General features: G+C 44.7%; 1 protein-coding gene and 1 pseudogene across 13 annotated transcripts; one reads left to right on the top strand and one right to left on the bottom strand.

Annotated features, from left to right (window-relative positions):
* Positions 1–6,528: 6,528 nt before the first annotated feature.
* P4HA2 (prolyl 4-hydroxylase subunit alpha 2) lies at positions 6,529–41,910 on the top strand. Of its 12 annotated transcripts, none has more exons than XR_013998646.1 (18): positions 6,534–6,623; positions 7,146–7,285; positions 9,451–9,561; positions 15,240–15,357; positions 16,021–16,117; positions 16,747–16,898; positions 19,580–19,717; positions 23,603–23,842; positions 25,318–25,511; positions 26,280–26,456; positions 30,156–30,226; positions 30,469–30,568; positions 35,364–35,417; positions 35,868–35,927; positions 37,822–37,890; positions 38,275–38,371; positions 40,184–40,326; positions 40,586–40,640. XR_013998646.1 is itself a non-coding variant. In XM_081134622.1 (17 exons), exons 4-17 carry the CDS (start codon positions 15,276–15,278, stop codon positions 40,252–40,254), a joined length of 1,608 nt encoding a protein of 535 aa, XP_080990748.1. In that variant the 5' UTR covers positions 6,534–6,623; positions 7,146–7,285; positions 9,451–9,682; positions 15,240–15,275; the 3' UTR covers positions 40,255–41,910. The 12 variants fall into 12 exon arrangements, 8 of the variants coding, with proteins under 8 accessions (XP_080990755.1, XP_080990752.1, XP_080990748.1 ...); XR_013998647.1 differs by lacking the exon at positions 35,868–35,927 and adding an exon at positions 35,977–36,042; XR_013998645.1 differs by lacking the exon at positions 9,451–9,561 and having other exon boundaries at positions 6,529–6,623.
* A 20,726-nt stretch (positions 41,911–62,636) lies between these two features.
* Positions 62,637–63,596, bottom strand: LOC308555658 (sentrin-specific protease 5 pseudogene; annotated as a pseudogene). The gene has a single exon. The product of its transcript is annotated as a sentrin-specific protease 5 pseudogene (transcript).
* Positions 63,597–71,144: the final 7,548 nt, after the last annotated feature.

The raw sequence follows: 71,144 nt of genomic DNA on the forward strand, positions 1-71,144 counted from the left end.
ATGGATTTGGGGAAAGGGAATGTGAAGTGGCTATTGAAGATGGCTGTTTATTCATTAAGTGACATACAACTGCTGTGCTTAGTAAGGTCTGCTGGAGGCCACAGTAGTGAGGGGTGTACATCCATTCATTTATTCCTTCTTTCCTTCTATGTTTTTGTTTCCCAACCCCTGTTCAAGTCCTGGGTGCCAGGTCCTATGCTAGAGCTGGGGACACAGTGATGAACAGGTCAGAGGCAGCTCCCCTCCCAGGGAAGGGAAAGTGGTGAAGGAAGTAGACGTGGATGATGTCAGCTACCATGCATGAAATTCATCCGTGAGGAGTATGGGATCTATGTGGGAACCTGGCTCAGGCTGGGCCCACAGAAGGCTTTCAGAGGGAACAAGCTTTGGGGAGAGTAGTGTTGTAGGTAAGAAGAATGACCCAGTAAAAGGCCAAAGACACCTTTGACAGGTTCTGTGTATGGAAATGACATGATCAGAATCACACTGTTAAAATATCACTCTGCTGGAGATTAAAGATGGTGGACTGAGTGGAAGCTACACTGACTCTCTCCTGGGACCAAACTGGAATTACAACTAAAATATAGAAAACCCATCCTGAATAATCAAATGCAACTGAAGAGGAGCTGGAGAGCACCCTCCTAACCAAGGAGGAAAAGAGGAGACCGCACAGAGACTGGTAGGAAGTGCAGAGGTGCTCACACAGGCAGCAGCTGAAGGTCTGGAGGGATATCTCAGTCGTGGGGGGTTCCCACTGAGGACTCTTGGTCCTAAACCCCAGGCTGGGCTTCCCAGCCCAGAGCACCAGAACTGAGAAAGGTGCCCACATAACATCTGGCTGTGAAAAGCAGCAGGGTTTCTGTCTGCCAGGGAGAGACAGCTGGAAATGCAGGCACCTTCTTAAAGAGCTAAACACAAAGTTTTCTGTGCAGCCACTCATTTTGGGCTTCAGCGGAGGGAGGGCAGACTGGACTGGAGCTGTGTGAGGAGAACCTAGGGTTGTGGGCTCTGTAGACAGAGGGCACCCTTCTGGATTCCTGTGCGGAGTCATTCCCCCATACTGCAGATGCAGACTTTTACCTTTCAAGCAGCTTTTGCCTGACAGGGAAGCAATTGCCCCACCCTGCTGGAAAACTTCTTGCCCTACCCAGAGGAGTTTCTACAGCCTGAGGCTCATTCAGAGAATCAGATTAATCAGCATGCAGGCAGAGGCAGACTTCAGAGTGCTTTGAGTCTTTGCATGATCTGCTTCTGGACCCAGGCCTTGGAAAAGCAGACTTTGGTGTGCATCTTGGTCCTGTCCAAATGCACCCAGTCCCAAGAGAGGGGACCTCAAGCTATGGGTTGTTGATAGCTCCAAACAGCATACTCAGGGCCAGTCACAAACAGTGTCTGGCATTGGCCTGCACCAGAGACCCTCCAAAAAGACTGAGAGTCCAAGCAGGCCTACCTAATACATAGAAACAACCCAAATAGGCAGCCAAAATGGGGAGACAAAAAAGCCCCAAATGAAAGAACAGGAGAAGTCTCCAGAAAAAGAGCTAAATGAAATGGAGATAAGCAACCTATCAAATATAGAGTTCAGAATACTGACTGTAAGAATGCTTAACAGCATGAAAAAAAGACATGGAAACTATGAAGGAAATTAAGAATGACATAGCAGAAATAAAGAATACATTGGAAGGAATAAACAGCAGATTAAAGGAAGCTGAGGATCGGATCAATGAATTAGAAGACAGGGTAGAAAAAAATCACTCAATTAGAGATCCAAAAAGAAAAACAATTAAAAAACAGGAGGACAGTCAAAGGGAGCTGTGGGACAACATGAAACATAGCAATAGTCATATCACAGGAGTACCAGAGGAGGCAAAAAGTAAGCAAGGGTTAGAGAACCTGTTTGAAGAAATAATGGCAGAAAACTTCCCTAACTTGGTGAAGAAAAAAGTCACACAAGTTCAGGAGGCACAGAGAGTCCCAAGCAAGAAGAATCCAAAGAGGCTCATGCTCAGACACATCATAATTAAAATGCCAAGAATTCAATACAAAGAGAGAATCTTAAAGGCAGCTAGAGAAAAGCAATCTGTTACCTGAAAGGAGCTCGCATAGGCTGTCAGCTGACTTCTCATCAGAAACTCTACAGGCCAGAAGGGAATGGCATGCAGCAGTATTTAAGGTAATGCAAAACAAGGATCTGAAACCAAGACAACTATATCCAGCAAGACTATCATTCAAGATAGATGGTGAAATGAAGAGCTTCCCAGACAAGAAAGGCTAAAGGAGTTTATCACCACCAAACCAGCACTGCAGGAAATGTTAAAGGGCCTGCTGTAATAATAATAAGAAATAGAGAAACATAGGCATAAAGAATTAAAATGGCAATAAATAAGGACATATCAATAATAACCTTAAGGACTTTAAGGGAGAGATCAACAGCAATATAGTCATAGTCATAGACTTTAACACCCCATTGACTTCACTGAATAGCTCTTCCAGACAAAAAGTCAACATAGAAACAGTGACTAAATGGCACACTAGATCAGATGGATTTAATTGATATTTACAGAACATTTCACCTTAAAGCTGCAGAATATACATTTCTCTCAAGTGCACATGGTTCATGCTCAAAGACAGACCACGTGTTAGGACACAAAACCAGCCTCTACAAGTTCAAGAAGATTGAAATCATATCAAGCATCTCAGATCACAAGGGCATGAAATTAGAAATCAACTACAGTAAAAACACTCAAAAACATTCAAACACATGGAGGCTAAATAACATATTATTAAACAATGAATGGATTACCAGTAAGATCTAGAAAGAAATCAAAAACTTCCTGGAAAGAAATGAAAATGAACACACAACAACCCAAAATCTATGGGACACAGTGAAAGCAGTCCTACCTCAAAAAGCAAAAAAATTTTTTAATAAACTATCTAACCCTACAACTTAAAGGATTAGAAAGCTCCCCTGTGAAGCCATCTGGACCAGGGCTTTTGTTTGCTCGGAGTTTGTTGGTTGCTGCTTTGATTCCATCAGTTGTTATTAGCCTATTCAGGTTTTCTGATTCTTCCTGATTCAGTTTTTCATGATCTCACTCATATGTGGAATCTAATAAACAAAATAGACTGAGGAACAAAATAGATCCAGAGACATAGAAGCATGGCACAGATTGATGAATCTCTGGGAAGGTGGGGGTGGGGGAGTGGGTGGGGAAGAGATTAATCAAAGAATTTATATGTATATATGCATAACCCATGGACACAGACTATAGTGTGGAGAAGGCCAGGGGGTGGGGGGTAGGGACAGATGCAGGGGTGGAGGGGAATCAGTGGGAAAAAGGGGGGGATATCTGTAATACTTTCAACAATAAAGATCAATTAAATATATATATCACTCTGCTTGTGGAGCGTAGGAAGGATAGAGGGAGCTAAGTGGAAGCTGTGGGCCAGGATGAATTATCCAGGTGAGTTTGCCTATTGAGTGGCCACAAAGAAAAGGCTATGTGGGTCTGCAGTGGGCCTGGACTGGAGATTTAGAACTGAGAGTCATGGATTTACAGGGGCCCAGGAGCCCATGTAGGGCATGCGGGAATGTCAAGTGTAGTGTATTGAATGATGACGCCTAAAAAGATATGTCCATGTCTTAATACCTAGCCCCTGTGAATGTGACCTTATTTGGAAAAAGGGACTTAGCAGATATATATAAATGAAGGATCATGAGATGAGATGATTCTCATTACTCCTGTGGGCCCTAAGTCCAACAAAAAGTATCTTTTTAAGAGAAGAAAAGGTACAGGATTCTGAGGCCCTGTGGAGGTCTTAGTGAGGACTTTGGCAACTGTTGTGTGGAACAAGGCATTAAGGAGACACCCATCCCTTCATGCAGGCAACACATTTATTTGTGGTAGGGGCTGAGGACATGATGATGGACTAAACCACATATAACTTATGTACTCCAGAAGCTCCCAGGCCAGTGGCAGTGGTGGTGGGGTAGGCATTAATCAATCATTCAACTACATCAACTGTGGAAAGTCTTACAAAGCACACAAGGCACAAGAGGCTGTTCTAGGAGGTTCTGATCTGGTCAGGGAAGTGAGACAATCCCTCTGAGGGAATCAGAAGGATTTAACTGGGGAAGGGGAAAATAGAAAGAACAACATCGTCAAGGCCTGGGAGTGGGGTGGGAAAGGAGAAGGGCCAGTTACAGGGACTGGAGGAAGGTCAGTGTGGCTAGAGAAGTGAGCTAGGGCCAAACCACGGGGGGCCCTATAGACCACTTTGAGGGTTTTTCTGAAGGACAGTGCAGTTTACTAAGCTGAGAGAGATGGGTTAAGATCTGCATTTTGAGGACATCACTGTTGCTGCAGTGTGCAGGGGAGGTGGAAGGAAACAAGAATGGAGGGGGTGGCCAGCTAAGAAACTGTTACAATCCATTCAAGTGCAAGAGGATGGACAGAAATGAATGGATTAGAGAGATAATTTAGGTACAGGATTGAGCAAGTGTGGGATATAGAAGGATAGGGTCTGGGGCGGAGGCAGAAGGCATGACTCCCAGGCTTCTGGTTAGGTAACTGATTGGGGGAGGGCTCCTTCAGTGCAGCAGGGAACATGAGAGGTGTGGAGGGGGGCAGGGGAGAGAGCATGAACCCAGTGTTGGACATTTTGCAATTGAGGTGCCTGGGGACACTTAAGTGGAGATATAGACTCTACATTCAGTTATATGAGTCTGGATCTCAGGAATCAGGGCAAGGGTAGAGAGAAATTTGTGAGTCATCTGTATACAGGAAGAAATTATAGACAGAGAAGAGGCGAAGAGAGTCCTCTAGGCCTGAGCTTTGAGGAACCCCCACATTTCCTGACTAATGGGGAGAAATGGAGAGGAGATTTGCTTGGGGGGTAAGAAGCCTTGGGCAAAGGTGGCCAGAGAGGATGGTGGAAACCAAGGGACATGAGCGTTCTAGGGAGGCAGTGGTCAGACACTGCTGGCATGTCAGGCACCCCTGGGAGCTTTGACAGATGAGGACTGAAGAATGGCTGTTGAACTTAGGAACTTATAGGTTACAGAGAGTGTATGGAGACCTGGTTTGGTGTAGTGAGGGGGCTAAGGGATGGGAGGGAGGTGAGGACAAGCAGACAAGGGGCTCTTTCAGGGAAATTTGCTGTGACTGAGGAGAGAGACACTGCAGTAGTTGGTGGGTTTGAATGAGGGTTTTTCCCTATAGTACAGGTTTGAACATACTTACAAGTCAAGAGGACCCAGTTAAGAGGGGGAGGTTGACTGAACATTTAGGAGAGAGAAAGGGTGATCCTGAGAGCAAGCTCCTGAGAAGGGGAGAGGATGGGAGGATCTGGGTAGATGGAGGGCGGCGCAGCAGGATGTTAGTAGATGCAGGAAGGTTTCTGTTTGGCTTTCGCTGAGCTCCGGCTAGCGGCTCACACAGGCCAGAACAGTGTCTCATTCTGTATTTTATGTGTTGTGTGTATTTGTGTGTGCGCCCGTGCCTTCCCTGATCCGGGCTGCCAGCTTGGACAGTGTGTCACAGGGAACATCCCCACAGCGCCGGGGCAGAGGCTGGGCACCTCCCACTCTGGGCGAGCTCCCTGATGAGATTCTCAGATGAGTTTCCCCTCATTCATGAGCAGGAAGGTTCATACAGCAGGCGTGGGAAACTGCTTGGCCACCAGGGCCTCCTCCCGCTCAGGCGGAGGCTTGCTGCGCCCTGCCTGCATTCCCTCCCAGGCTGGACTGGCTGAAGGAGGCACCCACTGTTTTTGGCCTGTGCAGTAGGCTAGGGTTTGGGCAAACCGAGGGCTGGCCCCAGAATGGCAACACCCTCCCTCTTCCCCATCCACCCATCACCTACACATAACCAGGAGGCGCGCCTAACCCAGGAGCCGGGGGACAGTCTAAATCCCTTTGGGAGCATGGCCCTGGGGGTGGGCACGGGGTCCCTAGTCCTCTTCAGGGCCTTCTCCACTGGCCTGTCCCCTCCCCTGATACCCGGCTCCGACCAAAGGTGACATTCCCCACCCCACCCCCTACACACACCCAACCTGCGGCCGTGATGACGAGTAGGCGGCAGTGGGAGAGTCGTGTCCCCAGCAGGACCTCCCAGGAAACCGGCCCAAGCTGAGGACAGGGGGAGTCAGCCAGCACCCAGGGACGCCCCCCCCCCAGGCAGGGGGACCCCAGGATAGGGTCGTGGGCACTTCTGCAGCCGCCCGCGGGCTGGGGAGGCCGGCGGGCGGCATCCCACAGGTGGGAGCGGTACCTGGGTGGCGGGCAGGGCAGACGTGCGGCCGGCGGCGGGCGGCATGAAGGGCGCGCCCCCGGGTCCCCCTGGCCCGAGGCCCGCTCCCGGCTCCCGCGCGCTCGGGCGGCCCAGCCCGCGGGTGGTGGTGACGAGGGTCGCAGGCGGTGGCGACCCTCGGCCGGCCTAGGACCTCCGGGCGCCGAGCCAGGGCCCCAGCGGGCTCCCGCGAGGGAGGTGGGGACGTGGCGGCGGCTCAAGCGGGCGGAGCCGGGCCGCGGCGGGAGGCGGAGCCGCCGGGGGAGGAGGCGCCGAGCGGGCCGGGAGCCGCCGCGGGAGGTTCTGGAAACGCCGGGAGCGGCGCGTGTCCAGGTGAGCGCCCTGCCTGCCCGGCCGCCCGCCCCGCCGCGGGCCTGGGGCGCAGGCTGGGGGCGCGGGGCCGTGCGCTCCGCCGCGCGCGGGGCCGGGGGGCCGGTCGCCGCCGCGCAGCCCCGCGCCCTCCGCCCTGTTTCTACACCCCTGCGGGTTCCTGTCCGCCCGCGTCTCCTCCCGGGCCCAGGGCGGTGAGGTCAGCGGCGCCCTTCCTGCTCGTCCCCTCGGCGGCCGGGCGGCGAGCTTGCCGCCCTGCCCGCCCTGTCAGGCGCCCGGGGAGGGGCGGCCTGGCCCCCAGGCTGCCTGAAGTTGGAGGCGGGGGCGGGGGCGGCGGTCGGTCCCCGAGGGGCCGCTTCACGTTTGTGGGGTCCACCTTCCTCCCTCCAAAGGGCAAAGGACTGGGAGTCTGCGTCCTGGCCGCCGAGGTCCAGCTTGGTGCTCATTAAACGACGGGCTGTTGCATGAGAAAGTTGTTGTTTTTCGCCCCTCCAGACATCCCTTTCCAATGCTTTTCCTTAACAGCTGCGGAAACCTGTGATAACTGCTTAACCAATTCAACAAACGGGCACGCCTGTGTGTCAGACGCTGTAAGGAGTTGCTAGCCCAGTGGTGCCGACCAACTGGACTGGAAGACAGGGGAAGCCCAGCCCCAGAGCAGTGCGGTGAGTGCTGTGCTGGGAGGGAGCACCAGGCTGCGGGTAGTTGGTACAGGACAGGACGCTTCAGGACAGAGGGCTTCCTGGAGGAGGTGACATTAAATGGTGTGATCAGATGACGGCTGAATATAGGATAACCTGGACAGAGGAACAGCCTGTGTGAGGGAGCAAACCCCAGCAAGGTGATGGGGGAAGGGACACTTTGGGGGTGGCCGCCCACAGACTCTGTCCACAAGAGCTTCAAGTGAGAGGGCAGCGCCTAGTACTGTGCATTGCATGTGGAGGGTGCTCAGTGAACCCGGGCGACAGGAGAGTGGATCAGACAGCAGAGGTGGGCCCCTGGCCTCTGCATTCTACCCTGACACCTTTAAGATGGTGTTGAACAGTAGAGTCCCTTCCAAGACTGAGATTCGTGTCTTCTGCTATAGAGTGACACCTAAGGCTTGTGTTTCTTGATGGAAACCATCTGAAGCCGGACAGCCTCTGCCCTCCTGCAGGAGATGCTGGCCCTGAGAAGGAGGGGTGGGGACTGTCACTTTGTAGTTTAGGGCATTCTCAAATGTCTCAGACTTTGCAGAGATCCACTGTCCACGTAAGAATTTATAGAATGTTTTTGCAAGCTGTTGTTTCTTCTCAGTCCATGTCATATCTGGGGCAATAGATTCCATGGTTTAGTTCTCTACTAAATGAACCAAGATTTCCTTTGGCTTGTGCTTCAACTACTCCTGAAGTGTCCAGGGTGCAGTTCTCTCACTGTGGTTCTGGGCTTCAGGGCTCAGTCTCTTTTTTCGCTTCTACTCACTAGGTCTTTGGGCTATGAATCCTTTTCTTGTAATGCCTTCTTAGTCTCAGATGACCAGTCATGTCCACTGTGTGGTCCTGCCAAGGAAGCCACGTAGCAAGGATGGAGTTGGCTGGGGGCCTCATCCCAGAGATGCTGTCATACTGAGCCACCATAGTTCTCTGAGAGCTCAGCAGGCAGTCTGTGGCTTGTGATAGGCCCTTCTACCCTGTTGCAGGCTCTGAAATGGGGTGCCCAGGAGAGCACTTACTTTGCTGGTTTAGCCTGGCCACAGCTAATCTCTGTTTATTCCTTGAGTACATCCTGTGTGCCTGGTTTCTGCTTAGAACATGCCTGGGGCCGGAAGGAGGGTGGAGGAGGAGGAGGTGGCAGCACTATTCTTGCCCATGGGTAGCTCATAATCTCTCTGAGATTGTTGCTTCATGCTGGCAGCGGGGCATGTTCCAGGGGAGGAGCCCAGAATGTGAGTGCTTATCAGAAGGAGAGACTTCAAGGGTACAGTCTTGAGGAATGAGTGGGGTGAGGGAATCTGGAGAATACTCATTTCCTGGGAGAGCCTCACTTTTTGACTCTTCCCTCCTACATTGTTGGGAGGGTCTGAGGCCCGTTTGTGGCCACGCTGGCTGATAGTGTGCATTGGGCTGGTGGGTGTGTCCCTGGCTCCTGGGATCTGTCGAGAGTTTAATTTTATGCAGATGGAGGTTGGCAGGAAATGCTGTGATGCAGGCACGTGCAGCCCAGAGTGCTGGAGCGAGAGTTAAACTGGGAAAGTTGCTCAAATCTAGAGATTTGGACTTCTGAAGTGCCCCAGGATAGGGCATCAGCCTGTCCTAGAGCAGAGAGGGCTGGTGGCTCCTGTGGCCTTGTGTTTGTGCTGGGGATGTGGGATGAGGGCTATAGTTTTTATTCTTAGAAAGAGCAGAGGGGAATGAAAAGTGTGGCCTAGACGTCTTGGAACTGTGGAAGAGAGTTTTGATTAAATGGTATCATGGCAAGGCAGAGGATTAAGTGTTTGGGTAGTCAGTACAGGTAGGATCTGTCTGACCCTGATCGCAGACCAGTATCTGCTCTAGACCTTTCAGGAAGTGCTTGCTAGAATATAGCCTGTGTTGTAATTCCAAGGGCCAGGGTGTGACCAAGATCCTGAGGCTTTGTACTTGTAGGAACTCAGAGCTAGCACATCAGAGGCATAGAGGTACCTGAGCTCCTAAAGTATTGGCCAAATGCCCTGCCTTTTGCCAGTGAACTTCCCTTCCTTGGTGAGATTTAGAGCCAGTAATTGACCAGTTCTAGAGTTACTCCCTGATGGCTAGTGTGCTGCATTACCCCTAATTCCACTCTTTCCTAAATTATGTTTCATCTCTTCTAGCACTCCTGAAACCTGGGGATTGCCCAATCTCTGCCTTGTTTTCATCTTCGCTGCCCCCTAGACTGGACCTTCTTCCTCTCCAGGGATCAGCTGGGCAGCTGGCTGCTTCAGGTCTGCTGATGTTCCTCCAGTACCCTTGGTGCTGATGACTGGTATAAATTGTGCCTGGTGCTGCTGGGCTGCCCACTGACATCTATCATCTCATTCAATCCTCACAACAGCCCTATGAAATGTAGGTCCTAATATTATCACCATTATTTAGATGTAAAACCTGAGGCTCAGAGACCTATAACTTATCCAAGGTCACAAAGCCAGAAAGTGATGGTGGAGCTGACATTTAACTTGGGCTGTGTGACCCCAGGGTGGGTGTGCCTGCCTACTAGACTGTACTGCCTTGCCCTGAGCTGGGCTGGTTGGTCATTTGTGAGGTCATTTGTGATGGGTGTCTAGGGAGGGGTGTCTGTCACCTGAACTCAGGGCACCATGTTCCTGTCTTTTGGGTCCATATTACTGTCTGCCTTTTGGTAGGATCCAGCCAGGGATGCCATGAAGTTGCTTTGTGAGCCACAATAAAGCCCTTGACCTGTGTAGGCCTGCTGTGCCAGAGCAAAGTGTGGCTCCTGCTTTTGGTGAGGCCCTTGTGCTGTAAGCCAACAGATGTTACTGAGGAGGACTCAATGGCAGCAGTATCTAGTGGAAAGTATGTTTTCGGTTTAAGCCTCAGCTCTGCCAGTGATTTTCTGTAGCATGTCAGGTGTGTAGGTAGCTCTCCGCCTCAGTGACCTACCTATAGCTGAAATGGAGATGTAATCTATTTTGTTTACAAGATTTGGGTGAGGATTAGAGGGTAGAAATGAAAGGTTTTTGGAAATAAAAATAGTGGTTATCTTGGCCTAGTTCCCAGAAAACAGAGCCCGAGGCAGAGCTTAAGTGCTGAATGCTTTATTGGAAGGTGCACTTGTAGGGCAGCAAGAGTGAGGGAAAGGAAACTAAGGCAGAGAAGGATGGGAAGCAAGTTCTGGGTGGTGCTTTAGCAAGCTGGCAGGTCTGCACAGAGCTGCACCAATTGTTCAGCCATGCGGGCCATCTCTGAGCCTGCTCTACACAAAGCCCATGTCACAGTTTCTCTGCGGAGGCCTGGAGAGGAAATTCATCTGCTTACCTCCACTTTTCTTTTGCCCTTCATTGGTCAGAGCTGCCTCATGAGGAGTTAACTCCCCCTGTTCCTGGGGTACACCACCAGGACCCTCCAGCAGCCACTGAGGAGGTGGCTGTGGCATGTCCTGAGAGTCCCGAAGTAGTGGGAGGAGCCAGAGATTTGGGGCCTGATAGTCTCCTACACTGAGTCTGAGGCGAGCCAGTGGCCCAGGAGCTAGGTGAGGCCAAGAGAGTCCAAGGCAGTACGTCAGATGCATCCAGTACAATGGCATGTGGATTTTGGCCTCGTGTGGAGTTCCTTCTTGTGAGTTAGTCTCACCTAGACTGCCAAGTCTCTGCCAAGACAGTGACCGAATACCCAACTGGGCTTTTGCAGGTCGATTTTTACAGCCTTCTCTGCTGCTTCATTGCTTGTTTACCGAAGCAGGAGACTGTGGTTTTGATGGTACCCAAGTGGGAAATTCAAATCTATGTGTTCATGGACCGGATAGAGAAAGTGTAAGGATAGATACAGATGAACACCTAGGCTTCGTTAAGTTTTCAGTGAAGAGAATATTTTTCATGTGAGGTAGTAGTTGAAGGTATGAAACCTGGAGTCATGAGATGGTGCTGGAGAGGGCAGTAGGGCCAAGTCACATAGAGTTCAAAAGGCTCTTAGGGCTGAGGAGTTTGGACTTATCTTGAGGGCAGTGGAGAGCCTTTGGAGGGTTCTCATGGAGACAGAGACCAAAGGAGGGGCTGCAGTAAGTTATGCTGGCTGCTTTGTAGAGGAGAGGTGGATGGGAGGCCAGATGAGATGAGAGAACAGTACAGGCCGGGGCCAGCATAGCTGCAGGAGGGAACGGGGATGGCTCAGACCAGGTGATGACTGAGGCATGACATCAGGTAAGGAGAGTAGAGTGCCCCCCATCTTTCCCTGGGGTGCCAGTGACAGCAGCTTGTGGGCCTCAATGGATATCCATGTGCTTAGGTGGCAGAGCCTGCTGGAATCTCTGCATGACTCCTGGTTTGAGCATGTCTGTCCTCTCGACTTTTCCATCCCAGCATTGGGAGGCAGAGCCACTGGGGGGAGCCCTGTTCAGGCAGGTTTGGCCCCTTCACAGAAGGCAGGCCGCCTCTTGTTCAGTGCCAAGCAGGACCTGTTCTCAGCAAACCCATGTTCTGTCTCTAGGCTGTTAAATACATTGTTAAAACACAAGCTGTTGCATTTGGGTTGCAGCTGGGAGCTTGGCAGAGGTTCCTGCCTGATGAGGTAAGGGGAGAAGCTAAGGACGCTGCTGGTTTGCAGCTGGAAACATCTTTTCATGGCCATTTGGCCAGGTTGTAAATGTCCTTTCCAAAGAGAAGGCTTGTTGGGGACTCTGATTGTATGTCTTGGAATTCCCTGTGCTTACAATTGGTGCCGATCACCTGGTGGGTGAATCACTGTCACTGAGGTGTTGGCAGGATTTGGAGGGCCTCCCTGTGGGGGTCCAAACTTGGGCTGCCAGGGCTGCTTTGGAGTACATTTGAGAGGGCATGCTTTGTTTTCTTTTCATTTTAAGCATATTAGAAAATATGTTTCAAATTTCCCTTAGAGCTCCTTGTAGAAAGTTTAGGTAATACAAATAAGCATAAAGAGGAAAATAAAAGTATTTCTCCAAGATACAACTAGATTTATGACTCTCTTCTTGCATATGTATGTGTGTGTGTCTATATATATATATTTACATATATATACATTTTTCCTTGTAAAAATGAAATCATAGAGTACATATTGTTTGGGAGCCTGCTTTTCTCACTCAACAGTATGCTTTGATCTTTACTCCATGTTAATATGCATATGGTATCCATTCTTATACAATCCACAACAATCCATTGTAGGGAAGAAAGGTACAGCCTTCTGTTGTGGAAGTTTCCTGACTTGAACAAATCTGCGGTGAAGTGTTATTTGTTGGGTGCCTGATATGGGCCAGACATGGTTCCAAACTTAGGATGCAGATCAAATAAAACTCAGTATTGGTTTTCTGTTCAGGCTCAGTGCCACTTTGTTTTTCACAAAAAGAGGTTTGACATTGCCCATTTCCAGGCCTGTTCAGCATGGATTTCTGAGGGTACGTGGGAGGGCTTCTAGCAGCCCTGGGCACTTTGTGGGGGCACAGCGCAGGTACACATACTCCTACCTGTTCTGTCCCAAGTAATCTCTGAGGACAGGTATGAGATGGGATGGGATGGCATGTGGGTGGTTGGCTTTTCCCACACTGTGGGACACAGTCTGTCTTGGATGTTGCCTCCTCCCAACCTGACCCTTTTTGTACAAAGCCTTTAGTGTTCAGGTGCATAAGATCGGGAGAAATGGGGTGGGGCCCCTGGGCCCCCATGCCTGCAGTGGCAGTATTGATTGTGGCAGTCTGGGGGCTCCTTGGTGGTGTCTAGCTCTGTGGGCCAGCAGAGTCGTTGTCCCCTTCCTCCATCAGAGCAGGACTTTGCAGGCTCTTGGGAAGCCATTTCCTAGAACCCTATTTGATATTCTTTGGAGCTCTGCCTCCAAGCTGGGATTTGTGGATAAGTTCGACCTAAGCCAGGCAACACATTCCAGAGAAATGACAGCTGGTATTTACGTAATGAAGGAACCTGGATGCTTCTTCCTATGTGCTATAAGGCATGAACCATGGACAGTATCACCCGGGTGATTTGAAAGGAATGAAGAGGCTTCTCACTCCCTTGAATTTGTGCAACTGGCGACACACGGGAGAAGCCTGGTGTTCCCCACTTCCAGCCATGCCTGGTTTTGTCTCCTACCTGTGCCCTACTCTCCCACCAGCCTGATGGGCAGTTGGCTAGTCCCTCACTGACCATAGAAACAGTCTTCTGGCCCTGGGTTTCTGCTGTCCTTTCCCTACAAACATACAGAAAAAACATGCTCTCCTGAGTTAGTCAAGCCTCTTGAGAGAGATAAGCAACAGATACCATGCCTGTGAAAGGGGCTTGTGTAAGCAACAAGAAAGGCCTTTTGGACTCCTGGAGTGGAGATGCAGTGTGGTGAGCCTGGGAGCAGACCTGTGGCTGCAACAGGGAGGACCTGGACCCCACCTCAGCGCTTGCCAGCCCCGCTCCCCTTCTGTCCGTGACTTGCTTTCCTCTGCTGCCTTCACTCTATGATGCACCCCTTAGCACAATACTCCCTACCCTACAGCAAATTCTGGGCTGAAAGGTCTTTCCTGCAATCTCTGGGCCCCCAACTCCTAGGACACTGATGGGTGGCTGCTGGCTCTGTAGTCGTTGGGCAGGGGTATGAAGAAATGAGGTCATTTTATTCTCTCCTCTTCCTGGTATAAGAACCTGTTCGGGGTGGGGCCTGTGGTTGGGCTTCTTTGAGCCTAACCTGGAACTGCAGTCGATGGGAATTTCCTCTGAAAAGATGAGGTGAGGAATGGTGGGTGTCACTATGCCCAATTGACCGTGGCAGGCAAAAAATAAAATAAAATAAAATAAAATAAAATAAAATAAAATAAAATAAAATAAAAAAATAAAATAATTGATGAACTAACATTAGTTAGCTCAGACTTAGAGTTGTTCAATAAGGCTTACATTTTGGGGGGAAGCATTTGTATTTCCTTTATTTTCCGTATTTTCTCTAAGTAAATTTCCTGTGGGGTTTGGCTGAAGTAGAACAGGAAGAGGAGGGACTGGCAGTGCCGAGCTCACATGGGTGCTGGTCCTCCAGCACGCCCCGGCTGCGTGGCTGAGCGCGAAGCAGGGTCCGAAGCTTTCATTGTGTACTTAGGTCCCCTGCCAGTGGGCCATGCCCCAGGTTGTGCCTGCTGCCTTCAGAGTCGGTCTGGCTGTTCTAGGCTGGCGAGGAGGTAGCAGCTGGCCTCTTACCCATGTTGCCAGCCCAGCGCAGCCCAGCCTGGGGTTTCAGTTCTATGTGGCTGATTCATTTTTGTATCCAGAGTGTCTAGCTCAGTGCCTGGCATTTAGTAAATATTTGTGAATGGTGACTTGCCAATGAGGACAGTGTCTGCCGAGGAGCCTGACTACATAGGAAGAGCAGTGTCTGCCCAGAGTACCTGCTCCTAGACTGCTCTCGCCGTGGCCAGGTGCAGACTGGCAGGGGGCAGTCTTTATTCCGCTTCTGGCCAACCATCTGCTGTACACTGCATTTTGGGTGTGGTTCCCTGGAGTATATTGTGTCAGTTTCTTTTTCTGTCATTGTCTCTCCTCTAATGTCAGTCTTGTAGGTAGGTGTGGTTCCCCAGTACCTGGCACTGTCCTGGCACATGTGCTGGAAAGAAAGACAGAAACACACAAGCAGTCTGTAAAACAAGAAGGAGTGGGCCAGAATCTCAGACTTCCAGACTGTTAGACCCAGAGGTGACTGTGCCCCATGCAGTTTAGTCTTCCCATGTTGCCGGTGGTTACCAGGAGCCAAGAGGGCAGAGTCTCTCTCAAGGGAGTGTAGCCTCCTAGAACAGGGGCCAGAATTGAGCACACGTCACTGGTTTATCCCCGGTGATCCTGGGTATCCTTAGCTTCTGTGTGCTAGGTCAGGATTTTTGCATATTTGAATGTGTGTGTTTGTGTGCACATTCATATGTGTCTCCTCACCCAAGTTGCTTTTTTTCTTTTTTTTTTAACTTTTGATCCAGTGACTGAATACCTTGCAGACACTGCCCTTTGCAACCATGAAACTCCAGGTGTCCATGTTGCTGGTGGCCTGGTTTGGTGTCCTGGGCTGCGTGCAGGCTGAATTCTTCACCTCTATTGGTATGTGCCCACAGGACTACCACCTACCTGAGCAATATTTGTCTCAAGTACCAGGGTAAGATGGCCTCACCCACTGGTTTTGACAAGTTCTAGGGAGAGTGGGACTTGCAGAGTTGCCATTTCCACCTCTGAGGCCCTGATGACCTGGATGTCCTGGGGGTCAGCTGTCTCAACTAGGTCCCCCTCTCTGGGAAGTATAGGCTCCTCCTGGGCTGCCTGGCCTTCCTGTCTTTCTCCCAGATCAGAGAGTGGTTTTGAGCAAAGAACATTCTGTCTGGTGGATCCAGCTGTTCTTCTCCTTCTGGCCTAAAGACTCAGAGCTTGTTTCCATGTGATGAAGCCTCCAAGATGTCCATGCTCCAGTGACATGACCCATCTGGGTGACGGTGGAAGAATGAAATTTGGGGTTTTTTCCTTAAGGCGCCCCTAGTACACTTACCTCAACATCCCCTTGGGACCTTGCCTCTTTCTTCCTGAAGCTGGAGGCCAGGACCATGTGAGTGCCTAGGTCCCCCTTAACTCTGAGTCCCCATGATCCCAAGAGAGCGGATGTGCTTGTGGCCCAGGGGACTTGCCTCTGTGCTGGTGTTCTGTGCCCCAAGGAAGGGTGATGGACATCTCTTATCCATTTCTCACTGTCCCTTTCAATCTTCTCCCTTGCAGGGCAAATGACGGACCTGATCTATGCAGAGAAGGACTTGGTGCAATCTCTGAAGGAGTACATCCTTGTGGAGGAAGCCAAGCTCTCCAAGATCAAGAGGTGTCTGATGTCCCAAGCCCCCACACCCACCTCGAGTCAGCCCTCCTGTCCCCCAGGAACCCATCCAGGGTGCCCATGAGAGGAAGCCATCCAGAGTGCACTGTGTGGCTGGCCAGGAGGCTATTTCATACCAGTCTTCCAGAGTGGCTCTATTATGTAGGCTGAGGACTCACTGCTTTTTCCTTTCTATTTAAGAGCCTCTTTATATACATTGGGGTCCCCAGCTCTTATCTAGATTAAGGGGCTGGAAGGATCTTGGGGAGTCACTGTATTCATTTTGTTTTAAGTTTTTAAAAATATATCCTTATTGATTTCAGAGAGAGGAAGGGAGAGGGAGAGAAAGAGAGAGAGAGAAACATCAATGACGAGAGAGTCATTGATCGGCTGCCTTCTGCACGCCCCCTACTGGGAATGGAGCCCACAACCTGGGCATGTGCCCTGACTGGGAATCGAACTACGATCTTCTGGATCATAGGTCAATACTTAACTGCTGAGCCATGCCGTCTGGGCTGATTCTTTTTTTTATTGCCTCTTGATGAAAAGGGTCCTAAATCTCACCAGGAAAATTACCACAGGTCAAGACCTGCGTGGGTGGGTGTGTTAGTTTTCCTTTTTCTCTGGTTCCACAGCTGGGCCAGCAAAATGGAAGCCCTGACCAGCAAGTCGGCTGCTGACCCCGAGGGCTACCTGGCCCACCCTGTGAATGCCTACAAACTGGTAAAACGGCTGAACACAGAGTGGCCCGCGCTGGAGGACCTTGTCCTGCAGGACTCGGCTGCAGGTGAGGGACTGTGAGCAGGTGCTTGGGTGAGCTGGTACGGTCACGTGCTCGTGCCTGAGGAGTGTGTGTCTGAGCCTGTCTTGGGTCTGGGTGTGGGTGGGCATGTGAAGTATATGAACATGGACCCTGCCATCTCGTGGCTTTCTCCATTCTCTCTGGGGACCTGGCAATTGGATGTTTTTGTTTTTTAATATGTACTAGTGGTCAGTTCTTGCCTTTTCCTAGTGTTTTTACTTCTCTTTTTTGGTAGGATTTTTTTCTAATTATACTTTAGTAATACATTTTTATAGAAAGGTTGGAAAATACAGAGACAATCACATAAGGAAATTATAATTCTTAATCCAATTGCCTAGTAATAAGCACTATTCAAATTCCAGTTTTTTTACACATGCATTTACTTAAAAAAAAAAAAAAAAAAAGGAACCATATATATATGTCAGGGATACAAACTCACTTGCTTTGAGGGATCCAGTGATCTAACAAAAGTAAGTTAAGTGGGTGTGGTGGTGGGGCCAGTGCAAGCTGGAGAGCATGGGCTTCATCTAAATTCATTTCCATTCATATCTTTTATTTTGTGTTTTTTTGTTTTGTTTTTTTACTTTTTCCCCCTCATTTATATCTTGAGATATAAAACATATCTTTTGGCAGATCCGTGACATACGATATTGTTTTCCTGAATTTTTTCAGCTTCTCTGTATGTCCGTTACATGTTTTTCTGAAACATGATTTCAGTGGTTGGACAGTAATGTGTCATACTGATGTTGTGTAAACTGGTCAAGTCAGCGGATGTGGCATTGTTTACACATCATCAGTAATCTTGCACATACATCTTTGGTTATTTTCTTAGGAAACATTTCTAAAAGTGGTATTTGCAGGTCAGTGCATCAACTTCTTCAAAGTTTTAACTGTGTTTGGTGCTTTCACTGTGATAGAACTTTCTATGCTCTGACATTTTCCTCTCAACAGGAGATGGTGGGGTGGGCCCTCCTGCTTCCCAGCCCTAGGCTCAGCCTCCAGGACTCGCTGCCTCTTCTCCCTGAGTTGGGAGTTGTTCAGACTAGTTGTTGCTCTGGCTGAGGCATTTCAGTCCATGTGGCCAGACTGGGCTGGGCTTGGCTGGGGGCAGGGTGGCCTCTGGGGAGGGATTGGTGAGCTCAGCGGGGCTGGAGCTGTGCCCAGTGAGCTCACTGCTTCTAGAAGCTGTGGCTGCCTTTCCCAGACCCCTGCCTCCCAGCCTGGGCCTGTAACTCAGAACTGACTGTTCTGCCTGCACTGCGGGAAAATAAGCCTGCTTAGATGACCACCTGCTCGGATGCCCTCCTGCCTGCTCTGATGACCTCCTGCTCTCCATTCTTGTTTTCCACACCCCACCCCCATCATCAACATCTACTTTCTTTGAAAAATCTTGTAATTACCTGGAAGATACAAGATACGCCCATAGAGCGATAGGTTCTTTTTACCTCTACCTTTCAGGGTTCTTGCCCCTGAAATGAGGGGACATGCTGGCAGTGTGGCTTTTTTTGGGGAGTATGTTTTCTTTTTACTGGATTATAAACTATTTAGCGTTCCTGACCATGCAGTCATGAGGAAGACAGCATTGCAGCTTCTTGGTCCCTGGGTCCCCAGGCATGGCCAGGAGTTGGGTGTTTGAACCTGAGGTTGTGAGAGTAGGTGGCTATGGGTGCTGCTGCTTTGGTGAAGAAGCTGGGAAGAAATGGCTTTGGAGTTACCCTCCCAGTTCTCAGCTTACAGGTAGAATTGCAGCCCCTGAATCAGCAAGGAAGGGCCTTCCCCTCCTGGAGTTCTGAGATTGCAAGTGTTAGATATCTTGCTTTACAGTGAGGGCTTACAGTCCCAGAATAGCCTCCTTGGGGTACTTCTGAGGTCAGGGGCTCTCCCAGCCTCCAGGCTGTGGTCTTGAGCACTAAAATTGGGGAGCTCCTGTCCTGAGGTCATAGCAGATTGGAGTAGTGGGGGAGTACCCTAGAGAGCAGAGCAAGGCCCAGTGTGGTCTCAGGGGATCATGCTAGGCTGGTGCAGCCTTACCTGCTGGCCTGGCTATATGGTGCCCCTGTCTGTAATCCAGGGGTGCAGACAGTACTGTGCCTCTAGGACTGTCATCATCACTTTCCTGGATGATAAGAGCCGGTGGTCAGTAATGAGTGGCCAGTTGGGCTCCCTGAGTTGATTACCTCTGTCCCTTGGGCTCCTCAACTTGAGATGAAGGCTGGAAGTCTGTGCTTACTTGGTCAGCCCAATATTCCTGGATCAAGATTTTCCATGTGATTCATTTTCCACTGAGTGGTCGGCAAGACCTCCCTGATGCCTCTCTAGTGCCCCACTTAATTACCCTCTCTGTCCTCTGTCCCTTCTATCTCCACTGGTCTCACTGAGTGTTTGGAGCCAAGACTCCCACGTGTTAACCAGTGTGTGGGGCCATCATTCTATTCAGTTCCAAATGAGCAGCACAGGCAGTCACTACAGTGAGGAGCAAGAAAGGAGAGGTCCCCATGGACTGGAGCCATCAGGAGGGCTTCCTGGTGGAAAGGAAATAGCCTTTGATGGAGGGGCAGGGAAATTGCACTAGCCAGAGACCCTCCAGTGAGTGCTTCTGGGGTCCCAGGTGGAATTGTGCCCCTGGATCAGGGGTGACTTCTGGTTCTCACTTTCTCATTTGGAAGGTTTTATTGCCAACCTCTCAGTACAGCGACAGTTCTTCCCCACTGATGAGGACGAGACGGGAGCCGCCAAGGCCCTGATGAGGCTTCAGGACACATACAAGCTGGACCCAGACACAATTTCCAAAGGGGAACTTCCAGGTAACTCGCCACTCTGGGCTTTGCCTGTCTAGCCTGTGATTCTACTACATGTCTGGGCAGGGTTGGAGCCACTGCTCACTTATGTTCTATACCCCCAGGTGGACTGTCCCCTCTGGTGGTGAGTCTCCCCTTCCCATGACAGCTGCCTCCCCAGAGCCCTGGCCCACAGCCTCCCTCCCTGTATTAGCTGAGTTCCTCTCCTCATCTCAGAGAAAGCTGAGGTTGCTGCTCAGGACCCCCTTGGCTTCTGCCCCCAGAGCACCTCTCAGATCTGCCCAGACCCACTTTTGTCCCCCTTCCTATGATTTTTTTCTTGCCCAAGGCTGATCTCTTGACTCCCAGCCCTGTGTCCTATGTGCCCTCAATTGCAGTCACTGCCCCATTCATTCTGTGTGTACCTCTCTGGGCTCTGCCCCTGAGCTCACATTCAGGCTCTGTTCTCGCTCATCTTACAAACCCCACCCTCAGATCAAGGGCCCTTTTTTTGAGTGTCTACTGTTGACCGAGCTCTTCTCCCCCCTGGTGAGGCTGCTGAACAGTCATCTAGTCTTTCTCCACTTCCTCAATTCCCATGCCCTTCTGAATGCACAAAGTCTGACCTTCCCCCCCCCACCGCCCCCCAATCCTGCCGCTGTAAGGTCACCAGTGGCCAGTCAGCCTGTAAGACCAAAGGACAGGTTTCAGGCATAATGTTCTTTAACTTTTCTGTAGCATTTGAAACACTGATTGCCCATCTTCCTGATATTCTCCCCTCCTTTGAGTTCTGGGACACTGATCTCGGCCGTTTCTCTTTTGGCCTCTGTGGTCATATTCTCTCTCTTTTTCCTCTCTCCCTCTCCCTCTGCCTCCCTCCCTCCCTCCCCCCTCCCCCCTCTCCCTCTCCCTCCCTCTCTCTCTCTCTCTTTTTCTCTCATTCCTCCCTCCCCAAGGCCCCCTTCTCACTGATTACTCCAGTGTATTTATAAGAAGATATATTGGGTTAGGGGGTAGGGGGGCTATTAGAAGCTAACAAACCCAGGGATTCAGTTAGGCCCCACTAAACCTTGGATGCCACCTCACCCAGGGGGACCCTGGAGGAGGTACAAGCTCAGGAACCATGATGTGTGGGAGAAAGAGGCGCTCTGTTGTTGGCCGGTCCAGGCCTAGAGCCCTGGTACTGAGGAGCCTGTGAACCAGACGATGGGGTGTAGGCTTCCCCTTATTCCTGCCTCAGTCAGGTCTTAGACACCTAAGCCATGAGGCCTGACAGAGAAGGCACTCAGGGCACCGGTGAGAAGGGTTGGTGAGAAGAGGGAGCCACACCCAGGCATTGATCTTTTACGTTCAGTTAACAGATGCATCTGCGTCCTGGAGGAGTGAGAGGTGGAAGTGAGTCACTCCTTAAGATTCCAGCTCTACTTCATGTTCTTCCTACATACCTTCTCCAGGTGAACCCAGTCATTCCCGTCACTTGAGGTATCACCTATACACAGATGACATCCAGATCTGTGTGCCCTGACAAGGCTTGTCTCCTGAGCTTCCAGCCAGTGTGGACAAATGCTTATGGGACATCTCTACTTGGATGTTCCATTGGGCTCCTCAAAACTCACATGTCCCAAACTAAAATCCTCCTCCTTTTTTTTTTTTTTTTTTTTTTAAATATATCTTTATTGATTTCAGAGTGAGGAAGGGAGAGGGAGAGAGAGATAGAAACATCAGTGATGAGAGAGTCATTGATCAGCTGCCTCCTGCACACCCCTGACTGGGGATTGAGCCCGCTATCTGGGCATGTGCCCTGACCGGGAATCAAACCATGATCTCCTGGATCCTAGGTCAATGCTCAACCACTGAGCCATGCCCAGCCGGGCTCCTCATGCCTTTTTGAGCTGCCTACCCCTCTCCCTCATCCTTTTTCTCAGTAAAAAGTACTTCCACCCATTGGCTGGCCAAGCCAGAATCTTAAGGCCTGTAGATTCCACCTCCTTGATATCTTCTGTACTTGGAGGCCCTGACTCCAGCCTCACGATCACTTCTTCTCAAAGTTCCATTGTGACTGTGTACCTCTAAGCTCACTCCTCAAAATCATCCACCATGTGCTCTTAAGCACTCATCTCTTTATGTCAGTTCCTGATCACAATGCTTAACTTTCAGGGCTAAACCTAAATTCCTTCTATGCGTGACCTTTGAGCTCCAGCATGGCCTTGTCTCCCTGCCCTCCTTGCCCATTGATTATACTAAGCTTCCTCACTACTCAGCTTCTTTGTTCACCGCATGCCCTCTGTAGGAATACCTTTACCCATACCAGCAGGGCTCCATGTCTGATTACCCTTCAGCACTCAGACAGCGCTGCTGGCACTTTCCAGGGAGCACTCTCTAGGGAGTACTTTGCAGGGGATAGATATTTGAGTTGGCTTCTGAGGAGGATGCTGAGTGTCTGGGAGCCATTTGTTACATTCTTGGCATCTATGAGACATGTTGATAAAAAGCTATGGATTATTAGAACCCTAGGGATCATAGGAGATATTTTCATACATCATCTCTTTGAATTCTTGGCACAGGTCCTATAAAATTGATGGTATTATCTCTATTTAGAGGTAAGAGGACTAAGACTCAGAGAGGCTAAGTAACTTGTTGATAGTCACACAGCTGGTGGGTGCCATAGTGAAACCCACCCTGACCCAGACCCAGAGCCCCAGCTCTTCAGCTTTGTTATACTGCCTCTATCAATGTGGGCTGGGTTCCTGGGCCTGCAGAGCCAGAGGAGCTCTGTGGAGGTCCATGGAGCTTGGACAGGGGCTCAAGGAACCCCTAATCTCTGGCCTGCCAACTAACCCCATTCAGTATTTACTGTTCCAAACTTCCTATTCCACATTGTTCCTGAGCCACCAGGGAGAGCAGACTATGGTCTCTGAAGCAGCCAACCCATTGCAGCAGGGGTTTCATTCCGTGCAGAGTCCCATCTTGGACATTAGGCAGAAAGAGCCCACTAAGAGACAGCTCTTCTGTGTCAGCCATGCCCCAGTTACTGTTAGCAGAGTTGTATGGAGACTCCCTTGTTTTCTGGGGGTGGGTGGGTGGTGTCCAGCTCCTTCCTGCTCTCCATAGGACCTGCTGAGGAACACACCCACAGCCCCTCCCACGTTGCCCCCACCTTAAAGCCTGCTCTCCCCATAGCTAACACACCACATATTCTTCTTCTTGACTTGAAACTATTTTCATGGTCACTTTCCGGGCCTCAGCCCACAGCAGATGACCTGTGGTCACAGGACCTGCTGAATTGATGCTCAGCAAGGTCCCTGCCACCTAACGGTCAAAGCTGGCACTGCAGCCTTGGCTCTTGGCCTCCCTTGGAGTCTGTCCCATAGCTCCTGCTCCTTCCATTTCTTATACATCCTAGGTCCCTCTCAGTGTTATTCTTCCTCCGTCCTTTCTGTGCAGGTGCTCTCAGGGGCTACCTTCTCTACTCTTTCCTCAGGCTCTTCCTGGAAGCAGGTTCCTCATCCATGGCTTTAGATGCCACCTGGGTTCTGTTTTTTATATTCAACTAATCTTTTTACCCTCCAGACGCACACGTGTATCCAGCTGCCCAGTAGGTATCTTCTTTGTGGCTCTCTGAAAACTACTTCTTGGTGGGTTTCCTGGGTTCCTCTGTAACAAAGGCCCCTTCCTACTTGGGAGAAGGGAAATCTGAGGATAGGAGATTGGCTGTGAACCCCAACTGCAGGTAGGGCCCGCCTGGGTGTGCCCACTGTACCAGTGGCCATTTGAGGTGTGTGGTGTGGAGCCCTGGTAAGGCCCTGCTGGGATGATGACTCCTTCCAGTGGCCCAGACTGCCTCGATGTTGGAATCTCTTTCCCTAATGCAGAAGCTCTTTGGTGCCTAACTGTTTACCTCTCCTACTGCAGGAACCAAGTACCAGGCAGTGATGAGTGCAGATGACTGCTTTGGGATGGGCCGCTCAGCCTACAATGAAGGGGACTATTACCACACAGTGCTGTGGATGGAGCAGGTGCTGAAGCAGCTTGATGCTGGGGAGGAGGCCATCACCACCAAGGCCCAGGTGTTGGACTACCTGAGCTATGCCGTCTTCCAGTTGGGCGACCTGCACCGTGCCCTGGAGCTCACCCGTCGCCTGCTCTCCCTTGGTAAGAAGGTTCTAGGGGAAGGTCAGATGGAGGTGGGCAGCTGGCAGAACTGGTCACTCTGCTGACCACTACTGGGCCAGCGACTAATGCCCTACTGCTTTCAGACCCAGTCCAGCTGCCAGCTAGCTCCTTAACCAACTCAGTTCTGTTTAGGGAACCCTCTTTTTTTATTTTTATTTTTATTTTTATTTTTATTTTTATTTTTATTTTTATTTTTATTTTTATTATTTTTATTTTTATTTTTATTTTTATTTTTTTTTAGGAATCCAACACTGCAGTGCATTTGCTATTATGAAAGGGTGGAAGTTTCATTGCAGTTTGAGACTAAGCTGTACGTCAGGGTTGCTGCAGTGACAATGACCTGACCCTATAGTTAGAGGCCTGAGGTCTAACTGGTGGACTTACCACGGCATTGGTGTTTTATGTGTCTCATGCTATGGGACTGAAGGAGATCAAAAGCACTATGTTTTTGCCTTGGCCAGTGTTGCTCAATGGTTAGAACATAGGCCTGCAACTGAAGGGGTGCGAGTTTGATTTCTGGTCAAGGGCACATACCTGGGTTGCAGGTTTGATTCCAAGTCATGTTCGGGGCTCATGTAGGGAGCAGCCAATCGATGTGTCTCTGTCACATCAGTGTTTCTCTCTCCCCGTCTCTCTCCCTCTGCTCCTCCCTCCCTCCCTTCCACAGTCTCTAAAAATCAATGGAAAAAATATCCTCAGGTGAGAACTAACAAAAAATAAATCTAAAAGGCATTATGTTTTTAAAACCCATCTTCTTTCCCATCTTTTAGTAATATATGGGAACATCGTTGTCTGGAGTTTCACAGACCAGCAAAGACTTTCTTATGCTGATGCTTTTCAGGATGTCAGCTAGGATTGGCGTGTCCAGCAAGACTGATGTGGGAAGAGAGCTTTGTAGATTCTATTATGTTTGTAAGAGACTTTGACAGGACTCAGGAGACCTTTGGGCCTCAGTTTCCTCATCTGAGGAGGGGCACAGTAATCCTCCCAAGCTTGCTCCTTCATGTTGTGAGGCCCACAAGCTGAAGCCGTGGCAGTGCCACATAGCTATTTGTCTTGCCAGTATTTCAGCCTGCCTTCTAGCTGTGCCCAGCACGTGATGTGGTCACCGGGGATGGGTGTACTCTAAGGGACAGATGTAACTGGCACACAGCCAAGTCGGGGAAGGAGGCCGGACTCTGGACCTGAGGCCTGAGAGGACAGCCCCCTCAGTGGCTGGCTAAGTGTCCCCCCTTTGTTGCATCTTTCTCATCACTGACCAGAGCGGGGAGGGCGTCTGTTGGCTTTTCTGCCCTGATTCACGAGCCCTGGTGAGGCGCTGTGGAAGGCAGGGTGCTCCATGCAAGTGAGCTGCTGGGAGAGAAAACCAGCATAATTATTTTAGAATAATTTCTCTAAATGACCTAACAGATGTTGGTGGCTTCCTTTTCCTTCTTGTTCCTTGCCTTTTCTAGATCCGAGTCATGAACGAGCTGGAGGGAACCTGCGATACTTTGAACAGTTGTTGGAGGAAGAAAGAGAAAAAATAGTATCAAATCAGACAGAAGCTGAACAAGTGACCCAGGACAGCATCTATGAGAGGCCTGTGGACTACCTGCCTGAGAGGGATGTCTACGAGAGCCTCTGTCGTGGGGAGGGAGTCAAACTGGTGAGGCACGTGGGGGGTCAGGGCCTAGGCTGTGGACCTAGGCTTTGGCTCGGGACAGGCAGATTTGGGGAGGATGTTTGTCTGTCTGTGGGCTATTTTTCAACATCTTCCCTAGTTCTTTGCAGTATCTTATGAGGCTGATGTGTGTATGTTCTTTGAGGTACAGGACAGGAGACTCTTACCTCATGTCACAGGTAGATTTTCAATCCTCTTTAAGTTATTACTGAGCATCCCTCCCCACCCCAACATGCCATTTCTGCTTGAGTCACTGTTGGGAAGAAAACCCTGGATGTGGACATCCTTCAGGCCCCAAGGGAAGTCCTGGTCTCTAGTAGAGACACCACAGTTGCTGGAGCTTGGCAATTGCTAGAGTTTGGTATCAGGTTTCATTGGCCTTTGAGAGCCCTGGGATCCCTGTGCTTCCTTAGGCAGGCTCAGGTGTGGGCAGTCTCTCAGCCTTTTCCATGCCCAACCGCTTGGCTCCCACTGGCCCTTCCTCCTGGAAAGGCTTCCCCTGGCCCCAGCCCTTTAAACCTACTCACAGCTCTGAAAAAGGCCAGGGATCACTCTCTGCCACCGAACTTGTGGACATGAGGTATTCTTGGGAAAGAAGAAGCATTGCATGAAGTGTTAGGGTATCATTTTATGCCCATCAGTCTAAGGGGTTTTGTTTTCTTCTCTGTTGGGGTGGGAGCAGCTGCTGGACATAGGGTGTGAGACCAGTGTCTGCAGCCAGCCAGCTCAGGGCCTGCTGTCTGTGCTCCCCAGACACCCCAGAGGCAGAAGAGGCTTTTCTGTAGGTACCACCATGGCAATAGGACGCCACAGCTGCTCATCGCCCCCTTCAAAGAGGAGGACGAATGGGACAGCCCGCACATCGTCAGGTACTACGAGGTCATGTCTGATGAAGAAATCCAGAGGATCAAGGAGATTGCAAAACCCAAAGTAGGTATATCTGCAGGTACTTCTCAGGTCACTCGTTCCTGGTACCATGGGCAGTTTGCTTACCCAGCTGGCCTTGGCCGATGCCTAGCATGAGTTCCCAGAGGGGGTGCTGAGGTGCTGCAGACTCAGTTTGACCTTCTGGGTCCAGTGGGGAAGAAAACTGAGGAACCGATGTGGACAGCCAGGCCAGCTGAGCAGGGCACAGCTGCTATGACAGAAGGGCACACTGCACGCAGGGCAGGCCCACAGTGAGAAGTGTCAGCTCACCCGGCAGGAGCTGGTATGTACGGGGGAGATTTTAGGAGGTATGCCTTAGGGTGCTGCCTAGCTGGGTCCTGTGCAGCTCCTGATCAGGACAGCAAAGGAGAATGAACATCTTTACAATATTAAAGGCTCTTCTCATCCAAGAGCCTTCTGGGTGTCTTCTTTGATTCCTCTCTTAAAAGTGTCTCTGTAAAGCTGTGCGTATTTCTTGCTACCTTTATTCCTAGGTAGTTTTTTTGTTCTTGTAACTTCACTTTGTTTCTTCCTCATTGTATTTTACTGGTTACATTGTTACATTAGTTTACTATTATATGCTAAACTTTTGATTATAAAAATATATTTCATATAATAGCTAATATTTATGGAGTTCTTAAGTGTGACAGGCCCTGTTCTAAGTGCTTAACATATGTTAACTGATAGGTCTATTAAGCAGGCTATGTCATTATGTTCACCTTGCCCACGAGGAAACTGAGACTTGTGCAGATCACAGCTTGTCGTTGACACATATTCCTCCTTTGGTTTTTAGCTGATTCTCTTGGGTTGTTCAGATAGTATACCTGCAACTTAGAAAAATTTTGTCTTCTCTTTCTTAATAGTTCTAATTGCTTTGTTTTTAGTGTGTATTGAGCTGCCCAGAACTTGTGGAGCATTGATATAAGAGGCATCCTTGTCTGGTGCCTGAATTAACTGGAAATTCCTCTGGTATTTCACTGCTATGTATGCAGTTGGCTATTGGTTTTGTATATGTCATCATGTTTTAAAGTTATTTATTTATTTATTTAAAATATATCTTTATTGATTTCAGAGAGAGGAAGGGAGAGGAAGAGAGAGAGAGAGAGACATCAATAATGAGAGAGTCATTGACTGGCTGCCTCTGGCACACCCCTTACTGGGGACTGAGCCTGCAACCCGGGCATGTGCCCCGACAGGGAATCGAACTTCGATCTCCTGGATCCTAGGTCGATGTTCAACAGCTGAGGCACGCCGAGCCAGGCTAAAGTTATTTTTATATTTCTATTCATAAAAGATTTGTTTTTGTTTGACATCTTCCAAAGAGAACTGCTTTGCTATATCCCCACCCCTCTCCCATTACTGGTGATTAGGAGGGAGGTTTAGCTAGATCTGCTGTTGTTCTGTTCCTGATAGAATTGTAGAGGCCAGGAGGCCAATGTTCATGATGAGACCTAAACTAGGTTCCTGTCCTGCCCCCGTGACCTCATCTTGGAGCGACCTTGATTTGAGGTACTAGAATCAGTTGTGTCATTGATGTGGCCAAGGGAGGGTTTAACCAGTGTATGTAGAGAATGGGGACACCCCTTTGCACTCCCTAGATCAGCTCCAAAGCCTTCCAAGGAAGGAAACCAATTTCCTGGTTGCTGGGTGAGAGAAACACTGTTGTGTCAGAATCTCCTGAAAAATTCCTCACATGTCCTTTAGACCCAGGCAGTGATACATTTCTGTGTGTGTGTGTGTGTGTGTGTGTGTGTGTGTGTGAGGAAGGGGGGCTGCACAGATGCATGTGTGTGGCAGGGGCGGTGGGGGGGGATGTTGGGAAAACTTGTCTTTGAACAGAAGCCATGTGAAGAGCGAAACATGTTGACCTCTCCTTTTCCGGAGCCTGTGAGGGACAGATGCTATGCTGGCTTTGAAGTGGGGCCGATGAGCTTAACTTAGCCTGTGGGGAATGCTTGGCAGCTGCCTGTGAGTCCCCAGTCTGTTTTCAAAATAACCCTATCTGTCCTCTGGAGCAGAGCACAGCTGCCCAGAATCTCCTGTGGGTGTCTGGCCAGCAAGGAGGTTCAGATTCGTGGATGGAGTCTAGCTGCAGCTGCAGTTGTCATCAGGGATGAGCCCTAGGCAGGCACTCTCAGGAAAGCCCTCTGTCCTGGGTGCACTGGCCATCTTACCAGAACATGCTATAGCAGCATAGTGTCCAGGTTGGTTGATTTCACCTCCTGACCACCTTCTGGTCCATCTGCTCTTCTCTATCCCTCTGCCACCCCTGCCCAGGCTACCATCATCTCTTGCCCTCACTTCTGCCTTGACTTTCTCACTAGCCGCCTTGTTCCCACTCTGGTCCCTCCTTAGTCAGCTTTCCACGAAGTGTCCACAGGGATCCTTCTTACATTCAGACTGAGATTCCCTCCCCTGTATAAAAGCCTTTCCTGTTTCTTATTGGCCACAAGGTCACATCCAGACCCAGACCCCACTTGCCTCTTTAGCCTGTTCTCTTCTCTTGTGTCTAACTTCTAGTCCACATACAATGCCACACCCATTTTCATCCCTGGCCCTCTGCATTGCTGTAACACTCCCTCACTAGGCTAACTCCTGCTTACCCTTCAAGTCGCAGCTAGGTGGTCCCCCCCTGTAGGAAACCATTCTTGACCCTGCAGACTGGGCTCCCACTGACATTAAGCATAGCCCCCTCCCATCTCTTCCCATGCTCTGCTGCAATTTCCCAGCTAGTTTTCTGCTTTCCTCACTTGGCTGAATTGTACGAGGGCAGGGGCCAAGTCTTAATCACCCAGCATAGCACCAAACATGTTGTAGGCACTCATTAAGTGCTTATTGAAATGAAGGGGAAGTGCTGTTGCGGTGGGGTACCTGGGTCTGTGGTCCCACACATGTGAATTCATTAGGACAGTCCACAGCTGAAGCACTGGGTGCTGGCTCTGGGCAGCAGGACCTTCCTGGGAGTATATCACTGCATCTGTCTATGGAGACTGGGGAGAGGTAAGGTAGGTGAGGGCTGTGTGTGGATGTGAAGTGTATGTGTGAGGTCGCTGGCTTCCAGGCAGCAGTTCACTTATTTCCTCTTGTAGAATCCTTTCCTGATTCTATCATCCGATCTTGTGAGACTTTACCTAAGGGAGTGGAAACTGCCTCCTGTATTTGCTTCCACAGCAGTGGAAGCCCAGTGTAAACTGGGGCAGCTGGAGAATGTTTGGGTAGGTTTCTTGGCAGAGGAGGCCACTGAGGTGCAGAAGGACTGTGGACTTGACCAGGCTGAGAGGAGCATGCAAGGTTGAGACTCAGGGATGGTGGCACAGTCTGAATGGCAGGAGCAGCCACACGCAGACTGTGCTCAGGTAGGGGTGCTACGTGGGCCTGGTGAGAAAAGGGGCTGTCTGGGCAGATGGGTGGGTGGACAAGCCGACTCCATAGGCATAACTCTGTAGACAGCACAGACCTGGGTGAAAGCGGGGGTGGGCAGAGACTGAGCAGGTTGGTGGCCAGGGTCTGACAGCAGACCAGGAATGTAGAAGCCTCAGACTACTGTGCTGGCCTGGCTTGCAGGATCGTGGGCCTTGACTAGAGCCATTGACCACAAAGCTTCTTCCCCCATTGGCCTGACTGGCAGATCTGGTCCCAGTCTTTCCAGGAAAACACTCCAGGCAAAGAAGGATAAGTCTGCCCTCTCTTCCTACTTTCCAGCTTGCACGAGCCACTGTTCGTGATCCCAAGACAGGCGTCCTCACTGTTGCCAGCTACAGGGTTTCCAAAAGGTCAGCAAAGGTGATGGTGGCAGGGTGACTGCTCAGGCACCAACTCCAGGGCCTCCCAGGCCCTACCCAAGGACTCCCATGGGAGGGTGGCTTGGTTAGTCCTACCTGCTGGCACCTCCCCTGCTTGGAGCACACACCCCTGCAGCCTGTTAGTGCTGGCCCTGACTTTGGGGAGAGAGTGCAGGACCTCATCTAAGCCTGTCTTCCCTACCTCTCTTTCTCTCTCTCTTCTTTTGACTTAGCTCCTGGCTGGAGGAGAACGATGATCCTGTTGTGGCTCGAGTGAATCGTCGGATGCAGCACATCACAGGGCTGACAGTAAAGACTGCAGAATTGTTGCAGGTATGGCTGGTCCCTGGGACCTTGGATTGGGAGGGGATATTTCTGGATAGATGGGCTCCCAAGGTGCCCAGGGCCAGGCTTTGGGAGGCTTGTCCAATGAAATGTATGACTGCATAATGCTGTGAATATAAAGTGACGCCACATTGGGAAGCCAGAAGTAAGCATGCCTGCCAGCATTCAAACAGTTGACATTCAGCAAATATCCATTGTCTTCTATGTGACTAGGAGCTAGGAAGCAGTGGTGGGCATGGCAGGCACATTCATCATATCTTCTCGACTACAGAAGCTGAAATCCTGAGTTGATCCAGGGACACCTCTGAGAGAGAGAGTTATAAATATCGCCAGAGGGCATGGTGCTGAGTCCTAGTCAGCTCTTCTTGGAGGTAAAGTGTTCTGTGGTACGTTGGTAGAAGTGAGCAGCCTGGACCAGTTGGCTGGTGAAGATGGAGTGCTCTTCTCAAAGTACCTGCTGTGGACCCCTGGCTCCCTGCCCATTTCAGAGGTGATGGTGAAGACATGTGGCAGCACTGTGCTGAAAAGTTTTGAGTGAAGTTCCTAATAATGAATCCTCATCTGTTGAGTTCAAGTCAGCACTGGCCATCTTCTGAACATCGAAACTCCTGGGTTCTGTTGTAAAGTGATGGCCTGAGACACTGTCAGAGAAGTTTCACTGGCATTTTTCTAGTCTACTGGATCTGTTTGGCCAGAGTTTCTATGTGTTTAAGGATCTCACTCTTCACCTTTAGGCTTGGCATTTGGGTCTGATCAGCCACAGATTGTATTAGAATATTGATCATTTGGAAAAAATCTTATGCCTGAACACATCCAAGCAAATTGATTCTCTCTCTCTCCCCCTCACTCCCTCCTTCCCTCCCTCCCTCTCCTTGGTCTATAGCTGTGTCAGCAATCAGAAAACCAAATTTGAAGGTCATCTTTATGGACATGTGTGAAGTCAACCACAGTTTTTTAAAAAATATGTTTTTACTGATTTTAGAGAGAGAGGAAGGGAGAGTGGGGAGAGAGAGAGAAACATCAATAGGTTACCTCCTATACACACCCCAGCTGGGGTCCCAAACCACGACCTGGGCATGTGCCCCGACCAGGAATTGAACCGGCAACCTTTTGGTGCACAGGACAACACTGGACCAACTGAGCCACACCTACCAGAGCTCAACCACAGTTTTTAAAAAACATGCTGAGCTTGGCTGGCATGGCTCAGCAGTTGAGCATCGACCTATGCCAGGAGGTGGCGGTTTGATTCCCTGTTGGGCTCATTCCCCAGTGGGGGGCTTGCAGGAGGTAGCTGATCAATGACTCCCCCATCATTGATGTTTCTATCTCTCTCTCTCCCTCTCCTATCCTCTCTCTGAAATCAATAAAGATATATTTAAAATAAAATAAAATACAAAACATGCTGATTACCTTACATTACAGACAATCTTGTGAAAACTTTATATAGCCTTTTCAGTTCAACTCAACTTTATGTTGAGTTTTTAAGTCTAATCTTTAAGTAAGTTCTGCAGAAGCTCATAGGTAGAGGACTTTGCCACATTTCCCGCTTCCTTTCTTATGTGTGAGAACACCACCATTTCAAGAGAAATAAGGGCTCTCACTGCACTAGATGCATCCCAGTTGGCTTTGTTGTGATTCATATCTTCCTAGAGCAGGCTTTTTGTTGTTAAGATATCGGTGACTACTTCTCGCACATCAGAGCTGGTGTTAGAATTCTCATGGTCCTGATCAAGTACAACATTTTGCTTGATTGGCTGATTCCGTATCCTGGACTGAGTGGCTGAGAAGAGTGGACAGAACATGTGCCTCTGTTGCTCTCCTGGCTGGCCTCCTCGCTGTACTCTCTGTACCCTATCTCACATACAGCCCCAGAAAACAGAACCTTTTGCTTGGATTGGCTTCTCTGTCACAACCCTGTTTTCATCTTACTTGGCCTCTCATCACATTGTAGCTCAATGGATGACGGGAATCTGAGTGCCAGAATTCCCAGTGGAGGGGCTCTTATAGTCAAGGCTCTTCTAGAAGATCCAGACCACTGCCAGGGGGCTGAGACATCTTTTTTTTTTTTTTTTTTTAAATCCTCACCAAGGATATGGTTTTCATTGATTCTAAAGAGAGAGGAAGGGGGAGGGAGAAAGAGAGAGAGAAACATCAGAGTGAGAGAGAAACATGGATCGATTGCTTCCAATACATGCCCTGACTGGGGACTCAAACCCATAACCTGGGTATGTGCCTTGACTGGGAATCAAACCTGCGCCCCTCCGGTGCACGCGATGATGCTCCAACCAACTAAGCCACACTGGCCAGGGTGAGACAGCATTTTTGTTCGCGTCATTCTTCTAGGAGCTGTCTTGGCATTTCCTTTGCCAGTCACTGCTGAAAGCTTTGATCCTACATGGTCTGGGGGACAGTAACCTGGGCTTCAGCCTCTGTCTCTTAAGTGCTCACTCCACATGGACTGCTTGCAGTGTGATAAAGGCACATGAGCGTCTCTGTGGGAACACTGCAGCCTTCTGGATAGGAACTGGTTCTTCTGCTACTTGTTGACACTTTTCCAGCTGTAGTTGATGTATTTGTTTTAGATCATTTAGAAGATAAGGGGGCAGTTGAGGTTTTATTGTGAATTGGATGAGAGCCAAATAGAAGAAGAGAGACTACACTGCTAGAATTCTCTTAAGATTGAAAACACTTCTGACTCCCAACTCATTAAACTCTAAGCCTCACCAAAAAAAGTGCTTTTTTTTTTTGCCTTGACTCTGATCTAAGCACTATAAAAACCCATAAATTTCAAATGACCAACTTTCTAAAGGTTCAAATGAATGCCTCCTCACAGGAATCAGTTTTGATGTGCAATGGCTTATTACTAAAGGTATGAATCTGGGGACCAGAGTTTGCCCAGTAAATCTGATTGCTGCAAATCCAGAAGTTTCCATGACACTTGCACTATATGGGAACAGTATTAGATAGTGTGTAGGTACAGTAGCTTCAGCACCATGATCAAATGTGGTTCCCTAACTGTTAAAGCCAGCTAGCCTGGCCAGAGTGGCTCAGTGGTTGAGTGTCGATCTATGAACCAGGAGGTCATGGTTTGATTCCCAGTCAGGGCACATGCTCGGGTTGCAGGCTTTGTCCTTAGTAGGGGGCGTGCAAGAAGCAGCCGATCAGTGACTCTCATCATTGATGTTTCTGTTCTCTCTCCCTCTCCTTTCCTCTCTCTGAAAAACAACAACAAAACACATTAAAAAAAAAAAGATAAGCCAACTAGAGCAAGGCAGCTCTTCCACTACCTGGGATCCGAACATGTAAGCACTCCATCCAACAAGTGGGAGTGTTGGAAAATACAGTCATATGACAAGCAGTGATGGAATTTTCCCGAGTGCAGTGGCACAATGACCACCGTCATGTTTAAAATTTTCTTTTAAGTTCTTGACTAGAGTGGACCCACAGAAAAAGCATTTGTACTGTCAGTTCACCAACTGCCCTAGCATTTTCCTCCCTAGAGGCACCTCCAGCCTTTGGGCCACCCGCCGAAACAATGACTGGATTTCCAGGTGTTTTTGGTGTGGGAATCTTGAAGGCTGAAGCAGTGGATGACAGCATTTTTTCATCCCCTGATTTTTCGTATCAAAATTTTTATTTTTGTGGAGACTGAAAACCATGCTGCCCAAATTCTGCACTTCGTTCCATGAGACAAATACTGTTTATGCTCCAACAGGAGGATTCTCTCTGGTAAAGCCCACTTCCCTGCCCTTGCCCACGAAGCCCCCATTGTTGCCAGTTTTGCAGCATTTCTCACCTGATGGTTGAAATTGCTGAGAATAATACACTGAAAGTACCAATTTTCTGAGGACTGATAGCTGAGCCCCAAAGATTTTTAGGGTTTCAGTATGACACAGTAGCCAAGTGTTCCCAGATGGACTTTGATGGTGCCACTTGATTGACCAGCTTTCATATCAGATTCTGAACATCTTGAACATTGTCTCTATCTCCTGAAGCTAAAATAACCATTGTGATCTAGGACTTACATTGTGCTGATAAACTATTCACAAAGACATTTATAATTTCTAATCCAATTAATGACACCTGGTAGTTGCTGCGGCTGAGGTGGCTCAGGTCCTGTTCCAGGTCCAGGCTCCTGCTGGGGGCACTGAAATAGGGCAGCAGCTCTGGTCACCCTGCAGCCGCCGCCCATGTCCTGTTGCTTCGCGTGGAGGCCGAAGTACTTCATGCAGTGGACCACTGTGGATGGAGGAATATGTTCACCCTGCCCAGCCTGACCAGGAACAGCTCCTGGGGCATGGAGACAGACATGGCAGGAGCAGTGCCAGACACTGAGAAGCTCCCAAACTAGTATTAAAAAAAATCCCAACCTTGAGTTGGTTGGTGGCTTTCCTCTGGATGACCTCATTGTCTCCCAAACCAACAGGGCTCAGGCCAGGGCCTGTCTCAAGGGCTCCCCCTGCTGCCGTCTGAGTGTCCCTGAAGGGCTGGAGCTTCACAGTGGCCACATGCAGGTGGCCCATCTTGCTCTGTTTGGGAAACCACATTTGTGCTGCAACCTTACCCTTCCTCTGGCTGTAGACATGTTTGCAGTGTTTGCTCTGCCCGTGCTGGCTGGGCATAGATACCTTCCACCTTAGAGAGGCTGGTCTTGGAGGTTGTGGTTGTTTGAGGGTTCAGGTTGTTCTAGTTGTTACCTGGGAAGATAGTTCCCCTGGGGAGATGGGCTGCTTTGGGGCTGTTCATGCTGCTGACAAGGTCCTACGTTGTTATTTCCCACCAGGTTGCTAATTACGGAATGGGAGGACAGTACGAACCGCATTTTGACTTCTCTAGGGTAAGGCCCAAATCACCGGTGCTTTCAGAGGGGCCTGCTCCAGGTTTGAGAAAGCTGGAGCTTGTAGAAGCACTTCAGCCTCCATATCAGGATCCCTTGCCTCACCAGGGCCAACTCTTTGTTTTTGGAAAAGCCCAAATCTGGAACCACGGGGCGTGCACAGCCCAGTGCAGCCTGGGTGTTTTCCCTGTGATGTGGGGAGTGTTCTTCCTGCCCAACCCTGTCATTCTTTGCCCTGACTGTACAGCAGAGGACCTCACTAGGTCTCTGTGAAAGCTGTTCCTACCCCCTCCCCATGCCCTGCTAGGGTGTGCTTGGCAGCCTTTGCCCATGGTCCAGGCTGATGGATGGAACGCAAACTTATTACCTTCCCTGACCCTTTTGGTCCCAGTCGGTGGGTGGTGGGTGAAGTCAGTTGCAAACTTGGGTGAAAGTTGTTGTTTGTTGCAGCGACCTTTCGACAGCGGCCTCAAAACAGAGGGGAATAGGTTAGCGACGTTTCTTAACTATGTAAGTATCGGGTCCAGGTCTGCCTTTTCACTCTCACTTAATTTTATAGAGCGATGAGCAAGATGTTTTCAAGCATTTAGGGACGGGGAACCGTGTGGCCACATTCTTAAACTACGTGAGTATGATGTGTGCAGTGTGTGGGCCTTAGGAGGAGTCTGGGTCCAGAAAGCTCTCATTTCCACTCCTGTCAGGGCTGAAAGCACCAGCCTTGCTCAATGGCTGGGCCCTTTTGGCCCTCAGTACCCTTCTTGGCTGGAGTACGGAGTTGGCCTTTGTTTCCATCTATGGGTTCCCCCTGGCCCTCAGGACCTTCACATTCCTGGCTCCTTTTTGATGGGCCCAGGGAATTTTGCTAGTCTGAAATTTTGGGGTGGGTGCCCCAGAAAGTTCCCTCCTTGGCAGCAGAGTGAGGAAGTAGTCGTGAGGTGCTCTTACATGAAAGCCGCCTTTGTTTCTCCTGTCTGCCACACTTGGTGTCCTGTCTCCCACAGACTACTTGCACTCCAGCCACAGCCGTTGGGTTTTCCTCACATGAGCAACAGTTTCCTCCCCTCTCTGCTGAGAGAGCCAGCCCTAAAGAGGTGTAGAAGCTGTTAAGAAACTTAGAGACAGATGCCTGTGTCCACTTTCCCCTCTGGTTTCTCATTTAAGTTTTTATTGTGTGGCTTTTATGTGCTGGAGACTGCCATGAACATTCTGGTGAGCAGGACATGTGTGGTCTCTCTTCTAAGGCTGACAGTCTAATATGAGAGGCTTACTTTAAATATAGGAGAGGTAATTATTTCGTTACCATGGTGACAACAGCTTTGAGGACGACAGCTCAGGGTTGGCGTTCAGAGAAGGCCTCCCTTGGGAAGTAACATGTCAATATTGAGACTTGAAGGTTGAGTGGAAATTAGTTGGTGAAACTTGGTTTCTGGCAGAGGAGAGAGTGTGTGGAGACCTGGAAGAGAGAAGGAGCGTGGGATGTTGGAAAAATAGAAAAAGGCTGGTGGCTCAGAGACATGGATTGATAGTGGCTAGAGGGAGAGGCTGGTGAGACTGACAGGGCCTTTGGGTTCTAGAAAAGAGTCTGGATTTGATTCTCAGGTCTGTGGCCATTAGGGGTTTTCATCTTACTCATTTTCCATGTCTGTCGAGTGTCCTTCAGTCTGTCTGGTATGTGTCCTGTGGAAATATTTATTAACTGCAAATGTTATTACATTAGAGGCAAAAAACTTGAAGTGAGAGAGCCAGATGAGAATGAATTGGTGCTTTGGGCTTGAGTTGAGGCACACTCTGTGGGCATGAGTGCAGCCTTGCTTCCATGGAATTTGTATTCTGTTTAGTTTGAGGCTTTACCATGGGAGAAAGCAGGGCTTCTGTAGAGACAATGCCCTACCTGCCCACCCAGATGGCCTGGGGAAGGCTCTGTTCTGGGAAGGTGGAGGTCTAACTAGAGCAACAAGTTTTTAGAGCCAGAGAAACAGCCCACAGTAGGGGCCACAGATGGTGTTGGACACATCAGGGAGCTCCTGGTCAGGGCAGCTCATGGGGTATAATGGCTTAGGTAAGGCCCAGGCTGAATGGGGACATAAGGGGTGGAGGTCAGGCAGGCATTTTCTGGGTACAGACTTAGATTGTTCCCCTCTGAGGACAGCTGGGATGTGGGTCTCCTGCCGGCCTGCAGCTCCTGAGTGCCCATGGCATTGTTTGTCCTGATGAATCATACAGATTAAGCAGGGTTTAGGGAAGAGTCTTTCTTAGCTGAAGGGCTGGCTGTGGAGCAGAGCCTCCAAGCCATGCTGCTCATGCTCAGAGGAGGCTGATCTGCACACCTTGTCATATCCTTCATGGCTCAGTTGCGCTGAAATCCTTGGGTAGAAGGACCAAGTTCTATGCCTTGTATTCTCAGATGAGTGATGTAGAAGCTGGTGGTGCCACTGTCTTTCCTGATCTGGGGGCTGCAATTTGGCCTAAGAAGGTAAGTTCTGGTTCTTCAGGTTCTGATGTTGAAGCAGGGCTTTATGTTCCCCAGTCCCATTCCCTGGCCTGCTTGACTCTCACTGGGAGGGGCCTTAGCCCATTCTTGTCTAAATTCTGACCTTATAACCTCAGCTTCCATCTGGGAAGAAGAAATAAGGAGGGAGGTCCCGTAGGGGCAGGTAGGTTTGCAGACATCCACCACCCTGTGAAGCGTAGGTGCTTTCTGGGGATCTTTTCTATTGCTGGAATTCCAGAGTCCTGTCCCCCTGTACATGGGAAAGTGAAGGTGTTTCTGCTCAGGGAGGGACTCTGTGGTGCTCAGAGTCAGGTTCTCGAGCCCATGTCTAAGGATGTTGTCTGACAGGCTGTCTCTTTTCTGCAGGGCACAGCAGTATTCTGGTACAACCTCTTGCGGAGTGGGGAAGGCGACTACCGAACGAGACACGCTGCTTGCCCTGTGCTTGTGGGTTGCAAGTGGGGTGAGTGGCTTAAGGAGTGGTGTTGGCCTTGGTGGCCTCGGCCTGAGTTTTAGTGGTCATCCCTAGACTCTGAGCTGGGAAACAGCTGCTGCCAGATTTTCACAAAGCCAAGACTGTCTCCCTTTTTGAAGTGTTTTTTGTTTTTTGTTGTTGTTTTTTAATCCTGCTAACTGGTAGTTCCACCCAGCCACATCGCTGTCTATGTGCCAAACTGGGTATGTGCCATGACAACCATTTGAGTTCACTCTTGGAGATGCCAAGAGAGCCGAGGAAGCCCTGAGAAAGAATAGCTGGACAAGCATCAGAGGTCCAGGATGGCTCCCCAGAGCGATGGACTCTGGCAAGGGCTCTGAGGGAACCTTGGGGGAGAACCGGAATCAGAGAAGGGAAGGGGTGTCCCAGTAAAGCAAGGCACAGCAACAAGGCACAGGCTAAAACCAGTACCACAGGTGTGGGAACTGGCTCCCTTTGTCACTTGGATAAGGGGAGGCCTGTGGCATAGGGATCAAGAGATGAGGCTGGAGGCTGGGACCAAACCGCAGAGGCTGAAGCTCGGGCCTTATTCTGGAAGCACCGTGAGCCACGGAGAGGCTTGAACCAGCACATGACAGGAAGGGATTCCAAAGAGATGAGTTTGTAGCCCTCCTGGGGAGTTTTGGGGAAAAATAGTGATAGGTTCACAGAAAATTGAGCAAATGAAAATGAAAATTGAGGCAATTTGCTGACCGAGGAAAAGTTGTACAAGAAAGGAAATAAAAGTATAATCTATTAGGTGGCTCATGTGTGAGCAATATTCACATGACATAACAATGTAACACTGAATATTAATGTAACTAAGACCTGTGATTTAACTATATTAGGCAGTTAGGAGGTAATAGTATGTGTTTTACGGGGTAGAATAAAAGAATTCCAAAATTGAAAGTCAAGAAATAGCACTATAAGCATGTTATTTAGAAAAATGAGGATAAATATCAGAAGAAACAAGTGAAGAAGTTGAATGTCCTCTGGAAGCGGGGATCGGTGGTGGGAAGGGGTAGGTAGAAGATTGCTGTTTATCAATATAAGCTTTGTAGACAGTTTGATTTTTTCAACTAAGTGCCTGCATTGCTTTAGTTAGCTTATATTTAAAATGTTCTATGGCTCCCGTAGTGCATTAGAATAAATTTGTTTTACTCATTGTGAAAGAGTCTGTTGAGGAATGAAGTCATGGTTCATGCCAATTTGGACAGCTTTAGTTGATCACTTGGCTACCCACGGCACACAGATTGGATCTGCTGGCCCACAGCTCCTGAGGTTGATGTCCAGGCCCTCCCCCATCTTGACAGGCTTCCTTGCCCTCATCTCCTACCTTTCAGTTCCCACCCTCCACTTTCCAGTAATATCAACTTGGCTGGGGTCCTTAACACACACCAGGGTGGTTCATGCCTTGATGCCTTTCTCACCCTGTTCCTACTCCCTGGACCCCCTCGGTATGGGAACCATCATGGTCTGTCCATCTTCCCCTGGACAACTCTTATTCACCTTTATGCCCAGCCCTGGGGCCTTCCCTTCCCTCACACGGTTAGATGCCCTTTGGCTCTGTTTCTTTGGCAACTTTACACACATGCATCTTATGTCACTGGCAGACTTTTGTACAATTATCTGTTTATACATATGTGTTCCTCACTAGCTCCTGAGCAACTTGAGACCTCAGACCATGTGGTACTCAGGTCTGAATCACAGGCCCAGTGCAGGATTCATCCTGAAGGAGCCATTAATTTGGGGGGCTGATCTAACCAACAGGATTGTAACATACTTTTTATCTGTTTACAGTCTCCAATAAGTGGTTCCATGAACGAGGGCAGGAGTTCTTGAGGCCATGTGGATCAACAGAAGCTGACTGACATCTTTTCCTGCCCTTCCTCTTCCTGGTCCCACAGCCCTTTGTCTTCAAGTTCAACGTGACAAACACCTTTGTACGTTCCAGCCCCTGTCAGGCGGGTCTTTGGAGTAGTGAATGTTTGTCTGGAGCAGACCAAGTGGACAGGGGAGGGTCCTGGGTGACCTCGGTCCCAGCCTTTCCAGTCAGCCTGTGCCGTCTCGCGTCAGAGCGGTTGCAGCAGAGTCAGGTTGTCTGGCACCTAGCAAGGTGCCTTTGTACCTCAGATGCTTTAGGTGTGAGATATTTCAGTGAACCAAAGTTCTGATACCTTGTTTACATGTTTGTTTTTATAGCATTTCTATTGATGTGGCTTTAACCAAAAAATAAAATGTCCCTGCCAGAAGCCTTAAAGAGCCTCGTTTGGAGTATTTTTTAAGACGGGAGCTTTTACCAAGTTCACCATCATTTCCTGTGTCTCTCTGGAGGCAGAATCTGGGTAATGAGTGGCAAAACCCTGACCTTGGGTACTAGATCTGGTTTCAACACTTACCAGGTTTCAGTGTCCTTTCTGGAAAGTGAGGGAAATAGTCTCTCTTGGTCTCCCAGAGAGCATAGAGATCATGCATGTTCATGACTATGATGCTGTTATAGTTTGAAATTTATTTTTAAATTTTGAGATACACGAAATTGTTTGTGATACAGAGGTATAGTTTAAAGAATAGAAGGCAGTAAGCACGAGCACCCATGTCACCGCCACCCAGATAATTTTCAAATCCACACCTCAGGAGCCCCTTTGAGCCCCTCCTGGGTCATGTGTCCTACCCTGTAGGTGGTACCTCGGTGGTAACCATTTTCTCATGATTCGTGACAGTCATTCCTTTGCTTTGCTTTGTAGTTTTACTGTCTACGTCTGTATCTCTAAATAAGTAGTCATTTTCTTGTCCTGGATTTTCAACTTTTTGTAAACGGAATCAGAGTATATATTTTTGGTGTTTGGCTTCCTTCATTCAATGGTTATTTTAAAGATTCATCTATGTTGTTCTTTAGCTGCAGCCTGTTTTAATTTGTATAGTTCATTCAGTTTTGTTAATGTACATTCTAGGACAATGCCATAATATTGCCCATATACTGTTGAATAGACATTTGAGTTTGTTTCAGTTTTTGTACATTATGAATAATGCTGCCATTTGCAGTTGTTTTTTTAGTAGAATTTTTTTTTTTTTTTTTTTTAAATATATCTTTATTGATTTCAGAGAGAGGAAAGGAGAGGGAGAGAGAGATAGAAACACCAATGATGAGAGAGTCATTGAGCCGCTAGCCTGCAACCCGGGCATGTGCCCTGATCCGGGCGAACCCCGATCGCCTAGATCCTGGGTCGACACTCAACTGCTGAGCCATGCCCGGCCGGGCCATTTGCAGTGTTATATATGATTCCTGCTATACATAAACACATATTTCTGTAGTATGTATATCTATAAGTGGAAATGCTGTGTCTTAGTAGATGAGTCTGTAATACCATATAATATATTCCAGAGTGGTTATGCACATTCTCACCAGGAGTAAATGAGAGTTCTTGTTATCCCAACCTTCTCCAATATCTGCTATTGGCATACTTTTGAATTTTAGCCAGCTTGTTACATGTATATTACTAATTTTAACATGATTGTTAATGACATTCAATACCTTTTTGTATGTTTATTAGTCTTTAGTTTCTTTATGTGTCTACTCAAGTCTTTTTCTTACTGATTTATAGGAATTATTTTTTATTTTTTTGTTGTTAATCCTCACCAGAGGATATTTTTTCTGTTGATTATTTTAGAGAGAGTGGAAGGGAAGGAAGGAGGAAGGGAGGGAGGGGGAGAAAAAGACAGAGACAGAGAGATATCAGTGTGGGAGAGACACATCAATTGGTTGCCTCCCACACAGGTCAGGATCAGACCTGCAACCCACATATATGCCCCTTGACTGGGAATCGAACCTGCGACTCTTCACTGCGTGGGCTGACACTCTAACCACTGAGCAACACTGGCAGGGTGGAATTTTTAATATATTATGGACACAAGCTCTTTGTTGGTTATGTTTTGCAAATTATAGCTTTTTTCTAGTTTGTCTTTTCATTCTTAGTTCTGTCTGTTGATGAATAGTGCTTAAATTTTATGTTAAATTGTTTAAGAAATTCTTCCATACCCTAAGGTCATGAAAACATTTCCTGTATTCTTTTCTAAAAGCATTATAATGTCTTTTTCATTTATGTTTTTAATTCTTCTGCGTGGTTTTTTTTTTTAATTTATCTTTATTGTTGAGAGTATTACAGGTGTCCCATTCCCCCCCCCAATTGACCCCCTCCACTTCACTCCCACCCCATCCCCAGGCCTTCACCCTGTTATTAACTGTGTCCATGGATTATGCATATATGCATATAACTTCTTTGGTTAATCTCTTCCCACCCTCCACCGCCCTTCCCTCTTTCCTCGGAAATATGATCGTCTGTTTCCTGCATCAATGTCTCTGGATCTATTTAGTTTGTCAGATTCTTTTGTTCATTAGCTTCTTCTTAAAGACCCTTCAACTTTTCCTGTAGTGCTGGTCTGGTGGTGATGAACTCCTTTAGCGTTTTCTTATCTGTGAAGCTCTTTATCTGACCTTCAGTTCTAAATGATAGTTTTGCTGGGTAGAGTAGTCTTGGTTGTAGTTCCATGTTTTTCATCATTTTGAATATTTCTTGCCACTCCCTTCTGGCCTGCAAGGTTTCTGTTGGGAAATCAGCCGACAGTCGTATGGGTGCTCCCTTGTAGGTAACTAACTGCTTTTCTCTTGCTGCTTTTAAGATTCTCTCTTTGTCTTTAACCTTTGGCATTTTAATTATGACGTGTCTTGCTGTGGGCCTCTTTGGGTTCCTCTTGTTTGGGACCCTCTGTGCTTCCTGGACTTGTAAGTCTATTTGTTTTTGTGTATGTTAGGAGGTACAAGGGTCTACTTACAAAGTTCTTTTTGCATATTTTATTAGGATAAGATAGGCTTATGCTAAAGGAGTAAAATAACCCCTAAATCTCAGTGGCTTAATATATAAAACTGTGTCTCATGTAAAAAAATCACTGGGTTTAGCGCAGTTGCCACCTACCTACTGCCATATAATTTTCCTCTAGTGCTTTCCATTGGCAGAACCTACAAGGAAGCCAGCTGGCAAGGAAATCTGGGAAATATAGTTTATGGAGTTACAACTCCAATATAACTGCAGAGTTTGGAAGGATGAGCTTAGAGATGAGAAATAACAGTAAAATTACTGGCATGCTAGGTGGTTTCTTTCTTTCTTTTTTCTTTTTTTCCTGTTTGAGATTCTTTGGGCTTCTTGAATCTGTATAATAGTATCTTTAATCAGTTTTGGAAATTATTAAATCATTTGCTCTTTCAATATTTTTTCTGTTCCTTTTGAAACTCATTAAATGTAAATTAAACTATATCATACTATTCTTATCTCTTAACCTGTCTTATATTTTTTATATCTATGCTATATATTTGGAAAATTTTTACAACTATTTTCTAGTCTACTAATTTTCTATTAACTACACCTAGGAGTTTTTATTTGAACACTTTAAAGATTTAATTTCATTATTTTCTAGTTTACAACCATTTTTTAAAAAATTCAACTATCTTGTCCTTTTGTTTTTCCTTTGAGAGTAATCCCCCCCCCCCATTCCCTGCTGTCTACTTTTTAAAAATTTTTTATTGATTTGAGACAGTCGAGAGAGAGGGGGAGGGAAGGAGGGAAACACTGATCGCTTTCTGGGAATCAAACCCGCAACCTGGGTATGCACCCTGACCAGGAATTGACCCCGCCACCTTTTGGTGTATGGGAGAACACTCCAACCAACTGAGCCACACTGTCCAGAGGCCTGCTGTCTGCTTTTAAAGATTTTTCTTTGTTTTTGTTTTCAGTGATTTTAGTATTATAATACTTAGGGTGGGTTTCTTTCTGTTATTTTTCTTGTTGGGGTTTATAGAGCTTCTTGAATTGGTGAGTTAATGTCTTTGATCAGGTTTGGGAATTTCTCAGATATTATTCAAATATTGTTTCTGTCCCACTTTCTATCTCTCCTTGCTTTCTAGACTTCAATAATCTGGATGTTAGAAATTTTAATTATATCTATGTCAGCTTTCTTTTCTGTGTCTCCCATTCTTTTCTCTCTCTTTTGCTTCAGACTAGATATTTTCTTTTGATCTGTCTTCCAATTTATTCTGCTGCTAAACCCATCTATTGAGTTCTTAATTTCAGTTATTGTATTTTTCAGTTCTAGAATATCCATTCGTTATTTTTAATAGGTTCTAATTCTCTAGGGAATTTATTTCTTCCTTTCTCCACATTTTTCTTGTACTAATGAATCAGTTATTTAAAACCTATTGTCTGATAACTCCATGATTTAGATTATCTGTGAATCTCTTTCTATTGTCTTTTTCCCCCTTGGTTTCTGGTCATTTGGTCCACTCTGTTGGTATGCCTGGTAGTTTTTGATTGAATGCTGCACACTGTGTATGACAAATTATATAGGCTTCGGATGGTGATAATCTCCTACACAAAGGGTTCACCATTTCCTCTACTAGGTAGAGGGGGGATTGATCACCTTAATCCAAATCAAAGCCTGAGTCAGCTTAATTAAGGCTGGCTTGCAGTTTTCTTAAGACTCTCCCTCTAGTTTACCCTTATTTTCCTCTTTATAATAGGTAATAGTCCTCCAGGGGTTTTCCAGTTGAGAGCCTAAAATGTTCACTGGATCTTCCCCCCATACCCCACACCCTACACCCAAGCAGTTCTGTAGCTCTAATCCTTGTATTCTGGGTATCTAAACACTGTCCCCAAAAATTCATTTTTTTATTCAGAGGTTTTCTGCTTAGTTTCTTGACATTCCATTCTGCACAGCTTCAGAATTCAGAAAATATCTTAGTGAGTAAACAGGCTGAGTGGTTGACTAAGCTCTTAGTCTCTCCTATTTAATATTCTAACAGACTAGAGTCTAATTTTTGTCTTTCAATGCCCCTTGAGACTGCCAAGGTTTCTCTGCCTCTTGGCAGTTGCCCATTGCTCAAGTCCTTTATCAGGTCCTCAGTCTCTTACCCCATGCCTAGACTCAGTAAATGATCTATGGATAAAAGAGGCAACAGACCTTTGGCTCACCAACCTGAGATTCATATTCCCCAGAATCTTGATGCACAAGCCCCTTTTTCTTCAAAACAATTTCTAGGAGATTTTATCCAGCTTTTATGGTTGTTTCTGCTATGAAAGTTGGTCTTCATAAGCGATTCTGTTTTCGTTGGGAGTCATTCATTTGAGTTTTAAAAATTCATTTTCATGTGAAAAACATGCAGAAAACCTTGTGTTTGATATCTTCCTTACCAAACACCATACCAGTTATCTGGTATGTCTTGGACATTTCCTGCATTTGGCATGAAATCAACCTTCTGTGTTGGTGCCTGCCTACCAATCCAGCGTGGTCCTGGGAACAAGCACAGAATAACTTTGAGATAGAGCACTGTTTTCAGTAATCTTTATTAACCAACTTAACATTAACATGTTCAGTATGGCACCAAAGAGTTGAGCATTTCAGTATGCTTTCAATAGTGTGCTAGGTATGTTACAGTCTGTTTCAAATTCACAACAACTGTTTAGAATAGGTAATGAAAAAGCTGAAGGTCAGAAAGGTTAGGTAATGCACCTGAAGTCATATAAAGTCTCACTGCTGTTTAGTGAAAGGCCTAGGAATCAAACCAGATCTGGCAGTTTCCCAAAGCCTTTGCTCTAAAAAAGTAATTTATATTTTCATTCATTCAATAGTTATTAAAGATCAGATGTGGATTCAATGATGATAAAATACTGCCTTTACCTTTAAATAATTCAGAGTGATGGAAGAGATCCATAAATAGATGTATGGAATGTGACAGGTCTAATAATGGAAGACCTGGTGCCTGAATAGGAGAGAGGAGGTTTGGAATTTTATACTACAGTAGGTAACATTAGATCGAGGTCTTGAAGCATAAGCAGAAATTTGCTTTCTGTGCTATCCCAGTTTAAAGTACATGCACACCTGGCCAGGTAGCTCAGCTGGTTAGAGCGTAGTCCTAATATGCGAAGGTTGTGGGTTCAATTCCTAGTCAGGGCACATACAAGAAAAAAAACCAATGAATGCATAAATAAGTGGAGCAAAAATTGATGTTTCTCTCCCTCTAAAATTAAAATAAAATACATGCACATGGCTTAAAAAATAAGGAACAGAACTTACCATAAATAATTCTTCCCTACCCACTGGTCTCTTTCCCTAGTCCCGGTTCCTAGAGTAACCTCTTTCATTCTTTGTTATTAATTTTTCTGACTATAAATTGTGTACTTACAAAATGCTATCTCTTGATTTTTCCACTTTAGAAATTTGAGAAATGACCATCTAGCTAAATTCACTATCCTTCAATACACCTCCCTCTCCCTTTGCCATTTTAAAAAATATATATCTTTATTGATTTCAGAGAGACGAAGGGAGAGGGGGAGAGAGAGGTAGAAACATCAATGATGAGAGAATCATTGATCTGCTGCCTCCTGCACATCCCCTACTGGGGACTGAGCCTGCAGCCCCGGTATGTGCCCTGACCAGGAAGGGAACCGTGATCTCCTGGATCATAGGTCGATGCTCAACTGCTAAGCCACGATGGCCAGGCCACACTCTTAAATTAATGTGCAAAAATGCTACTTTCAATGAATTTAAATGTAACCTTTTTAATATTGTTCAAAGGATATATATTTTCAATTCAGTGAGTAGATAAAATATTATAGCTGTTCTAAAGACTACATTAAAACATACATACAAATCCTGAGGGGCATCAAGATGAAATGCAATCACGGCACTTTACACAAAGATGTTTGTTAAACATTAAAAAATAAAACATCAAATGACCAAATAGAATATGCTGAAATAGAAAGCAAAAATAGATTACAAATTTTTATGCAACATATCTGTATGGGATGTTGTTTTGAAATAAGTAGAAAAAATTAAGGGTTTGAAATAAAAAACCCATGACTATATACACAAAGCTGTGTGTTTAATAGAAGGCTTCTTTGCTTATAACAAATGAGAGCAAGTAATTCTGAAGGTATGTTTGATTAAAGTAAAACTTTAGCAAGGTATATGAATATATTTCCTGAATTTGAAAGTGAAAAGAAATTGGAAATGTACAAATCACTGGATGAGTAAATCAAGTATTATAGGAAAAGTGTTTATCACATATAAATTGAAGAGATAATAGATGTCCTAGAAATGGAGATATACAAAAACAAATGTGTTCTCAGTTATTTTGAATTTTTACCTGAATACACCTGATTACAAAAAGCAGCCTTTTCAACAGTCTAGTGATTTAAATCCTGTGGATATTTCATTGGAAGTAGTTTTAAGCAGCATACTGTATCAATAACTTATAATATAAAATCCTATTGTGTTTGGATCCTCTAAAACTGATTCACAAGTTTTTCTTAGTTCAACCTTACCCAAATTTGGAAGCCTTAGATAGTACAGGGGTCTCAAGGTTTAGGTGATTCTTACTAAATCCTATTCTTGCTAGATGCTAAAATTTAGCACAATATTTTGCAGATGAACTTGACCCTGACCCTAACCACAACTGTTAAGTTTAGACAACTGCAACGAAGAAATCAACCAAATAACGTATGTAAGCAATGGCTAAGCCTGCCTTCAAGGAGACAGAGCTTTGGATGGGAATTCAGTCTGCTGTACTTGCTCAAAGTAAAGGAAACTACCTAATGACAAGTTGTTCTTGAATAGAACACACCAAGCAGCAAACTCCTTGAATTTGGTAGCAGAAATGTCCAGGGAACTTTTTAAAAGCAATACCAGCCACAGTGACATCCTACAAAATAAATTTCAGTAAACTGAAGTTAATTAAAAATTGTTTAAAATCTCACTTGATCAAGAGAAGTAAATTTTGAAGATTTTGACGAGTTTGCTTCCATTAAGGCCAGGAAAATAAAACTTAACAATTTTTATTTTGGGTATAATTAAACTTAAAAAATAATGTGAATTTTAACATACCAACTTTTCCATTTTAAAATATTTTCAACTAATCTAATATTTTGGGAACATTACTTAAAAATACACAAAAACGTGTATATAAAAGGCACATGTTTCCTTTCGCCTCAGGCTTCGATGTGGCTTGGCACAGCATTTTTCTTAAATTTTCAAACTTGGCATCTAAACTCTAACGTTCGAGTTGCCAGATTTAGCAAATAAAAATACAAGACACCCAGTTAAACTTCAATTTCAGATAAACAGCGAATAATTTCGCGTGTGATAATACTAAAACTTTTTTCATCGCTTGTCCCACTGCAAATTCCACTGGGCAGCCCATATATTATCTAGCAACCCAAAATGTCATTACCCCGTGTAGTCGAGAACGCCGCCTGCCTCCCGGTCTAATTTTACTCTTCCACCAGCGCAGGCTGGCACGCCGGCCGCCGCTTAGGCAGAGATGAAGCGGCCGTCCACGTGGGCAGTCACGTGGCTCCCGCGTCGGACTCACGCTGAGCGGCGTGGGCACGTTCAATCCTTAGGTCTGGAAGACCCCGCGTGCTCACGACAAAGGGGCACAGGCGGCTGGGCCGGCTGAGGCGCGCACCCACCGCTCCACCACATTTGCCTCCGTAGGACTTCTGCTTGCTGGTGTCTCTGCCTGGCATAGTCTCCCTTCAGGTAGTCACGGGGTTTCTGCCCTCATTCCCTTGAGACTAATCAAATGCCACCTTGCCAGTCAGACCTTTCATGACCACCACGAAGGCTCTGCGTTCTCATTCCCCTCCTCCTGCTCTATTTTTCTTTTTGGCGCTTACTGCCGCCCTTTAAATGAGATAGTTGATAGTTTACGGTCTGTCTGCCCCATTGGGAAAGAAACTTCTCGAAGGAAGGAGCTTTGTTTTTCAACTTTTCTAGCCCCAGCGCCCAAAATGGCACGTGGCATAAGACACACAGCTTCTGGCTCAAGAGTCACCGAACTGAGGCCGTCAAGAGGGAGCGCAGGACCCGGATGGAGGCCTTGTGGGAGGTTTTGGGAAGGGGCGGGGCTTGTTGCGAGAGCTTCCGGGGGGCGGGGCCAGAGGTTTCTTGGTAAGGTTTGAGTTGGAACTCATGCTGCCCCAGGCGGGGCAGTGAGAATGTCTGGGGCAACGGGCTACAGTGGTGAGACTCGCTGTGATTGCTCTGGCATAGGGCTTATGGCCGACCTCTCCATTCAAGCTTGTCTGGTCTGAGCAGCCCCTGAGGACCAGCTTGGCAAGATGGCGTGGGGCTTGTGGGGCTCTTCCGGTGAGAGGGGTGGTGCTTGCAGGGCCGGTAGAGTAGAAGATGCACCCTGAGGGAGGGGTGGGCGGTGCTCAGTGAAGACTTGGAGGTAATTTCTAAGGCTGAGGCTACTTTAAAGAGATTTATTTAACTTCTGTGAACATTCTTTATTCTTCTGTTACTCGGGGAAAATAATATTTTTGTAAAGTGCTTGGGGGTTAAGAGAAGTAAGTGGTGGGAAAAGGCCACGGTATGTCACCTTGTGTTTTAAAGGAACTGTTCAGTGTCTTTCTGAAAGTGCTTTTGTAGTGTGGAGGTCAGCCAGCCTCAGGAGGTCCGTCTACCCAGATAGTACTCTCATCTCTGAAAAGTCAGTCTCTTCATGAATTTGCAGCCAACCTAACCTCAGTAAAGTAGTAAAACCCCTCTTGTACCCGATGGGCTCACAGTTGTCATCTTGATTATATGTTATATGTTTGTTTTTGTTTTTGTTTTTCAAGCTGACGTGGGGATTTTATTTTGTAGAAAAGCAACGTCTAGAGAATGCCACAGACAACCCTAGTATGTCTAAAGCATTATATATAAACATGATAATTGCCCATAATGACAATGCTGAAGCACGGAAAAATACCCAAGTACTTCCTTAATCCGAAAGTCAAATTATATTCAGTATGGTTTTAATGTCCTTATCTCAAAGTTCTGATATGCTGACATTGGTAAACCAGATAACCATATAATCATAACTTAAGGCAATACATAACTTAGTGATATCTAAGTCTTCTGGCAATACATAAACTTATACTCATCTGGTATATCTCCACACAAATATTTTAAATTCAAACTTCTTGGTCAAGCGATACAATACTTGAGTTCATTAAATATATTTAGACGTTTCCATTATACAAAGTTAAATGTTCAACTAAATTGGTGAAAAGTGCCCACTGTGGTTTTATGGGACCATTGATGCTTTGACAAAAATGTTTACAAATGTACTCTATACTTTTAATCTAAAACTTCCTTGTTTTCTTGATTTCATTGGCAGTATATGCTCCGTTTACTGTCCTCTCACCTCCCATTCTTCTTTTTTTAAATACATTTTCATTGATTTCAGATTGAGGAAGGGAGAGGAAGAGAGAGAAACATCAATGATGAGAGAAAGTCATTGATCAGCTACCTCCTACAGGCCACACTACTGGGGACTGAGCCTGCAACCCAGGCATGTCCCCTTACTGGAATCAAACCATTACCTCCTGGTTCATAGGTCAACGCTCAGTGCCCATTCTCCATTTTTTGACACAGTCTAAGGCAAGTAATTCCCTAAAACTGTCTGATAAAGTGTTCAGGTTCCCCCTAGTGGCTAAACTCAGTAGACACTTTTAACTTTTTTGTTTCTTTGGTGAAGCACTTCATGATTCTTGGTTCTCCTTTCTTTCCCAGTCTCCCTTGCTGGCTCCTCTTCATTGACCCACCTTTCTCCTGTATATGGTCCCTAGTCTAGTTCCTGTTTCCTTTTCACAATACTATATTGTAGGAGGAAGGATCTTATCCATTCCCACTACTTTAACAACCATTTATATGCTTATTATTTATTAAACTGTTTTTGCACTAAAGCCTTTCTCTTCAGTTCTAATCTAGACCTTTATATCCAACTCCCTAATGGATATATCTACCTGCACTTCACACATAAGTCTAGAATGGATGTTTCAGATTATTCAATTAGTGATCATAAATAGGGCCTGAGGTAGAAAAAATAGAGTGACAGTTAAACTTTGGGGTGAGAGACCCTCTTGAGAATCTTATGAAAAACAAGAACTTTCTCCCTAAAAAGGTGCATATTAACTTTTGCCTATAGTTTCAGAGCTTCCCAGATCTGCTACAGTTAGGGCTTCTTTACATGAAATGAAAAAGTGTGTTTTCATAGACATGCATCAGATTTAGAGCCTTACAATGAGAATACATTGTATTCCAGCTTCCATGGACCATTAACCCAAATTAATCTATCAAACTTATTTATGGAAACTTGGCCTTTAGAAATAGCATCAAGAATGAAAAGTCTGGAGCCCAAGAAAGAGGGTTTCTGATTAAATGTGTGGATTGTCTGTTTCACAGTCCAAATGGGATCTATGTTAGCCTGGTCAGAAACCAAGATCTCTTTCAGACCTTTCAGAAAGTGCTGCTAGTGAGAGAGTAGACTGCTCCTCTCCTGAGGACCAGAGTACAGTGGAGAGCCTGAGGCCTGGTGTCTTGTGAGAGCCCTGATTGAGCTGGCAAGAATGATAGAGGTGCATGAGATTTCAGGGTGGTTTTTTTTTTTTCTAGTAGAACCAACCTTATTTGATTTGTAGGGCCAGTGATTTCTCAGTTCCAGGGTTATTTCCTTGATGGTCAGTGAGTACTTTGAAATTGCACTCTCTCCTGAATTAAATCTATTTCATTGCTTGTGTTCCAGTGCCAATAGGCTACTTAATATTTCTTTTTATAGAGATGAGATCTAAGGAAACATTAGCCACTCTTTCTTTAAATGCTTCTCTTGATCTGCTTTCTGGGTGGTTTTTTAAAAAATATATCTTTATTGATTTCAGAGAGAGGAAGGGGGAGAGAGAGAGATAGAAACATCAGTGAGAGTCATTGATCGGCTGCCTCCTGCTCGCCCCCGACTTGGGATTGAGCCTGCAACCCAGGCATTTGCCCTGACCAGGAATCGAACCGCGATCTTCTGGATCCTAGGTGGATGCTCAACTGCTGAGCCACACCCAGCCGGGCCTTCTGGTTTTTCTTGTTGCTCTGACTACCACTTCTCAGCTCTCCCCTGGTCCTCCTTTTTCAATCCTCAGTTATGACTTAGAGTTTCTTTGTAGCCATTTTGCTTTCTCTGAAGGCTCATGATTTCCAAATACTATCTATGTATTGGTAACTCTTGAATCTTTAATTCTAGCTTCTATCACTTTCCAGCTAGTAGCTCCACCTCTATTTAGATGGCCCACAAGTTTTTCCATCTTCATATATTCATACCAAGCTCATTAAATTTCCCTTAAATGGTTCATATTTCTGTTCTTTCTGTCTTTGGCAAAAATAACTGATCTTTTCTCCTAGCTACAAATTTGTGTGTCATCCCAGATTCCATCTTCTCTCTCCACTGTTCTTAACAACTATTCATGTGAACTTTCTAACTTACATTTTTTTTCATTGTACCAGGAAATTGATGATTTGTTTCTATTTTGTTTTTAATATTAAAGCAACTCTGGAGTTTAAGTATATATTTCCCATGAGAAAATAGGCTTACTTTTAAAATTATTAATTACATAAAAAAATTTATGGATGTGTTCTTCTAAACAATTTAGGCAAAAAGAAATAATGTAAAAATATTGCAATGCCCCCTCCCTCCACTTTCTTCCTATCTCTAGAGCAGTGGTTCTCAACTTGGTGCAGTTTGTCCCCAGGGAACATTTGGCAATGTCTGAAGATCATTTTGATTGTCGTTACTGAGTAGATACTTCAGACATCAAGAGAGTAGAGGCTAGGGATACTGCCAGCTATCAACAGTATGCAGGACAGGCCTCCCTAACCATCTGTCCCAAATACATGTCAGTAGTGCCAAGCCTGAAAAATCCTGTTCTGTATTTGTCAACTGCACTGTCCAATAGAGACACATGAGGCTGTTCAAATTGAAATCAAATGCAGTTAAAAATACCGTTTGCCCAGTTGGGTTTGGCTCAGCGGTTGAACATTGACCTAGGATCTAGGAGATCTCAGTTTGATTCCCCATCAGGGCACATGCCCAGGTTGTGGGCTTGATCCCCAGTCGGGGGCATGCAGGAGGCAGCCGATCAGTGATGACTCTTATCCTTGATGTTTCTCTCTCTCTCCCCCTCTCCCTTCTTCTCTCTGAAATCAATAAAGATATATTTTTTAAAAATAAATTCAGTTTCTTAGTTATGTTAACTACATTTTAAATGTGCAACAGCCACATGTGGCTACTAAATTGAACAGTCGATTATAGAACATTTCCATTGCAGTATGGTTTATTGAACAATGCCTTAGGGGTGTGTGTGTGTGTGTGTGTGTGTGTATATATAGCAAATAGTTCATGTTTTATACAAATAGAATCATATTCTACATGTTGTTCTACAGTTCACTTTTGTTAATAACTTCTTGAAGCCCTAGCCAATTGCTCAGTGGTTAGAGCTTCAGCTTGTGGACTGAAGTGGCCCGAGTTTGATTCCTGCAAGGGCGCGTACCTCGGTTGCAGGCTTCATTCCTGGTCCTACATGTGGGAGGCAACCAGTCGATGTGTCTCTTTCTCCCTTCTACTCTCTCTGAAAAGCAATGGAAAAAATATCCTCGTGTGAGGATTAAATAATAATAATAGTAATAATAATACTGTCTTGAAGATTTTTCTGTTCTTAGTATATATAACTAAATAAATTTAGTGGTCTTGTGAGATAATCCAGTTTTATAATTTAGCAATATACTTTAATTTTTACCTTTCAAAAAGTTTATGTACATGAACTCATGCAGTATATATTCTTTTTTGTCTAGTTTATTTTATTCAGTGTTATGTTTTGAAAATATACGCCTGTTATTTTTTGTGTATCTATAGTTCTTTCCTTTTAAGTACTCTTTAGTAGTCCATTGGATGACTATACCATAGTTTATTTATCCATTTTACTACTTATGGACATTTGAGTTTCTTGGGGATATACTGAACTCTGGTGTGAATATTCTTGTACTTGTTTCCTGTACACATATTTCTATTCAGTTTATATATGAAAATGGAATTACTGGGTCATTGAAATTTACTAGGTAATGCCACTTGCTCAAAACAGCATATTTTCACTCTCACCCACTATGTTTGAGAGATCCCATTGCACTGCATCCTTACCAATATTTTGTATTTGTCAGACACTTAAATTTCAGACTATCTGGTAGTGTACAGTTGTGACTCATCTTATTTTGCATTTTTCTGATTATGAATGATATTGAACACCTTTCAGATATTTATTGGCCATTTGGATATCTTCTTTATGAGTATTTTTCAGTCTCTAGCTCATTTTTCTGTTGAGGTTTTTTTTCTTAATCATTTGTAGGAATATTGTGTATATTCTGCATACAATCTTTTTAAGCTCCTCTTACCCTGATTTTATATGTTGCAAATATATTCTCCTGCTTTAGTGGCTTGTCTTTTCTCTCTCTTAATGGTAACTTTTTGTTTTTTGGATGATAAATACCAAGCTCTTTTCGTAAGATCACTCAGCAACAGTAAACTAACACTGAGAAAGTGCTGTCAATTTAAGTGGGTTTAGTTCCTTAGTTCCTCAGTTCCAAGGCTTATGATGACTTCATTATAATCTGAAAAGAAAAAAAATTTCTATAAGTCATGGTCTTTGTCAGAATTAAACCTCTATTTTCTCACATTGTATTACAGTTTTGGATATAGTCTCCAGTAAATCCTCAACAAATGTATGTACTTGGACGTATCACTTAAATATTTAGAGTGCTGGTTTCTGGAAAATGCTTGTGTTATCTACCTTATGCAGTTTGAATGCTATATCAGTGCTAGTTGACACTTAGAACATGATTATTCACTTTTTAAGCTCCTCCTCTTCTGATACATAATAAAATACCTGAACTCCACCACTTACTGTGTGACCTAGAGCAAGTTAACTTAATGATCGTGTGCATTAATTTCCTTAGCTGTAAAAATTGAACAATATATTAATGTCATAACTTGGTTGTTACAGCAAATAGCCTATTGTTTAGATCATGGGCCATTTTCTGCCAAGGGCCACTTGGATATTTATACACTTCAAAAACCAAACAACTCAACAAACTAGAAATAGAAGAGGACCTCCTCAACTGGATAAAGGACATGTATGAAAATCTCACAACTAATATAATATTTAATGGTAAAAGATATAATGCTTTCCTGCTAGGATCAGGAACAAGGTAAGGATGTATAAACTATTACCACTTCTGTTCAACACTTTTCAGAGTTATAGCCAGAGAATTTTTTAAAATTGGGAAGACATAAAACTATCATTTGCAAACTACATTTAGAAAAATCCAAGAAATACACAAGAAAACTACTAGGACTAATAAAACAGTTTAGCAAGCTCATAGGATATGAGGTCAATGCACAAAAACTAATTCTATTTACACATATTAACAGTGAACATTACAAAAATGAAACTAAGAAGTAGTTCCATTAAAAATAGCATCAAAAAGAATACAACACATAGGGACATTTAACAAAAGAATAAAACTTGTACATTAAGAACTACAAAACACTGCTGAGAAAAATTTTAAAAGCTCTAAATAAATGGAAAAACATTCTTAGTTTCTGGATTATAAGACTTTATTAAAGTTGGCAGTACTTTCTCAAGTTGATTTACAGATTCAGTGCAATCCCTATCAAAATCTCAGCTGGTGTTTTTGCAGAAACTGGCAAGCTGATTCTAATATTCATATGGAAATGCAAGGGAACCAGAATAACCAAAACAATTTTTAAAAAGAACAAAGTTGAAGGACTTACATTACCAGAAGGACCACAGAAGTCTTCCCTGAAGGACAGCTATTCTTTTTTTTTTTTTTTTTACATCTTTATTGCTGTTGCTATTTGGGGTCTTTTGAGGTTCTATATAAATTTTTTTCTTTATTTAAATTTATCTTTATTGTTCAAAGTATTACAGATATCCCCCCATTTTTTCCCCGTTGATCCCCTCCACCCCACATCCACGCGGCCCCCCCCCGGCCTTCACCACACTATTGTCTGTGTCCATGGGTTATGCATATAAGTTCTTTGATTAATCCCCCCCCACTCCCCCACCCCCGCCTTCCCACTGAGTCTGTTCCATGCTCCTATGACTCTGGATCTATTTTGTTCCTCAGTCTATTTTGTTTATTAGATTCCACATATGAGTGAGATCATGGAAAACTGAATCAGGAAGAATCAGAAAACCTGAATAGGCTAGTAACAACTGATGGAATCAAAGCAGTAACAAAACAACTCCCAGCAAACAAAAGCCATGGTCTGAATGGCTTCACAGGGGAGCTTTCTGATTCTTTAAGTTGTAGGATTAGATAGTTTACTAAAAATTTTTCTTGCTTTTTGAGGTAGGTCTGCAGTGCTATGAACTTGCCTCTTAGGACTGATTACACAGTGTCCCATAGATTTTGGCTGGTTGTGTGTTCATTTTCATTTGTTTCCAGGAAGTTTTTGATTTCTTTCTTAATCTTATTGGTAACTCATTCATTGTTTAATGACATGTTATTTAGCCTCCATGTGTTTGAATGTTTTTGAGTGTTTTTATTGTAGTTGATTTCTAATTTCATGCCCTTGTGATCTGAGATGCTTAATATGATTTCATTCTTCTTGAACTTGTAGAGACTGGTTTTGTGTCCTAACATGTAGTCTATCTTTGAGAATGACCCATGGGCACTTGAGAGGAATGTATATTCTGCAGCTTTGGGGTGAAATGTTCTGTAAATATCGGGTTAAATCCATCTGATCTAGTGTGCCATTTAGTCACTGTTTCTGTGCTGACTTTTTGTGTGGAAAATCTATCCATTGAAGTCAGTGGGGTGTTAAAGTCCATGACTATGATTGTATTGCTGCTGCTCTCGCCTTTAAAGCCCTTAAGGTTATTATTGATATGTCCTTATTTATTGCCATTTTAATTCTTTATGCCTATGTTTCTCTCTCTATTTCTTATTATTACAGCAATCCCTTTAACAGTTCTTGCAATGCTTCTATTTCTACTTCTAATTACAGCAGTCCCTTTAACATCTCCTGCAATGCTGGTTTAGTGGTGGTAAACTCCTTTAGCCTTTCTTGTCTGGGAAGCTCTTCATTTCACCATCTATCTTGAATGATAGTCTTGCTGGATAGAGTAGTCTTGGTTTCAGATTCTTGTTTTGCATTACCTTAATACTTCATGCCATTCCCTTCTGGCCTGTAGAGTTTCTGATGAGAAGTCAGCTGACAGCCTATGGGAGCTCCTTTGCAGGTAACAGATTGCTTTTCTCTAGCTGCCTTTAAGATTCTCTCTTTGTATTGAATTCTTGGCATTTTAATTATGATGTGTCTGAGCATGAGCCTCTTTGAATTCTTCTTGCTTGGGGCTCTCTGTGCCTCCTGAACTTGTGTGGCTTTTTTCTTCACCAAGTTAGGGAAGTTTTCTGCCATTATTTCTTCAAACAGGTTCTCTAACCCTTGCTTACTTTTTGCCTCCTCTGGTACTCCTGTGATATGACTATTGCTATGTTTCATGTTGTCCCACAGCTCCCTTTGACTGTCCTCCTGTTTTTTAATTGTTTTTCTTTTTGGATCTCTAATTGAGTGATTTTTTTCTACCCTGTCTTCTGATTCACTAATCTGATCCTCAGCTTCCTCTAATCTGTTTATTCCTTCCAATGTATTCTTTATTTCTGCTATGTCATTCTTCATTTCCTTCCTAGTTTCCATATCTTTTTTCATGCTGTTGAGCATGCTTGCAGTCAGTATTCTGAACTTTATATCTGATAGGTTGCTTATCTCCGGTTCATTTAGTTCTTTTTCTGGAGATGAATTCTGTTCTTTCATTTGGGGCTTTTTTTTTGTCTCCCCATTTTGGCTGCCTATTTGGGTTGTTTCTATGTATTAGGTAGATCTGCTAGGACTCTCAGTCTTTTTGGATGATCTCTGGTGCAGGCCAATGCCAGAGACTGTTTGTGACTGGCCCTGAGTACCCTTTTTGGAGATATCAACAACCCATGGCTTGAGGTCCTGTCTATTGGGACTGGGTGTGTTTGGACAGGACCAAGATGCACACCAAAGTCTGCTTTTCCAAGGCCTGGGTCCAGAAGCAGATTAGGCAAAGACTCAAAGCACTCTGAAGTCTGCCTCTGCCTGCATGCTGGTTAATCTGATTCTCTGAATGAGCCTCAGGCTGTAGAAACTCCACAGAGCAAGGGGAGAGGTTTTCCAGCAGGGTGGGGCAATTGCTTCTCCCTCATGCAAAAGCTGCTTGGAAAGTAAATGTCTGCATCTGCAGTGTGGGGGAATGACTTGGCACAGGAATCCAGAGGGGTGCCCTCTGAGCTCTATCTACAGAGCCCACAACCCTAGGTTCTCCTCACACAGCTCCAGTCCACTCCGCCCTCCCTCTGCTGGAGCCCAAGGTGAGTGGCTGCACAGAAAACTTTGTGCGTTGGCTCCTTAAGAGGGTGCCTGCATTTCCAGCCATCTCTCCCTGTCAGACAGAAACCCAGCTGCTTTTCACAGCCAGATGTTATGTGGGCTCCCTTCTCAGTTCTGGTGCTCTGGGCTGGGAAGCGCAGCCTAGGATTTAGGCCCCAGAGTCCTCAGTGGGAACCCCTCCCCGCAGCTGAGCTTCAGCTACTGCCTGTGGGAGCACAGCCAGCCCTGTCACGCCTTCGCACTTCCTACCAGTCTCTGTGCAGTCTCCACTTTTCCTCCTTGGTTATGAGGGTGCTCTCCAGCTCGTCTTCAGTTGCGGTTGATTATTCAGGATGGGTCTTCTGTATTTTAGTTGTAATTCCAGTTGATCCCAGGAGAGTGTCAGTGTAGCTTCCACTCAGTCCACCGCCATCTTTAATCCTCCTCCATATAAGTTTTTGAAGGATCTCTTCTAGTTCTGTGAAATACACCTTTGGTATCTCAATAGGAATTGTGTTGAATCTGTAGATTGCTTTAGGTAGTATGGAGATTTTAATTATGTTAATTCTTACTATGCTTGAACATGGTATCTGCTTCCACTTATTTGTATCTTATTCAAATTTCTTTCTTTAGTATCTTATAATTTTCTGAGTGCAAGTTTTTTATTTCCTTGGTTAAATTTATTCCTAGGTATTTTATTATTTTTGTAGCAATTGTGAATGGGATTGTTTTTTCAGTTTCCCTTTCTGATAGTTCATTATTGGTATATAAAAATGCATCCAATTTCTGGATGTTTATTATGTGACCTGCTACTTTAATGAATTCATTTTTTAGCTCTAGTAGTTTTTTGGTGGGATCTTTAGGGTTCTCTATATACAATATCATGCCACCAAAAATCTTAATTTCTTATGGGAGATAACACAAAGGAAGGGTAAACTTGTAAATTACTTTTAGGTTGAATTCTCATTTGTTTAGCCACTTGTTTGATAAATACTAATTTTTTTAATGGGTCAAAAACTAATATCCAGGGAATTCAGTGTTTCAGCAAAAGCCTTTATAAGATTTAGGCATTTATTACTATTCTTCACATGTGCCTCCATAAAGAGAACACATCAGTTAGTTTATGGCTACTTCCTTCTCACCCATTAAAAGGAATGCAGCTCTCACTCCAAGACTAACTTAGGGAGGGAAATCAGTGGAAGGTATTGCTGGTAAAAGTAAGAAAGACAAGATTTGTCAAAACAACTCCTAGCTACCCTTTGTGCCTAGGCAACACCTAATACTCTCATATGTAGCATCAAAAACATCCTACATTGTTAGGATCTGGGATTAAATTTTAAACCTGTATTCAGTTCACATCTAAGTTTCAAAAGCTGCACCAAATCTACTAGGCTTTTTTTAATACTCTGTACTGCATGCTCTGTCTATATGCATGCGTGTGGATAATAAATACTAACTATGGGGTGCAGGGAAACACCTGGAATCCATAAAATTAAAACTGTAACCAAACTGAACATTAAAAAATAGAACATTAAAAAATAGCCTGGCCAGTGTTCCTCAGTGGTTGAGTGTGGACCCATGAACCAGGAGGTCACAGTTCAATTTCTTGTCAGAGAACATGCCTGAGTTGCAGGCTCCATCCCTTGTGGGCGGCATGCAGGAGGTAATCAATCGATGTGGATGCTTCTCTCTCTACATTGATGTTTCTATGTCTCCCTCTCTCTTCCTCTCTCTGGAATCAATATATATTTTAATCCTTGGCTGAGGGTACTTTTTCCATTGCTTTTTAGAGAGAGTGGAAGGGAGATAGAGAAACATCAATGTGAGAGTCACATCGATTAGTTGCCTCTAGCATGTGCCCCCACCAGGGCTTGGATTGAGCCTGCAACCGAGGTACATGCCCTTGGCTGGAATCTAACCTGGGACCCTTCAGTCCACAGGTCTATGCTCTAACCACCGAGCCAAACTGATTAGGGCAATAGAAATATATTTTGAAAAAAATAGTACATGGTAGCTAGAAAAATTAATAAGGGCTAAAAATAAATGGGGGTTAACAATAGTGGCCCAATACCAGTGATCTGAAATATCTGTAAAAATTCAAATAAGTGTTTGGAGATTCAAGTAACAAATTATTTGCTCCAACTTGGTCACACTTCCCAGTCTTGCTGAGTTTTAGTCCATGAGCCAGCACTCACATAGCTCCTTATAAATCCTCTTCTGTACTCAGGATATGTCTCCTTGGGAAAACTGGGAAGGCTGATTTAAGGCAAGGCACTTGTAGTCCTGGAGCACAAAGACTGTATAGTCACTGTCATTTTTCTGTTGTGGAATACGCTTTGTAACAGCAGTCTGCCAACCCTGAAGAAATTCAGGTCTATTTTTTTCTCTGGCTTCAGTCAGCAAATACTTTCTTATATTCTCTATACAAAACTTAAAATGAATGCCTTGGCAATCATAAAATGAAATAACATGGTTAGAGAGTGTCACAGTAATGAGAGACCAATGGACTTCCAGGTGAATAGGAATCAACTGAAGACTCTTTTTAAGCAAATCCACCTTTTTAGTCTATCTTACTCCATTATATTCTGTGGTTACCAGCTGTCTATGAAAACTGTTGAAGAAGTGAACTTTGTCTGGGAGTGCATCCATGATCAGTTCACCATACATATTAATGACCTGGTCATTCAGCCAATTCTGACCATCCAGTTTCATCAGGTCATCCATATCCACCATGCACTTATTGTAGAAGACAGGGAAGTTGCATTTTTGATGTCTGGCCTGATAGTTTGTTATTTCCCTATTGATAAATGGTTTCCTATTAGAAAAATCTTCATTAAAGATATCTTTTAATCTTCCAAGCACATTTTTTTCACTGAGTGGGACCAAACTGCCATACTTTTTTTTTTTTTTAATTATGTCTTTATTGATTTCAGAGAGAGGAAGGTAAATGGAGAGAGAGATAGAAACATCAATGATGAGAGAGTCATTGATCAGCTGCCTTCTGCATGCCCCCTACTGGGGATCGAGCCTGCAGCCCTGGCATGTGTCCTGACCGGGAATCTAACTGCGATTGCCTGGATCATAGGTTGATGCTCAACTGCTGAGCGACCCTGGCCGGGCAGCCATACTTCTTTATAGCCTCATCTAGGAATCCAGAAAGGCAGATGGACAGCTGTTTATCATCTACTAGAGATGCTTTTTTTTTAAACCCTCACCTGAGGTTATTTTTTCCATTGCTTTTCGGAGAGAGAGAGAAACACTGATATGAGAGAGACACATCAATTGGTTGCCTCCTTCATAAACCCCAACCCAGGTAGGGGATCAAGCCTGTAACTGAAGTATGTGCCCTTGGCTGGAATCAAACCTGGGACCCTTCAGTCTGAAGGCTGAGGCTTTAACAACTGAGCCAAACTGGCTGGGGCTGGAGATGCTTTTTACTATTCTTCCCACCTCTCACTTGATTTTCTAGTTTGAGTCCACTGCACTTCAGAGGAGCCTCCAGTGGACTTTTATAGTAGTATGGTCCAGCAACTTAGAACTAAGAATGTTCTGCTTGAAGGATTTATTTATCCAGGTGGCATGAGCTCTCTTTCTGAACAGTCTCTTCAGACACAGGTCTATATACATTACTTACAGATTGATCTGCCCCAGACACTGACAACTTTACTCTTGTCACCATAGACAGTACTTGTCTGATTTTCCTGACCCAGAATCATAGTTTCTCTTTTGGTTTCTGAGATAAACATGTTACTAGAATGATGGTCTTGTGGGAGGATGTCATGAATCGGCTCTGGAAACTCCCGCTTAGGAAAGAAACAGGGTGACTGGTCCCAGGTGTATGTGGTACTGCTATTCTGTTGTTCAGGGAATGCTTCATCTAAACTAAATTCCTTGCCCCAGAAAGGGCTTCCTCTAGTGCAGCCATCAGGCATATGAGAGTTCTTTCCCTTTACCACAGCACTGCAGTCCATATCTGAGAAGTATAGTTGATGACGACAAGAAGTGTCTTTTACGTTCTGGGAAATGGAAAGGGCTGCAACTGCTACCCTCACTGTCTCCCTAAGGGTCTCTTGATAGTCCCCAGTGACCTGCACCCAGCTTTGCTGGGCTTTTTCTAGCTTGCAAACTTTGCTTTTTTGTCCTGAAGTGCTAGAATCTGAGAATCCTGTACTGAAACCTAGTCATGGATAATTTCTCATATATCATAAGAAGAGGTACTTTTTTTTATTCTTCTATGTTGGTTAAGTTGGAACTTTTTTGGCATAAGCGGTCCCCTATTCTTGTGGTTCCCCAGCCCTTGGTAGCAGCCATAACAAAAGTGCTTTCTCGTATGGTTGCTCAAGGTGACCACAACTGCGCCACTCTCACCTGAACTTTGGCTCTTCCCATTGAACTTCATGGGAAAGTCAGAAGCCTGCAGTTTTGTCCTAGGTCTGTGACCAATGGCCTGACCTAAAACACTATTTGCTGGTAAATCAAGAGCTTCCTTCAGGAGACTTCTCTCAGCAGTATTCATGGTCAGAGCTCTTTACTGATGACAGTAACTTCTTTGCCTAGAGTTTCAGGAGGGTCCTTGAGGAGGAAATGAAGAGGACAGAGTACTAACATTTTCACCAGCCACATTTGACTTTGTCGTAGCAAAAAGGGGTTCATCCTGGATCCATGTTTTCTGGATTTGAAGGGTCTTCTTTCTGCACTGGAAATTCCTCAAAAATGCCTTCTGCAAGTAATTGGCCTCCCCAACTTTGCTTTTATAATGCACAAGTGCTGATGAAGGTAGAACTACTTAAAGCCTCCAAATCTAGTATTCTATTTCTCAGAAAAGGCTAAGTGGATTCCTTTTCTCCATAGAATTTTCCTCTGTTTTTTTTTGTTCTGATGCATAATGGGATCTGGATGTAGCTACCCCACTGCAGGCCCAGATAATTGTAGCAGCTTGGACTGCAGCCCTGCCTTCCCATCTCTAGGTAAAGCCCTGTCAGTAAGGAGATGTCAGGCCTGCTTACAGTGGCCATAGCCACCAAGTTTCCAATGCCAGTGCTCACTTACATCATCACCTCCTTCCATACCCTTCTGCCTCAGCCCCACTTGCACCTAATTATATCTTCTTTCTCCAACAGGAAGATGCCACTGTCCTTATCTATGATATATTTATTTGTTCAACTCTAGTATACAAATAAAGTAGTGTTAGAGTTGGTAATCCCCCCCCTTTAAAAAAAAAATCTCTTTATTGATTTCAGAGAGAGGAAGGGAGAGAGAGAGTAGAAACATCATTGATCAGAGAATCATTGATCGGCTACCTCCTGCACGCCCCTTACTGGGGGTTGAGTCCGCAACTCAGGCATGTGCCCTGACTAGGAATTGAACCGTGATCTCCTGGATCATAGGTCGATGCCCAACTGCTTAGTCACACTGGCTTGGCAATCCAAACCCCTTGGAGAAACAAATTTTATCAGCTATGTACAGTACAGTATTTGTATACATTTCTTTTTTTCCTTAGCATTACAGTATCCAGTCAAAACACTGTTTTCTAGAATTACTTAGGTCAACTCTCTTATTCACCAAGTCTTTCAGTACAGTTACATCATTCATTTACAATACAGTTAGTAAGTAAGCCATAAATTTAAGTTTGACTAAATTAAATGGAGAAAAGCAATCTACTAGATGCAGAGTTCAAAACAGTGGTTATAAGGATTCTCAGTGAACTTAGGGTTCAACAGCATAAAAAAGACCACCCAGAAATGAAGGATACAATAACTGAAACGAGGAGTAGATAAAGCTGAGAATCAAATCAGCAATTTGGAATATTAGGAAGCAAAAAGCACCCAAACAGAACAGCAAAAAGAAAAAAGAATCCAAGAAAAGGAGGATAGTGTGAGGAGCCTCTGGGACAACTTCAAATGTACCAACATTTGCATCATGGGGGTGTTGGAAGAAGACAGAGAGCAAGAAATTGAAAAACTATTTGAAAATATAATGATGGAAAACTTCCCTAACCTGGTGAAGGAAATAAACATACAAGTCTAGGAAGTGCAGAGTCCTAAACAAGGTGAACCCCAACAGGCCCACACCAAAACACATCATAATTAAAATGCAAAAGGTTAAAGACAAAGAATTTTAAAGCAGCAAGAGAAGAGCAATTAGATTTGACTTATTATTCCAGTACTATTTATTAAGACATTTTTCCCATTGAAATGCCTTTGAAACATTCTTAAAATAAATTAACTATGGATATATCGGTCTATTTCTGGTCTCCAACTTTATTCTGTTTTGTCAAATTTGTTTCAGCTACCTTAGATTTTTTAGTTTTCCATTTTAAGTTTATTTATTTATTTATTTATTTATTTTAAATATCTTTATTGATTTCAGAGAGAGGAAAGAAGAGGGAGAGAGAGAGATAGATAATCAGTGATGAGAGAGTCATTGATCGGCTGCCTCCTGCACTCCCCCTGCTGGGGATTGAGCCCGCAACCCAGGCATGTGCCCTGACCGGGAATCGAACCCCGATCGCCTGGATCCTAGGTCGACGCTCAGCCGCTGAGCCATGCCCGGCCAGGCTCCATTTTAAGTTTAAAAGCAGCTTATTGATGTCTACAAAAAAAGTTGTGATGAGATTTTTTATTGTGGTAAAACATACATAACATTTATTACTTTAACCATTTAAAAAGTATACCCTTCAGCCCAGCCGATGTGTCTCAGTGGTTGAGCATTGACCTATGATCCAGGAGATTGGGGTTCAATTCCCGGTCAGGGCACATGCCCGGGTTTTGGGCTCAATCCCCAGCAAGAGGTATGTAGGAGGCAGCCAATCAATGACTCTCATCAATGATGTTTCTCTCTCTCTCTCTCCTTTCCTCTTTCTCTGAAATCAATAAAAAATATATATATATATTTTAAAAAGTGTACGCTTCAGTGACATTCAGTAAATTCATAACATTGTGCAGCCACAATGATGATCTAGCTCCAGAACATTTTTATCAACTCAAAAGGAAACCCTGTACTCATTAAACAGTCTCTACTCATTTCCCCTTCTTCCCAGCCCCTGGCAATCTCTTTCTGTCTCTCTGGATTTGTTTGTTCTGGAAAGTTCATATAAATGGAATCATACGATGTGTAATCTTTGTGTCTGGCTTTTTTTCACTTAGCATAATGTTTCAAACTCATTCATATTGAAGCATGGCTATTTGTGTTTTGTTGCAATTCCATATGAATTTTAGGATCAGCTATTTATGAAATAAAAGGCCATTTGATATTTTGATTGGTATTGCACTAAATCTGGGGATTTCTGGGGGGGCGGTATTGCTATCTTAACAGTATCTTCCAATCTGTGAACATGGGATGCCTTTCAAATTATTTAAGTCTTCAGTTTCTTTCAGTAATTTTTGTAGTTTTCAGTGTACATGTATTGCATCTTCTTAATTAAATTTATTTCTCAGTATTTTATTCCTTTTGAAGCTATTTTAAATGAAATTGTCTTTTTTTAAATTTTGTTTTCAGATGTTTATCACTAGTGTATAAAAGTACAACTAATTTTGTGTGTGCTTGGATTTTTATTGCAATTGTGTTGAATCTAGAGATCAGCTGAGGGAGAATTGTTGAGCCTTGCAATCCATGAACATAGTCTTCATCGTTTTGGTCTTCTTTGATTTTTTTTTATATCAGTTTTTATGTTACCATTTTTAGCATACACAACATTGACATTCTGTTATATTTATGTCTAAATACTTTATGTTTTGTGCTATTATAAATGCCACTCTTTTTTGAATTTCAATTTCCAGTTCATTGACTATTTTTGCTTTTTATCCTGTGACCTTGCTTAACTATTAGTTCATTCTAGTAGCCTTGTTATAAATTCATCAGAATTTTATATGTAGACAATCATGTCTTCAGGTAGAGACAGTTTTATTTCTTTGTTTCCAATATATAGCCCTTTTATTTCATTTTCTTACCTTATTGCACTGGTTAGGACCTACAGTATGATGGTGAATAGGAATGGTGAAGGGAGATATCTTTGTCTCATTTTCAATCTTAGAGGCATTTAAGTTTTTCACATTAAGCATAATATATGCTAATGATTTCATGCAGAAGCTTTTGTCTGATTATGAATATTCCTTTTCTTATTTTCTGAGAGCATTATGAATGGAAGTTGAATTTTATCAAATACTCTTTCTTTAACTACTGATGTAATCAATTATTGTCAACCCTTGAACAATACAAGTTTGAACTGCACAGGTCCACTTATATGAGGTTATTTTTCAATCCATCTGTAAGTAGACCCACACCTGTCAAACCTGTGTTGTTCAACAATCAATTGTATTTTCTATCTGTGATTGGGAATCTGCGTATATGTGGAGAGCTGACTTAAGTTAAATGCAGACTTTTGCCTGCATAGGTAATTCGCACCCCAACCCCAACCCCAACCCCAGCCCCAACCCCAACCCCAACCCCAACATTATTCAAGGGTCAACTGTATATGGAATTTTTCTTTAGTCTGTTGATGTAATGAATTACATTAATTGAGTTTTTTAAATTAAAGACTTTTTTTTTCAGTTACAGTTTACATTCAGTATTATTTTGTATTCATTTCAGGTGTACACCGTAGTGTTTAGACAATCAGATACTTTACAAAGTGTTCCCTCTGGTATTTCCAGTACCCAACTGACACTATACATAGTTATTACAGTATTATTGACTATATTCCCTATACTGTACTTTACATCCACATGACTATTTTGTAATTACCAACCTGTACTTCTCAATCCCATCACCTTTCCCCCCCAGTTTCTCAACCCCCATCTTCTCAGCCAACCAGCAGCCTGTTCTCTGTATCTATGAGTCTGTTTCTGTTTTGCTTGTTTGTTTATATTGTTCTTTAGATTTGACATAAAAGTGAAATCATATGGTATTTGTCTTTCTCTGTCTGACTTATTTCACTTAACATAGTACCCTCTAGGTCTACCCATGCTGTCAGAAATAGTAAGATTTCATTCTTTTTATGGTGATTTATTATAGATTTTTAAAATTTCTTTTTCTTAAAAAAGACCCTTTAACATTTCTTGTAATACTGGTTTGGTGGTGATGAACTTCTTAGGTGTTTTTTTTTGGTCTGGGAAGCTCTTTATCTGTTCTTTAATTCTAAACAATAGCTTTGCTGGATAGAGTAATCTTGGTTGTCATCACTTTGAATATTTCTTGTTAATCCCTTCTGGTCTCCAAAGTTTCTGTTGAGAAATCAACTGGCAGTCTAATGGGAGCTCCCTTGTAGGTCAATAACAGCATTTCTCTTGCTGGTTTTTTGTTTGTTTGTTTGTTTTTAATATATCTTTATTGATTTCAGAGCAAGAGGAAGGGAGAGGGAGAGAGAGATAGAAACATCAATGATGAGAGAGTCATTGATCGTCTGCCTCCTGCACGCCCCCTCCTGGGATTGAGCCCACAACCCGGGCATGTGTCCTGACTGGGAATTGAACTACAGTCTCCTGGATCCTAGGTCAACACTCAACCGCTGAGCCATGCCCGGCTGGGCAACATTAATTGACTTTTTTAAAGAGAAGTTTTAGATTTACAGAAAATCTGCACAGGAAATGCAGTGTTTCTCATTTACTACCCCCACCACCACTCACACACACAGTTTATATTATTAACATCTGGTATTAGTGTGATACATTTGTTGCCATTCATGAACAAATACTGGTATATTATTATTAACAACCTCCACAGTTTATATTAGGGTTCAGTCTTTGTCTAATACATTCCTATGGGTTTTGACAAATATATAATGACATGTATCCACCATTACTTTACCATACTGAGTAGTTTCACAGCCCTAAAAATACCCTATGCTCCACTTATTTATTCCTCCCCACTCCTTGAACTCCTGGCCACCATTGATCTCTTTACTGTCTGCATAGTTTTGCCTTTCCCAGAATGTCATGTAGTTAGTCATACATTATGTAGACTTTTCAGATTGGCTTCTTTTGCTTAGCAATACACATCTAAGATTTCACCATGTATTTTCACAGCTTGATAGCTCATTTCTTTCTATCAATGAAAAATATTTTATTATATGTATCTATCACAGTTTTCCCATTTACCTACTGAAAAACATCTTAGTTGCTTTCAACTTTTGGCAATTATAAATAAAGCTGCTATAAACATCTGTACGCAGGGTTTTGTGTGGACAAAAGTTTTCAGTTCATTTGGATAAATACTGAGAAGTATAATATCTGGATCATATGTTAAAGCTATGTTTAGCTTTGTAAGAAACTGCCAGTCTTCCGAAGTAACTGTTCCATTTTTTATTTCCACCATCAATGAAGTTTCTATTGCACTATATTCTCACTAACATTAGATGTTGTCAGTGTTTGGGTTTTTCAACACTCTATGAGTTGTGTACCATATCTTATTGTTTAAATTTGCGATTCCCTGATGACATATGATGTAGGGCATCTTTTTATATGCTTACTTGCCTTCTGTCTATCTTTAATGAGGTCTCTGTTCAGATACTTTCCCCATTTTTTAATTGGGTTTTCTTATTGTTGAGTTTTAAGAGTTCTTTTTATATTTTAGATAACAGTCTTTTATCAGACATGTATTTGGCAAATATTTTTCCCAGTCTGTGGCATGTCTTTCATTCTCTTGACATCATTTTACTTTTAACCTATCTTTACATTTAAAGTGAGTTTCTTGTAGACAGCATAAAATTGTCTTCTTCATCCAATTTGACAATCTCTATCTTTTAACTTGTGTGTTTAGGCAATTTATATTTAATATAATTATGATGTAGTTGGTTTAAAATCTACCATTTTTCACCCTGGCTGGTATGGCTCCATTGGTTAGGTGTCGTCCTGTGCACCAGAAGGTTGTGGGCTTAATCCCCGATAGGGGGCATGCAGGAGGCAGCCAATTAATGTTTAGCTATCACATTGATGCTTCTCTCCCTCCCCCCCCTTCCTCTCTCTCTTAAAAAAAAATAAATAAAAAGTCTTTTAAAAAATATACCATTTTTCTAGTTGATCCTACTTGTTCCATCTGTTCTTTGTTTGTTTGTTTTTCTCTTTTTCTGCATGCTTTTGGATTGGCTGTTTTTTATTATTTCATTTTATATCTATTATTGGCTTATTATTTGTATATTTTTTAACAAATTTTAGTGGTTGTCTTAGAGGTTTCAGTATACTTCTTTAATCACAATCATTCTTTAGATAAAACTGTACTGCTACTTCATGTGTAGTTTAAGAACCTTGTAATAATACTTTCAGTTTCTTACTCCCAATTTTGTGCTATAATTGTCATGAATTTTCCTTTATCATATGCTATAATTTTATAATACTTTGTTACTGTGTTTTCTTAAGACAGTTAATTATCTTTTAGGTGATTAAAAATATGAAAAAAAAATTTAAATCCTCACTCAAGGATATGCTTATTGATTTTAGAGAGAGAGGAAGGGGAGGAGAGAGAGAGAAGCATCTATAGGAGAAACATGGATTGGTTGCCTCCCGTATGTACCTGGACCAGGGATCAAACCTGAAACCTGGGTATGTACCATGATTAGGAATTGAACTCGAAACCTTTTTGGTGTACAGGATGATGCTCCAACCAACTAAGCCACTCAGCTGGGGCAATATAAAAAGTCTTTTACGTTTATCTTCACTTATTCCTTTCCAGACAGCTTTATTTCTTTCTGTAGTTCCAAGTTTTTATAGGGCAGATCTGTGTGTGGTGAATGATCAGCTTTTATTTATCTGAAAATATGTTTCAGACTTTTGGTTTCCAGTCCAGCACATAAGGAGCTTAGAAGTTGTCATTTCAGCCCTTCCGGGCGTGGCTCAGTGGTTAAGCATTGACCTAGAATCCAGGCGATCAGGGTTCGATTCCCAGTCAGGGCACATGCCCAGGTTGTGGGCTGCAGCCGATCAATGACTCTCTCATCATTGATGTTTCTATCTCTCTCTCTCCCTCTCCTTTCCTCTCTCTGAAATCAAGAAAGATATATTTAAAAAAAAAAAAAAAAAGTTTAAAAAAATGAAGAAAAAAAAGAAGTTGTCATTTCATCCTAACAATGAGTGAAAAAAGTTGAACCGAAAATTCAGCTCTTATTTAGATCCATCAGAGAAGTGAGGTCACAGGGCAAAACTCTTCCTCATAAATTGGAGAGACAGGTAGGTAGAATCACAGCTTAGTGGGGCAGAAACCCACCTCCATGGGAATGAGATAAAAAATTAAAAACACTTGAACTGTGATTATCAAATTGGGGGAGATTCAGTGTGGACAAGCTTGAGAAAGAAAATATTTGAGGAGATCCCAGTCATTAGAAGGCTCCCACACTTTTATGAGTTTTACCTTCAGGAACTGTACTAATAGCCACAGTGAGGATCATAGAAAAATCCTCTCATGCATCCAGCAGGCATAGAGAAAAAGAAACCATTTTGAATT

Source organism: Miniopterus schreibersii (assembly GCF_964146895.1).
Source record: "Miniopterus schreibersii genome assembly, chromosome: 4".
NCBI lineage: Eukaryota > Metazoa > Chordata > Mammalia > Chiroptera > Miniopteridae > Miniopterus > Miniopterus schreibersii.

Coding starts and splice junctions, on each gene's coding strand:
- P4HA2 (XM_081134626.1), top strand. CDS start 15,276: ATGAAACTCCAGGTGTCCATGTTGCTGGTGGCCTGGTTTGGTGTCCTG. Junction 19,718..23,602: donor TTCCAAAGGGGAACTTCCAG/GTAACTCGCCAC, acceptor CTCCTACTGCAG/GAACCAAGTACCAGGCAGTG. Junction 25,512..26,279: donor GTGGGGAGGGAGTCAAACTG/GTGAGGCACGTG, acceptor TGTGCTCCCCAG/ACACCCCAGAGGCAGAAGAG.